The sequence below is a fragment of the Cryptomeria japonica genome, chromosome 3 (genome assembly GCF_030272615.1).
Source record: "Cryptomeria japonica chromosome 3, Sugi_1.0, whole genome shotgun sequence".
NCBI lineage: Eukaryota > Viridiplantae > Streptophyta > Pinopsida > Cupressales > Cupressaceae > Cryptomeria > Cryptomeria japonica.
The window spans coordinates 607,925,450-607,997,538 of record NC_081407.1 but is presented as its reverse complement, the minus strand read 5'-3'; the positions used below and the strand labels follow the sequence as shown (position 1 = coordinate 607,997,538).

Below are 72,089 nucleotides of genomic sequence, written 5' to 3'. Positions count from 1 at the left end.
AAAACTTATACTATTATTAATAGAGATCCAATAATACCAATATGTTAATTTTACCCATAAAATAATAATTTAACAATTATTACATGGTTTTAACGTCGAAGGCGTCTCCTAGGGGAAAGGAGCCAGTAGTGGACATAGCTAACTTCGCACATCTTAAGCTCTTAAATGGTTCATCCGATTTCGACGATTTTTTTTTGTTCTCTCCGTATGTGACTTAACTGGTTAAAGCTATTGTTTTGGCTTGTGGGTAGTAATGATGCACATTGTGGAATTCATTATGTGCGCAAAGGTCAAAAAGTACAAATTTCAAAGTGTTGTCCAAAACATAATCACCTTTGCGCCAATAATAGACAACTCAAAATAGCCAATAGTAGTGGACAAATGCCCCAGCAGTTAAGCACAAATGACAAAAATATCCACTATTGGTATATGTGATATTTATTAATGGACCCTCTTTATTTTTGGCTTCTACTATATCTACTAATGGAAGGTGAGGTTGACAAAAAGATAACGGTTATTGGTCTTATGTCCACTACTGGACTACCCATTTTTTCCTGTTAAAAACATCGCAGTTAATGAAGGAAATGGGCATCCCAGCACGTTCTGAGTTCGAATCGCGTCTTCCTCGAAACTATGCGCTGGTGTACATGTTATGTGCCTTCGCTTCAGACATTCTGAATGTGGGTTTTATAAAAATCGTTGAAAGGGTTCTTGTTTCTCTAATTTCATCTCTGTAAGGCTGCGATGTGCAGGTTTTGTGTTCAAGAAAGTAAGAAATAGAGGACGTAGATGATCGTGAAGACATTCACTAGCAAGACCATTATTCTGGAGATGGAGAGTTTTGATACAATTAGAAACGCTGTTTCAACCTGGTGTTCCAACAAAACTTTTCTGTACCAGACATGTAAAACACAAGTGAAGAGAAGACAAGGCAAAGACCCTTGCACTAATGATAGATCTGATAAAGAAAAGTTTGCTGGAACGGAAGGATGTAGCAGCTACGGGGATCCTACCACAAGGCAATCAATTCGTATGCCGAGAGAGCATGAGAGAGAGAGAGTGTGTATTATATCAAATATTATACATAATTAAAATTTGTTAACTGTTAGTTATAATAATTTGAAATTTATATTTAATAGCTATATATAATTATATTATATTAAATTCTATTTCTATTGTAACTAAAAAAATTTATTATATAAATTTTAGTACATAAAATATAACTATTTTATATAGTAATAAGTATAAATAACTATATGTAATTTTATTTGTGTTATAAAAATTATTATATTATTGTTGTTTTGGTTTTTGGATTTCAACTATATAAAATTTTGTTTGCATCAACGTTTTAGATCATATTCAATGATTCATCATCAAAATAAAAAACTACACGATAAAATTTAATACTATTTTATAATTTATAATATAAATTATAATAATAAGAACATACATGTATAAGGGAATGATGTGTTAGGATTTAATGAAAATTTCTTACTAGAAGAGCATTACATTATGATAGCAGCTATACAAACAATAGTAGATATAACATTATTGCCTTGACCTTAACTTGAGCACGGTGACCTCTCACCTATAGTTTGTTATTGTTATCATTATAGAGAGAGAGTGGAAAAACAATTTAAATAATTATTTTGAAAATGAACATATGCAACCTACTCAATGTGTTGGATTAGATAAAATTTGTAGATGTGAATTCTCTTTTGTAAATGTCTAGATGCCATCACAATACATACTTGGAATTTCTTATTCTCAATTATCATAATTAAGGATGTCCTTTTATTCAATTCTCTTAATACAATCGCTTGTTGATTATGACAAGTTAACCCATCTTGTAACATGAGTGCTTATAAAGTAATAACTAGCAATTGCACCTTGGTGTGCAATGGGTACGTCAAAAAGGTGTCGAAGAGCAATTAGAAAATATTTGGTCTATTAACTGCATACATTTGTGCAACACATTAGTTCAATTGGTAGGACATTCAGAAAATGATGGTGCTTGTGCAACAAAGCTAACAATGACCTTTCACATGATTAGTGAAGCCATTTTCTGTGGCACCATGCTTGATGCATTGGTGATGTCATCCTATGTGTCGTCATGCTTGTCATGACACCTTGTGTGCATATTGGTGTGTAATGCATATTGCGAATGTCACTTACAATGAAAAAAATTGTTCATCCAATCTTGGTTCAATTAATATCTTGTGAGAATGTTTGGGGCATTATATTATGAAATTAAGTGATAGAGAGAGGGGGTTGTGAGAGAGAGAGAGAGAGAGAGAGAGAGAGAGAGAGAGAGAGAGAGAGAGAGAGAGAGAGAGAGAGAGAGAGAGAGAGAGAGAGAGAGAGAGAGAGAGATTAAATTATATCAAATATTATACATAATTACAAATATAATTCTATTATATATGTAATTGATTTGTACTACATAATTTGTTAACTATTAATTATAATAATTTGATATTTACATTTAATAACTATATATAATTATATTATATAAAAATTTATTTCTATTGTAACAAATAATTTTCATTATAAATTTTAGTAAATAATAATATAACTATTTTATATAGTAATAAGTATAAATAATTATATGTAATTTAATTTGTGTTATATAAATTATATATTATTATAGATAATATTATTGTTGTTTTAGTTTTGGGATTTCAACTATATAAAATTTTGTTTGCATCAATGTTTTAGATCATAATCAATGATTCGTCATCAAAATAAAAAAACTACAAGATAAAAATTTAAAATTTAAAATTTAATAATATTTTATAATTTATAATATAAATTATAATAATAAATAGAATCATTAAAAATTAATTTAAATTTTATAAATACACATTTAATTTTCAAATATTCAGTATATATTTATTACTCAATTTTATCATTATTTATATTATATTCAATTGAGTTATAGAATAGGGGAAATAATATATTTAGGCTCTCTTCATATTGCATATTCAACAAATTCCAAGAGTATCATTATGGTTAGAAAGTGTTCCTTTATGTATAATAATGATTTTTTTTCCTAAATCCATGCAAAATAATTAACAGTTACCACAACATCACACTGGAAACTGTAGATTAATGACCATATAGTCACTTATACCATCTTACATATGCAATGACCACAATATCACTCCAATTTTTTCAAACAAATTCTCTTACTAAGTTCATATTTTCTTATATAATTGTTACTGTTTGTTACTAAGTACAGTAACAATTGTTGACATTTGCTAAGAAGATAACCTGGGATAATAACAAAGGTTCTTTCCTTCCATTAACAAATAATAATATTTACATTTAAAGGACAAGAAGAACAATAGTCCCATGAATGGTCCATAGAATATGATGGTATATAATTATGACTAATCAATGGTCAAAGATTCACAAGGCACTAGCATTATATTTTACAAGACAATGGATAAAAACTACCATTTCCTTGTCCAATTATATATGTAATTAACTATATTGTAATTAACTATATTGTACTGCCAAAATTCTATTCATGATTACTATTGAGATTTTATTGAAGGCGTAATATTGACCAAGAATAGCATTCATTCACTTATAATATAGGTATACATCAGCTCATGTATAAAAACTATCATCTTGTCATGTCACAATATAGGACAAGGAGGAAAATTATTGATGCACAAAAGTAAACGTCTATTCATCAAATTACTCTAAACAACACCTCAAGCAAGTATAATTAGCGTATAACATGTATATCACATTAAAAGTCTAAGGTCCAAGAGATGAGAAATATTGGCCTTCACAAGTATGCTACTCTGAAGTTTTCATGTAATCCATTCAATCATCTACAATGGAGGAGAAAGAGTACCATTGAATTACTTTCCCACCAAGTTTGTATTTACGCAGATACATGAAATTCATGTAATTGTGAAACACATTAATAAAAGTTCTCTATTTAACTAACTGAATAAACCCAACCAAAAACCTACAAACCATCTAAATCTCTCCAGCCCAAGTGGTTCTCATTGCAAATATTTTTATTCCTAGTTACCATTGCAAAGCCCACTTTGTCTTGGTTTCGAGCATGATAAAGCAATGATTCACATCATCATTCTAGATATTCAAAGATACTAATTCTTAATAAAATCAAAATAGGCTTGATGAATTAAGGCATGATCTTGATATTTACACAGCACATAAGAGAATACATTTACGGATATGCTAAATTTGCATACGTTAATCAAGAATTTTTAACTCGTCTGTAAAGAAAGTATATCCTAAGGAAACATCGATTTGTATTCATATTCATCATAACTTAGCATAAAACATTAAGAAAAACTAATTCAACTAATTTTATATCAATATATTAACATAAAAATCGTATTGATTAATTATCGTTAGACTACTTCAATGTATCACAATTCCTTAACTAGACTAATGGTATCTAAATTCAAGAAATTTGTACAATTCTAGGATAGAAATTCAGTTCATATTTTTTTCTCATTTAAATTTGTGGGCTTCTATAGTGTAATTGAGGATATTTACGTGTTACAGACCAATATATGGGCCTAGAAATAACATAAATGGCATGCATGGTATCACAAAGCCTCTTGTATATCTTTGCTAAGTATCCAATGTTCACAAGTGACATCACAAGGCCCCTGATGTATTGTACAAAGCCTCTTGTATATCTTTGCTAAGTATCCAATGTTCATAGTTGGTATCACAAGGCCTCTGATGTATTGTACAATTTCTAACAACCTTCTTATGCATCTCTACTAAATGTTTCTGTACTGTTTGGTTTCACACAACCCTTTGCATTGAATCTCTACTAAATGTTTCTGTACTGTTTGGTTTCACACAACCCTTTGCAACATAGGATAATATTATATCTGGTAGTATAATTCTACTTTTGGTCCCAATAGTATTTGTAAACACCCCTCTCCTATGTTTCTAGATGTGGCCCATACACTCATGCCACAAGGTAGTCTTCTCCATTAGAAGCTTGAAATTCCTTAAATTGGAAATATTATAACTATTACATTCCATGATACTACATCCAAATGGGATAGAATTTATGATTGAGCATGCTCAGCTAAGATGATGGCCCCATGTACCATCTTGCATCCTCATCCTTTTAAACTACCTAGACACAACATCATTTAATTTGCTTGCAAGAAATAAGTTTCTCACCAAACCAATAATACATGTAGAACACTCGAGGGGATTTTTTCCTTCCACCTCCAAGTGAGTATAAATGTCCATGATCAAAGTCCCCATAACCTAAGAACCAATCTGTTTTGGAAGTCAAGTGAAAGAAGTTTCCTAAATCAATTAACCATGCACCCTCATGTGTATGTACATAATAAGGGATACAATGGAAGTGTCACTACCATCATGATTAGAGGCTCCTAATTCTTAATCATCATCATATTATTTCTTTATCTTATTTTCCTTCTAGTCCTTTTTTAGGTCTTTTATTTAGTTATGGTTACAAAATTTAACCTTGGATATACTAAGATAATTAGGTCTTCCCTTAATTTAGTATATTTTCCATTCATCTTTCCAATTTCCTTATTCTTCTAACAACCAAATCATACTAGATATATTCTAATGTTTGTGATCTCAACTCATTGAGTGTAATGCACTCATCACCTCATCAAGAATTTGATGCGGGAGCATCCACCAGCTGAACAACCTACATCGTCGAAAATTCTGGAGATTCCCATTTGTTCAACGTTGCACTCATGGCAGGCTCTGGTGAAGCATTGTTTAATTCATCTTTGATATAATTCTATGTCGTTGTGCAATAATGTTTGAGTTTTAGACATATTCGAGGGCTAGTAAAAGAAAGGGCCACATAGCTGGAATAATTAAGGGACAGAAACAATTTTAATACAAATAAATTTCCAACTTTAAAGATTACACAAAGAAATCAAAATAAGCGGCCCCAAAATTGTGAAATCAAAGGTTTGTGTAGGAAGTTGAAAGTGAAGAGGGAGGTGCTGAAGGTGAATGCAAAGAGTGCGCTGGAAATGGGAGAGTAAGCGGCACATCAAAGAATTTCAAATTCTTAAAACTTGCTGTTTTATACCAGAACAAGGCACCAAGATAAGAGAAGGGTGTTGGGGCATTTTCACCTGGCAACGCTGAAAACTGGAAATTGTTTTGGAGAAATACACCCACATAGAACAGAGAAAAGCGCAGAGAACGAGAATAAGAAATGGAAGCATAAACAAAGGGAAACAATGATGCGTAGCTGATCTGTGGGTAAGCACTGACAGGTAACATAGCGAGGAGAGAAGGTAGGTGTTTCCATCTGAGAACGGAGGGTTGCGCGGCAACAAAAAGAAAGAACTAAGCAATTTGGAGTGAGGAGATGCAGGGAAGAGACAGAGCAGAATATTGTCTGTAGTGTAGAGAAATTGTGGGAGTTTAAAGTGAAAGCATTCCAAAGAGGCATATGAAACAATAGCTGGAATATGTGCAGCGAATGCATTTTAGATTATGAACATTTGGTTTAATTTTAAATTCCATTTTAATGTGCATTTTGAGTTGTTTTGAAAAACAGAAAAACAATTTGATATGGAAAAGTGTGTTTTGATTTGAGAAAAGTTCTGGACATGGTGAATTAAATTTTTCAAGAGAGTTTTGAATCTCTATTGTTTTGTCCTTGCCTGGAGTTGTGTAAAGCTGCAAACTGGGACACTTCAATAAAACCCTCTCAGTTTGGTCTGCATTAGAATTAATTGTAAGGGAGTGCTACCGATCACCATAACCATTTCTTCTGATGAATTAGGCAAATAAAATAAGACAGGTATTCACTTGTCCTCTCCTTCCATATTCAAATCCACAAATGTTTGTAAATGATATTCAATTTGCATTCAATATGCAAGTTATATTCTATCTTATTATTTTGTGTTCTCTATTACTGAATTATTATATAAATCTGATTGTCTTCTTTTATGTGGCAGGAGAGGAGGAGCATTTATAAATTTCATTGTCCATTCTCACACATTTCATTTGGTATATATAGTGGGCTGGGTACGGTCAAGCGATGCCTTGACCGGCCATGTCTTTTGGACATGGCCGATCAAGACATCACTTGATCGTGCCCCCTCACGATAATGGTGCATGGCATTTTATTTACCAACCGGTGCATATTAAAGCATCCGATAATTATCGGTGGTGCATGGTTATATTAACATTATCTTTTACACTCGATATAATCAGTGTATGCCAAACGGTGTATCCTTAACACCCGATATAATCGGTGTGAACATAGACTAATCTCAATATCAAACAATAGTCTAACCGATAATCATTAAGTCTTATTTGCAAGAGTTAACTCGATTTGTCAATCGGTGAATATGAATAGATTATCGAATTTGGATACTATGATAATGAATAGTTAATATAAAGGGAATGTTTATCAATTGAATGCTTGAGTTTATTCATTTTAATAATCGATATGATAAATGATTGAATGAGAGACTTCATTTATCTCTCATTCAATCATTTATCTTGCCGAAGCTATCTATATGTTAACAATGTTTACTATCATACCTCAAAATTCACCTTACCTTTTCTCATAGAATACACAAGAATAGACCAAGAGTGTGCCTTTTATGTACTTTTGTGACTAAGAGGAGGAGATAATCCCTATAATATGTGTACTATGTATTTTGTATTTAGAAAATCCTAATTTCCATTTTCTATTTTCTTTATATAATTGATCACTAGAGGATGTTTACAATGGAGAATTCGATACTTTCATCAACTTGCTTATGGTATCTAAATACTCTTCCACTCCACATATCTATATGTAGCACTACCATTAGATTTTGGAAACAATGAACTTTAATGTGTTATTTATACATAAACTTATATTCTTTTTCAATCTTTTAAATTCTATCAAATACATCCTTAAATATATGATTGGACCTAAGATTAAGTATAATAGGATTGTTCTATGAATTTGCTATAAAATTCTTTCAGATATGATCAAATGCATATTTATGTAAATCAATGATACTTGTTACAATTCAAATATAATTATGTATTATTTAAAACCATGTATTAAAATTGATTTGTGTGTGTATGTGTTTTTAATGGATAAATATTATGCAACTTCGGTACTTGGTTGGAGGTAAGTTTGTTACCAAAACTAATCATAATAGTTTGAAATATTTTCTAAATCAAAAAGATCTTAATGAAAGGCAGAAAAAGTAGGTGAATAAGCTACAAGCTTACGATTTTGATTGAATAGGTCGAAGCGAAGAAGAATGTTGTGGCTGATGTGTTGTCAAGAAGGCCACATTTGAGTTCTATGATGGAGATAATTGCTGATTGCAAGGATTGAATTCTTGTTGACTATGCAAAACTCTTTTACCACTTATTATGGAGCAACTTACAAATAAGTATGAAATGGTGAATGAGCCACTGCAAGGGAAGAATCTTCTTGGTATCCAAATCTAAGATGAAAGAGAAGGTTTTGAGGACTATTCACGACACTCCCTTAGCTGGTCATCAAGGATATTTTAAGACTTACAGGCAAATTTGAGATAGGATCTCATGAAAAGGGCTCAAGGATGATGTCCTTAAGCATGTTAGAGAATGTAAAGTATGTCACCAAAGCAAGAATGAGCAGGCTTTTGCTGTTGATCTGCTACAACCTCTACCTATTCCCACTCAAAAATTGGTAGAGTGTCTCTACAGACTTCGTCACCATGTTGCCTAAGGTCTAAGGTAAAGATTGCATATATGTTGTTAACAGATTAACCAGGTTTGCAAGCTTCTTTTTTATTCCATTGGATTTCAGAGCTTCTTAGGGTGTTGATTTATTCTTCAAGGAGTGTTCAAATTGCATGGCTTCCCAAAGAATGCTGTAAGTGATAGGAACAATAAGTTTCTACATTTGTTTTGGCAGAAGTTGTTCAAATTGACTGGACCTAATTTCATCTCAATACTAGCTATCACCCACAAATAGATGGCAAAACTAAAATTGTCAAAATGTCGGTGGGAGGGTACGTTAAAAATTGTACTTTAAGGCAGCAGAAAGCTTATAGATAAAATGAGTTCATATTGGAGAATATTGTTATAATACATATTATCATATGTCTATTAAAATGTCACCATTTATGGCATTGTATGGATATGAAGCTCCTAGCTTCATTGCCCTCTTGCTTTGTGATAGTAAAGTGCTAGGAGCAAAAGATTTGTTGCAACAAGCTAAGATGTCTTAAAATCACTAAAAGACAACAGAAGTTGTATGCTGATCAACATAGAGTTGAGTATTCATCTGACGTAATTGACATGGTATATTTAAGATTGCAGCCTGTTGACGTGTATTTTGTACACCATCATACACAGAATAAAATACCTAAGGGTATCTTATCCTCTCTTGAATAAAGTCGCTAACTGCTGAAGATTCGCATGAAGGATCAGTTAGGATGACTTCAAGGTTCCTTTTGGTAGGGTCTCTACATGTGGATAAGCTCGCCGTGGTATGATGTGATTTGCTGGAATCACAAGGGGACTTACATTGAATTTCCGATCTGCTTTGCTAGAACACAAGCTCTTACTAACTTAGATTAAAAAAAAGGAAAAAAGGATAAGGGCGAAGAGAAGATCTAATCCTAATACTAAGAATGTAGGAGCAATGATTGATTTTTGATGAAACTCTAACTAGGTCTTGTTTTGACATCAATGGAACATCTACACAAGGCTAGTGCGATCTTCTATGGGAAGCTTTATGATGTTCAAATCATCACCACAGGCATAGATACCATCCAAGTTGATGCATATCAATGAAGAGGCGACAAATTGAAATTGAGCTTAGGCTGAACGATTCCAGTTGACTACGCAAGGCAAGTCTGCAATCAACAAACTGCTAGTAGTATGGATATACGAATTTCACCATCAATCAAGCACATTTCCTGCATTCATCTAATTATCTACCATCTAAGATTGAAGACTCAACAAGAAACCATGCAAATTGCAAGAAAACGACATATTTCACCATTACTTCAATGAAAATGGAGTTTGTTTACAATCAATGGCAACAATTTCTTGCCTTGTCCTCCTATTCTACTCTAATTGCTATTCTATCAACTATATTCTAACTCTTCCAACTATTTACAATTCTCTCTAATCCTCTCTAAATCTTTTACAAATGAAATGTCTGGGCTTATATAGTGCCCACAATACAATTTGATGGCTTAGATCAATTCAAGATCAATGGCCAAGATTTTACAATGAAAACCCTAATTAGGGTTTGTTACAACCATTACATAACATTTAATGTTTGACCAATGATAAAATTGTATTGCTTGGACACATGTCCCTTTTAGAAAAATCGACCAATGGATAGCCGAGGTAGGTACATCGGAGTTTGTGCCACCTTCCATGAGTTAAGTACATTGAATCTGGACATGTTGAGATGGACTTCACTGATTGGAGAAATGATGACTAGGACGCCACCTCATTTGACACTTGGAACTTGGTAGATATTCAACTTGATGTTGTTGAGAAGCTTGCTTTAATTAATTCATCTGGAACTATTTTGCTTCTTCAACGAGCCCTTGTTCTAACTCCTTGCGTCCTTGATGTGCAGGAAGATGATGTACCTCGCCTTGGAACGCTGGATTGAAAGAGGTCGCCCCTGTCCTAGTTTGATCGTCCTGGCGAAGACCGTCCTGATGAAGACCGTCCTGGCGAAGACCGTCCCGGATCCGGCTTGATTTTCCTTGAAGAGATCTCCATTTGATGCCTACACAACATTTCAAAATTAGTAACATGATTTTGCAATACATAACATAAATTAGAGAGCAAATTTTAGGAAACTTAATGATAAGTCCTTTATTAATCATTTCCTAAAAACGATTGAGCTAAGGAAAAACAAAATTTCAAAATTCAAAATTAAGGAAATGACGATGAACAATTCAAAATCAAGACAATAAAACCAATATCGCCATACCTCAGGAGAGAGCTAACTCTAGAATGCAAATGAGAAAAATTTGCCTAGGCAAAATTGACGTATCGATAGTCTTCAACGTGATCTCCTCTTCAAAATAGCAATTTCGCCACCTTTAGTATATCCTTGACGTGATCTCCAATGCCTTGGACAAGTTCGCACTTCCTTGGATAGTACTAACGCCTTCCTTTGGATATAAATTCGCACCTCCTAGCTTGAAATGAAATTCGCACCACCTTGAACACAACTTCGCACTTCTCCCTTTGTCTTCCTTAAATCGCACTTGAGATGATAAAAATGATAATGTGAAAATAAAAATCTTTCACCTCCCTTATATAAGCGCCTCTCATCATCCACCCTAAGGCCGACTTTTGTGAAATAAAGCAATTTTTAAACGATTTTAATTAAATAATAAAGGCCGACCTCCCTATCTAAGCGCTCCTCTTGATTTTTATTAATTAATAAATAATTAATTAAATGCCTTTATCATTTAAATTGACAAATTCGATTTTTACAAGGCAAAATAATTAATTAACATTAAGCGCAATATTTAAATGCTATTTTTAATAAAATATCGATTTTGTTAGCATTTAAATAAATTTAAAAAATGTGTTTTAAGCGCCAAAATGAAAAAGTGAGAAGATACGTACCTCATCGCCCTGGTCCCTGACTGAGGGACAGGAGCGATCCATCAATTTGGTCATGATTCTTGCAATTTTTACGTCCGAGGTCTTCATCCTTACGTCCAAATCGCCATTTTAGCTGGGTCCTTTGAGTTAGATTGACTTGCATGTGTGAATGAGTGCCTTTGGATGTAATATCGCCTTGGTCCCTTCCTGAGGGACAGGAGCGATCCTAGTGTCCTGGCTCAAATTTGCAAACTTTTGATCTTTGTTCTTCATTCATTGTCTTCCAAAGGACGTCCTTGACCATGCCTATCTTTGCCTTGTCTTGGTTTTGACGGAACATGAGTGTTTTAGTAAAAATCGCTTTGGTCCTTGTCCAAAGGACAGGAGCGATATAGGCTCTTTGTGCAAATTGGTAGCATTTTAACGTTCAACACTTTGGTATATCACCTTCAAAAGACGCCTTAGACCTTTTACCATCTTGCAAAACCTTGGCTTGACGTAAATTTTGAGAGACTTGGCCAATATAATCAATATCGCTCTGGTCCCTTCCTGAGGGACAGGAGCGAACTTCAAGTTTTTGAGCTTGTCCTTGCGTTCTTCAACTTGCCATTACCTTCAATGCGTGAAATGACGTCCCTTGATTCCTCTTGGTGGCTTGATACTTGTTAAACTTTCAAAATCTTGGTCTTTATGGAAATTTCGCTCTGGTCCCTTCCTGAGGGACAGGAGCGAATTAGGATATTTTAGAGCAAATCCCTCAATGTGGCGATCCTTGTAACTTTGTGCTTGATGGAGATGCTTCGAAACGTCCTTGGTACCTTGTTCTTCGCCTTGGAGTTTCCTGATCTTGGAGGGACGGCAATATAATCATCATATCGCCCTGGTCCCTTGGAGAGGGACAGGAGCGAATTTGTACTTGTAGTCTCCATCACACTTCGCCAGCTTCCAAATTTATCTTCAACGGTTTCGTAATGTCCCCTTTCATTCGTCCATGCCTTGGAATTCATTGTAACTTGGCAAGAAATTCATCTTAGACAAAAATCGCTCTGGTCCCTCCCTGAGGGACAGGAGCGAACTTAAGCATTTTGGTCCCTTGTTGGCGTTTCATAATCTTCAATTTATCTTGAATGAGTTCATTTTACCTCTTTTCTTGCCTTTGAACGTAAAATTTGCTTGATCTTTGCCCAGATCGTACCTTATGAAGAATTTCGCTCTGGTCCTTCAGTGAGGGACAGGAGCGAATTTGACCCTCTAGGCAAAAACTTCATCATTTCATCGTTTTTGATCAAGTCTGGATGCTCTATCATGCTCATTTCGTCCTTCACCATGCCTTTGATGTCTCGATTCGTCCAAACAAGGTCAGGAATGGCTCAACTAAGCATTTTCGCTCTGGTCCCTTGGTGAGGGACACGAGCGATTCGCCTTGGTCCCTTGGAGAGGGACAGGAGCGCTTTTCGCTCTGGACCCTTGGAGAAGGACACGAGCGAAATTTGACTTTTTGCACTCTCAATCAGGTCAATTTTAATGGAATATAACATTTAAGTATAAGTCTTATACTTTAAGTTATATTCCATATATACTTTCAGGATGTTTGAGAGTGGTTTCAGACCTCCAGGAGTTATATTGCAAAATCTAGTTTTCGGAGGTTTTTTCAGTTTCCAGACTTAGTCAAATTCAGGATCAGGACATTCCAGACTTAGCCAAATTTCAGGATCAGGACCTTACTCAAGCCGGACTTGTTATCCTGTTGATCTCCCCGACAGCGCTTCAAGTTATATTCATTTGATAAAATGCACCTCTTTGGACCTTTTCACATCGTCAAGACGTTAAAATCTTGCAAGGACAAAGCAAAATTGGATTTGTAGCTCCGGTCCTTCACTGAGGGACAGGAGCGATTTTTCCCCTGGAGGCATTTCTGTGTTCATGAAAATCTTCAATTTATATTCAATGGAAAGATCTCGCCTTTCTCCATCACTTCCAATTCGTAATTCATCTTGACCCTGCAGGAATAGTAAGATATTTGAAAACGAGCTCCCATCCTTCACTGAGGGACAGGAGCGATTTTGCTCCTACAGGCCAAAATAACATGATTTTTCACATTTTAACACTTCACAAGGCGAAAACAAATCATTTCCAATGTCTAGGATCAAAAATCAAAAATGTCAAAATTTGGTCAAAAATATTCAATTGGACAAAAATTCACATTTCATCTTCAACACTTAGACAAATTTAAGCTCTGCATCAACATTCCAATTGAAAATTAGACCATTCTGGCGAATTCATTGCATTCAAAATTTGCATTCTAGAAAAGGAAATTCAAAAAACTCCCAAAACCGACTGGATTTTGGTCCGAAAAGACGATAATTAAAACCCTAAGGCTTGACCCTAAATCCAGACAACTAACAAACTAACAAAACCCTAAAAAAAAAGCAAAGCGAAAACGAACAAAATGAGCAAAAAACATGGGTCCCCATTTGCAATGGGGCGATGTGTGAAAACGTCACAACACAGCCCTACAATCAGTCTACTCTTAAAAAGAGTGGTGCTGAGAGGCTCAAGTCAAAATTCTATGGTCCATTCAAGGTCAAACAGAAGTGTCTTACAAATTGGAGCTACCAGATGTTACTTAGGTGCATAATGTGTTTTGTGTTTCATGTTTCACGCATTAAGAAAGCACTAGGTCACAATGTAGTTGCTTCTATTTAGTTACCTCCCTTGGATGAAGAGGGGAAAGTCATTTTGATTCCAAAGGCAGTGGTCAAAGAGCACAAGTTGAGAAACAAAAGCATAGAATAATACCTGGTGAAATAGAGAAATCTTCCAACTGAGGACATGGGACGGGGTGCAAATTCTCAAGCATCATAATTTGCAATTGCTTGGGGACAAACAATCTTGCAGAGGGAGGATTGTGATGCCCCCTACTCACATGTAAGCAACTTTGTGGCCATTATTTTATTTCTCATATTTTCCCCTAAGCTATTTGGCATCAAAAAAAAAGGTGAAATAAATTAAATAATTAAGTTGTCAACAATAATATTTCTTATAGTTTTAAATGAAAAGTAGTTTAATTATTAAAAAAATGTAAAAGTGATTTTAAGTTGTGCAAAAAAGAGTTGAGCTCAAGGGGGGCAAAGACATTATTTTGCACATTTTAAAAAGATTTCAAAATGCTAAAGTGAATATGGAGCCAAAAAGGAAAATTAATATTTTATTCACCAAGGAAAGTTATAAAAGTTGTGTAGAGAAAGGGTTACCATTTTCCATATCTGCTTTTGCTCTGAGGAGATAAGAGAGTTTTTTAATTTCTTGAAGATGAAAAATCTCTAGAAATACTAATTTTGAGGATGAAACCCCTTCTAGCTGGATTTGGTGATTTCATCCTGAAACCACAACTATGTCTGCAAGTGAAGATTTTCCAGATTATTGCTTAAGGTGAATGTTTTTTGTGTTTTGACATGTTAAAACATTGGGGCATTGTTGTTTGCATTTTCAGTAGGGTTCTGAGCATTATGAAGTGAAGAGGAGGTACTGTGCAGGCCATAATAGTACTATCAAAGTTGGTTGTACCACCTTTTACAAGTAATACATCTGAAACTACAAACTTTGATTGATTTGGTGGGCTCAAATCTGATGTGTTTCCCTCAGTCTTTCATGCCATTAACATCATTGAACGTTCCGAAATCATTTAGGCATTGAACTTTCCTGTATCTATGGTGTGATGGGTGTATATGGGTGTTACCGTAGTTGGGTGTTCTACATCTTAAACTATCTTTGGGTATGCTCTTCAGTGGGTTTCAGTTTATGGGTGGTTGTATCAGCATTTTAGGATTTTTGTTGAGTGTTTCTGGTTATAGCAAACCTTATCAGACCAATTTATCAGCTTGCAGAGTGATATCAGTCCATTATCAGCCTCATACTAATTTGAAGTCTACTGGTAGGGTGTGAGCATGAGTCACAACGTCAAATTCAAAAATAGCATCTGTACAGAACAATCAGCATTGAACTCTAAACTTATGTGCCCTAAACCTCTCCATTGATTTTAGAGCTTAATCTTGGATATGTTTCAGTAGCATTTATGAGTGGACCAGAATTTGTGAGTAGACTTCAAATTTGAACCTCAATGACTTCAATTTATATATAAGCTGGTATGATAGCGAGTTTCCAAAGTAAGTCCTATTTTAGCTGGCTTACAAGTCCCTATCGGCATGCCCATAGCACTTTCAAGTGTGATTGCTTGTGAATATTCCATTAGTCATTCCAAAAACATGCCAAATCAAATTCATGATAGAAATCAATCTCCAAATAAGCCATAGGAAAATCTTTCTTTTGTGCCAGAAAAGCCAATGTCCAAAAGACAAATTGAAATTGTTATTACCTTATGCAAAGATACAAATAGACCAGATTTTTACAAACGATACCTTTAATTACAATTCCCTTATGTTGAAACCTGACAATCTTACATATTTTTTGGTCGTGCACCAGAAGCTGATGACACCTCATACTTACTACTTCTGACAACAAAAAGAACGGTTTCAAGCAACATACCAGACACCAATCCCAAAATACCTCCTGCAGCATTCTGTACGATTCCAGGTAAACAATAATCAGCATTCATTTAGATTTCAGAACTTTTATTCAAAATATATTTTCCTTGGTAATATTTATTGTGTCTTGTTCTCATTTCAACCAGCAAGATAGGCACAAGGGACAATTAAAATTAAGCAAGTTAAAACAAAAATACATCAGGGAAATCAAATTGTTTACCATGACTGAGTTGTTTCCAAATAAAGCTCGGAATGCCATATATCCAACCAAATAGCCGGTGAACATTATTGCAATAACATGTAAACCTGCAACCTACCAATAGGTTAACACTAAATAACCACCATGTTTAATATCAGAAGGATCATTCAGACCTTAAAGAAAAACAAAACATCAGATAGATTGAGTGCTCATGTACGATGATTTAATAAGAAGTGATCCTGAGATGAGTACAAAACAAAAGCCAAACTTATTTACATGGATAACAATGCTCAGTTTCCAAAATACATACACATAAATGGCAAATTTGGAAACCTAAGGAAACACAGCTCACAATAACACAACTAATGAATATATATTTTTCCAATGTAATATCTCAATTTACTGCATGCAAAAAGCACATTAAAATTTGTACTAAATCTTGGCTTCATATCCTAATTTTTAAATGGGAGCCCAAGTGCAAGACCAACGAAGTAAGGGACATACTTACAATGCTCCCTATGACTTAGGTTCCTCATTGGTAGGAGTTTATTTAAGTCTATGGGACTGCACTGTGAAGTTGAAATATCCCAAATAGGATATGCACTATAATTCTGAAAATAATTTCCTGAATTCTGCCCTAATTCTCTGCATTTTATTTTTCTGCTCCAAACCATAGAATTCTGATTTATATTTCAGGTTACAACAAATGTGAACAGAAAACACATATGCCAATAATGATCCCTTATGATAATATCTTCAATCAAGAACTCATCCAACCATACATGACATAAAAAATGCAAATATATATGGAACAAATCTGATTTTAGGATTATTTAGTCTACTGCTCCAAATCAGAAATTCTGCATGCAATTACATCCAAATACATAGGCCAAACATGCCCAAATACAACTCAAAAAACTGCAATTACACATCAGACCTATCAATAGGTTTGTGCATACCAGACTGACACAGAATGATGCTCAAAACCCTTCCGCTAATATTTCAACCTGCAAAGATATAACTCTGAAACTCCACAAATCTCTCCAAATTGAATAATGAAGCACAACTGTGAATTCTGAGATGAATTCACCAAGTGGGCTGATCTAGGTTTATGTCCAAATAGCCAAATCCTCTAGGGTTTCGGTCCTAAGGTTTACTGAACCTGCAAGCTAAAGCTCTCAAGCTCTCAAGGAAAAGTTTCTTTGAAAATAGCAACTCCAGAATGAATACTTAGTGCACTTTTTCCTCCTTTTATAATACTTTATTTTATTTCTCTTTTAATTTACTTTTCCCTTCAAAAGTGACTTTACTTTATAATTTGTCCTTGACATTATTATAAAGTCTCTTTATAAAATAAAGTATGTCCAGCTGCTAATTAATTAAATTTAAATAATCCCACAGGACTTAAGGCTATTTAACATTTAATTAATTATCACTCGAAGAAAAGGGGATATTATAATCCTCCCACCCAAAAATTGTTCAAATCTGCATTAAGCTCAAATGTTCCAACCAATACCTGGATCCCAAATTAATCTAGGACCTTTGCATGGTCTCACATGATGTATACAATGCTGCAAAATAGATGTGAAGAGATTCTTGAAGACTAACTCTCAAAAGAACAATGATCCTCTCAATGTAATCAGGAAATTTACCAAAGTTCTGCCTTGATCCACCATGTTTATGTTGCTCTACTCTGATATAAACTGAAAAATCCTTGTAGAGACTCTCTCTAGACACCACGGAAGCATGTGAATCATGGAAAACATTGCGTGACAAACCGCTGTCCAAAAGAAACCAGCTGTTCAATTCACCCTTATACCAAGATTGGGGTGAATGAACATCATCATATAAGCTGCAAATGAAGCGATAAATGTCCCTCATCAAATCTCCATCAGAGAATATCACTCTAGGACTGATGGGTCTCATGAAAATCTGAAAGGTATCCATCATGTTTGCAAAATTAGACATGTATATCCTCTCGATATTGCTGGTGCAAAAGGCAACAACACTGCTGGAACGAAAAATCGGACCTAGAATCATCTTGGGAGTGCTTCCACTATCACCAACAAATAAGGATCCATTACCATTCACCCCCCTCAAGAAGAAGTCACATGTTCTCCTAGCTGCCTTAGCCATCATAAAACTGATCCATACCTGCACCTCCTTAGCTGTTATGTTTTTTGCGTCCAACCAACTCCATGGTGAAGTATCCATCACAAACCAAACATTATCAAATTGTAGGATCTTCTTGTTAGGCAATCTCTTATTCTCTATAATCAGCTCTCTAAGACAATATGCCTCAAATGATCTCAACAAGTATTTTTCCAATGTAATCATGTGTACAAAACAAAGAATATCAAACTTACTAAGGGCTGTCATACCTAGCAAGTAGCTTAGATCTATGAGCTCCTTCTTATGCACCTCATTGTTGATTGACCAAAAGTTGTAGCACCTATCTCATGACTGAAATTTGCATCTTCATGTGAAAGTTGCCCCACGGGTGTGGCTGCCTTAGAGAATTGCTTTCCTGATTTGCATTCAAAGTCATGCTTCTCAAAATCAGATACCTCCTTGACCTCTTCTTCACAAAATTCCTCTTTTGAAGCTTTATGTCCCACCCAAGAGTCATGATGGTGTGATGTTGAAACATAGGTGGATTCCTTGAGTTCTTCATGATGGGTTAGGTCTTTCCAGTCTGAAATGATGTTCTTTTCCACACACTCTTCCTCATATTATTCCTCAACCATAGATTGATCATTCAAATCATGTTGTGCTAAATTCTTTGATCCACAAAACCTTCATATGTATGAACAATGTCTCTTTCAACATTGCTTATATCTATGACTGTGAATTCTGAGATATCAAATGTATGCTCTAATACCACTGAAATATCCTATTGGCTGAATTTTGATGAAATTTACGAATTTGTTTAAATATATGCTTGATGTTTATTTCATATCTTGATTATTCTTGTGCATGCAACGATAAGATCGTGCAATAAATGAAAATAACAAAATTTTCACAATGGAACTGTAAACCCTTGTATATTACTATTGGAATGGTGAATTTTGGCACTTATTACAATAGCATTTGATGCTGCAATTACTCAGAAATTTACAAACAATACATGCAACACATACCCAGTTCTGCAATCATTTCCAAACATGCCCTACAAGGTATTGCCCAAGCTAGAAATATCAAATAAATTCATGTAACCTTCAACCTGCAACAGGGCTCCATTATTGTGTCCAAACCCTAGCTGGAACTTCCACAAATCTGCTCAAAATTCTGCAAATAAGCTCAATGATGAACTCTGAATGAATCCACCTCACAAGTAGAGTTGGGTTTCCATCCAACCTACAAATATCCAAGGGGTTTCGTCCTCAGAAATGGTTGTCACTGTCACACCAGCAACTAAGGAGAGTATCAAGTATTAAACAATCACATAATAGCCCCTTCGGGGAAGGACGAGGCTCCTTTATAAAGACTTCCCAAACCGTTGGTGAGCTTCCACTCTCAATGTGGGATTAAAAGTCACTTTACTTTTATAATTTTATTTTATAACATAAAGTAACTTTTCTCACCAAATAATAATATAAGATCTCATAAAAAATATTCTACCTTTTATTTCTCCACTAATAGAAATTAATGACATGACCAGCATATCATCCCTTATATCTCCTAATTAAGCCTATCAGGGTGACGTGAAATAGGCTAATCAACTCTCGTGTGGTCATTGAGGAAAAGGGGACATTACAGTCCTCCCTTCCCGGAGATTGCTTTCCCTCAAGCAATCTGCACCTGCATGCTGAAACCAAATGCATGGATCCCATATCAACCTCAGGAACACTGCTCCACCAATCCGCTGTGCTACTCTGATATAAATTTCAGCATGCCTTGAGTTGTGGAGCAGCTCATCAAACTCCCACTGAAGCAAAGTATCAAACATCCTAATGCCAATCCCCCAATTCCTCATGCAATCATACCCATCTGAAATCACATGACTTATCTGCAACTCACACTTTCCAAGATGTCTCTTATCTTGAAGAAGGTCGATCATGCATGCCTCCTGATGCAAACAAACATTCCTTTTTCCATGGATCCTTTTGCACAAAGTGTGAGTACCATCATCCTCATGTGAAGTGGCAGCAATCTCATGGTGATGCAAGGGAAAGAGATTGTGATTGCCAAGCAACAAATTAAAATGGAAGTCATGTGCAACCTTAGTGTTTCCAGACACTCCTTCCTTCATGGTGAAAGATTCCTTATCGAATGCTGCTTCAAGAAATGGCTCTAGCTGAAAATGACAAACTTCAAACTTGCCTTGAACCCCTGTCATGATGATAGGTGTGTCACTGCACTTCCACTAGAAACCATCTACTTCACGGATGCCAACTGCCCTAACTGAAATGCTGCTGTCAAAAATAAAAATATTTGAGTTTAGGATGGTTTCAAAATCAGTCAAGCAACCGCAATATTTGTTTGACTGACTTGCCTGAATAGAGAATGATCTAATTTTGATTTCCAAGAAAGTGAACGTAGCTGATCTGCAATATTTGTTTGACTTAGTCCTGGTTCAGGTTGCTCAAGCGGCAGATCAAATGGAAATTCATGCGGCAACACCATGCTGCATCATATCTGTTAGGGTTTCAAGCAGATCTGAAGCAAATATGAACTAACAATTATATGCAGATTTGAATAGAAAAGATAAAGAAATAAAATAGGACACAGATAACACAGAGATTTAACGCGGTTCACCCAGAATGGGTTACGTCCACCATACACAGCCGTCCAATCTTTCTTATTATCCAACAAAAACAGTACATCAACCTTACAATGCCTTAAGCATCCCAGCCGCTTATAACATGCGTTTTTAGGGCAACAAACAAAGTCGGCCTTTTTTAGGGTTTTATTACAATGTCGGTTTTCATCAACAAAAAACGGCAAAGGATACGTGCTGAGTGTACAGTACTTTGCTGATCAGTCGCCACATTTCAACAATATCTACTATCCAAAATTGTGAACAATCACTCGTTTCTATTATCAAGCCCTTCTTCTAGCGCCAATTTATGTTGGTGTCTGTTTTATCATCTACCAAACATTTAGAATAAAGTACACAAGGAATATTTGTTTGACTTAGTCCTGGTTCAGGTTGCTCAAGCGGCAGATCAAATGGAAATTCATGCGGCAACACCATGCTACATCATATCTACTATCCAAAATTGTGAACAATCACTCGTTTCTATTATCAAGCCCTCTTTCTAGCGCCAATTTATGTTGGTGTCTGTTTTATCATCTACCAAACATTTAGAATAAAGTACACAAGGATAATTTATCCTCTCTTGAAAAATCACTGCGTATGCTAAGATTGCTAGAAAATCATATGGCGATTCCAATGTTTCTTTAGTCAGGTCTTGACGTGTGGATAAGTTCAATGGGCATTGTGATTTGCTGGTAATACACAAAGGGACTTACGCTTGAATGAATTGTCAACAACTTTGGGACTTAGATGGATTTGTCAATTAAAGTTCTCTCTCTTTCTTTCTTTTTGGGACTTTCAAGGTTTAAGACTTTCAAAAAAAAGAAAGGACAAAAGAAATAAGTGTTAAGAAATCTACTCTAATACTATGAAATCCAAAGGCAATATTGATTTGGTGAACTCAATAAACCACTCGTCGTTCCGCCTCACTTAAGACAACTTACACAAAGTGGATGCAATCTTCAAGGGATGTGCTTATGATCGGAAGTTTAAGCATACACAAAATGGAATGCTTAGACTAACTTTGCACAGTGAATGAAAATCATCCATTCACCAAAACTATGAGCAGAGATACACCATAAACCAATACTTATCAGATCTTTCATTCATCTAACAATGTAAAATAAATTCTAACTAATATGTTGATGAGATTGAAAACCTTGCTTAATCACTCAAACAATAGGGATTACAAAGCCTTAAGAGAAAGCACACATGTAATATATTATCTGTAAAATGACCCTCATGCAACAATATTTCAAAAATCTCACACTCTCAAAATGAGAGGAGGCAACCTTATATAGTAGTCTAGAAATTATGAACGGTCAAGATCGAACAATGATCAAGGGCTCAGATTAAAAGTTCAAAACCCTAATTAGGGTTTCCCCAAACTCTAACAGTTAAAATGAATAGGAAGGAGACAAGTGTCGTAGCTTCTATTCTCACTGAGGTCAGTGTCAAGTTTCCTTTTCTGTACATTCAATGTATCTGAACACAAGAAGTCGCACCTCCTCCATGGTGACACTTGGCAAGTTGCTAATTTGGAAGTCGACCATGTCCACATCATTAGTACAAGTGGCGAGTATGCATTCCCAGACAACTGCCTGTGCAAGGAAATTCTCATCAATGAGGTGAAAACTCGAAATTCTAGAGAAATCTCCTTTGAGAATCGTTCCTAAAACCTTAAAAAAGTTTGATTGGAATTTGGCTATCAGATTTTTGGCCCGCAGATGTTTTTCTCGCACCACCTCTCGCTGCCACATTAAATACCTTATCTTGAATATCCTTAGCAATTTTCTCGACTTCCAAACACTTGGCTTCAGATTTCTTCAAGGTTTCAACCCTGGATATCAAAGTAAAATACCAAGTGCTAAGGTCATATCTATTTCCTACTTGAATGACTCCTCCATCTACTAACTCCTGCTGAGAAAGCCCTCAGATGATCTTCAACTGTGGGAGAACCATATTCTGAATTTCTTCAACTTCTTCCCAATTCTCAGACAAATCCTGAATTCTGACCATATCTATTTCCTACTTGAATGACTCCTCCATCCACTAACTCTTGCTGAGAAAGCCCTCAAATGATCTTCAACTGTGGGAGAACCATATTCTGAATTTCTTCAACTTCTTCCCAATTCTCAGACAAATCCTGAATTCTGACCAAAAAAGAAGAGGTAGACTCATATGCTGATACCAGATTTTCAACAAGTGTATTTGCACGCTCTAAGGCCTCAGAAGTTCATTCCTTGGCTTCTCTAAAGGTAGCCTTCATATCATCATAGTCGCTCATGAATTCTTGTGGAAGAGGCACAGGAGGAGCAACTGGTATTTCCTGATTGAGTGGCTTTGTCGAGTGTATCGCATACTTCTTCCAATCTTTTCCTTTTCTCTACTTCTTTGTTCAACCTTTCCTTCAATGTATTGCAATTATCATCAAACTCCTGGAGTTTGGTACTCTTTCCAAGGTTCACAATGGTGATCTCATAATCTTCTGGAGCAATATTATCCTAAGTTTTACCTTCTTTGGGTACAACTATCTGTATTGATCTAAATCCTGCACTATCTCTTTGAATTAAAGAGAACTTCTTAGCTGGTTCGGGCATTCTTATCTCAATTGATTTATTCACCATAGCCAGGAATGTTGTTGTGTTCTCTTCTGAATGAGCTTCCTCAGGAGCCTTAGCCTTTATTCTTTGTCTCAACCAATCTGGAATGGTTGATTTCTCCATGCCACTCTCATCAAATTTATCTTGAGTTTCCTTGGGCGCAGTGACAATGCCATCAAGGAATTCTCTCGAAGGCTCGAGTTCTTCAACTTCTGCAGTCCTAGTAGAATTTGGCTCTTGAGCTGGTTCTTCCATTATCTCTTCAACTAAAGGAGAAGGAACTCTTACCTCATTATCCCCCATATCAATATTCATCTCATGTTCATTAGCTGACTAGAGCAAGGGATGCAGCACTTGAGGTCGAATGACCTTCATCTAATTTATACCTTCTACTTGCATCTCCAACTATTTTCTTTCCTTTACCCCTCTTAAAATTTCCAGTGGGTTCTTTCCTTTTCCTGGACCCAACACTTGACGAAACACCATGGTTTGAAGACATTAATTCATTGGTTCCCATGAGATCATAAGTGAGATCGACACCTTTTGATCTAAGACCCTTTGTCTTCTCCGTTGCCCACCATTTTGAATGCTCAATCACTAGTCTCATGAGGTTGCTCAAATCAGACCTCTCAGAATCTGACCAATCAACTAAGGCAAGGGGATCATTTCTCAATTTATCAAAGTGAGGCTGCTCAAACTCAGGATCATCCTCAAGTTGATCTGCTACATGAAATACTTCTGATACTCTAATCAAATTCAGGGCAAGTCTGGACCACAATATCCTCTGATTTCAAAGCTATCAGTTGCATTAGCCCAATAGTCTTCAAGATCAGGTCTATGCTCAAACATCTCTCCATCAACCTTTTTCATCTGGTGAAAAGGGTCAAAATGCCTTCTGGCCTTATACTAAAAGAATGCGTACCAAGAAAGCTCCTTTTCAACACTAGTGGTAGCTTGTGCTGATGAACATGTCTCCAATCCATTTCCAACATGAAGGGGAAAAGACGGTTCGGTCTTTTGCTTCCCTCTCTGAACAATCAAAAAGTTTTCAAGCTGCCTGATAACTTCAAGCAACACTACTCTGTTGGTGGGATACTGTTGTGACCATTTCACACATCGCCCCATTAAAATGGGGACCCCCTTTTTTTTGCTCGGTTTTGCCTGTTCTTCTCTCTGCTTTTTCGGGTTTTGGGTAAGTGAGTGAGTCGTCTGGACTAGGGCTAAGCCTTAGGGTTTCCTATTGATATTTTCAAGCCGAAGTCCAGTCAAATTTTGAGGATTATTGAGCTTCCTCCCGTAGGTTGCAATTTTGAAATAGGATGAGTCTATCAGGATGTCAGGTATGTCTGTCTAGGTCCAGTCGGAATTTTGAAAGCAAGTTCAAATTTTACCTAGTGTTAATGATGGAAATTGTGCAATTTTGTCCAGGTGAGTTTTGACCAAATTTTGGAAGGTTTGATAATTGACCCCTGGCCTTGGAGATGACCTAATTATGCCTTGTGAAGTGACTGAAAGCCTAAATTCTTGGTATTTTGGCCTATAGAGGCAAAATCGCTCCTGTCCCTCTCCCAGGGACCAGGGCGAAATTGGTATTTTATGCATCTTGGTTATTGACTTGTTTCATTTGTCTTGTGCAGGGCGCCAGGAGATACAATCGAGCATGGATTGAAGGTTTTGAAGATTTTTTGAGACTCAAAATGGCAAGTTTTTTAAAGGTTTAAGGTCAAATCGCTCCTGTCCCTCTCCCAGGGACCAGGGCGAAATGGCTTACTTAGGGCATTTTGGGCCTCATTTTGATCGAACTAAAGCATCAGGGACGCAACAAGGGATGAAATCAACATAATGGAGTTTCTAGACTTAGTCGTTTGCAATAAAAGTTGAACATTTGACCTTAAGGACAAAACTCGCTCCTATCCCTCACTGAAGGACCGGAGCTTGTTTCTCAAAGTTGCACTGTCCTTGCAGGGCCAAGACAATTTGTTGATTCGAGGAGATCAAGGAGGGCATGTTTTGTCCATTGAATATAATTTGAAGTAATTTGCAAACAAGGAAATATGCTAAGATGACAAGTTCGCTCCTGTCCCTCACTGAAGGACCGGAGCTTGAACTCCAAGTTTGCCTTATTCTTGCAAGATTAAATGATTTCGCGATTTGGAAGAGATCAAGTAAAGTACGTTTTGCTCATTGAATATAACTTGAATGGACCGCGAAGGAGAAAATCTACCCAAGACACAAGTTCGCTCCTGTCCCTCTCCCAGGGACCAGGGCGATTTTCAAATGAAGCTCTTGTCCCTCTCCAAGGGACCAGAGCGATTTTCTCAAAGGACAAGTTTTGGACCAAGGAAAGGCGAATTTCAAGCTTGAGATGAAGGAAAGGCAACCCAACCAATCCGTCAAAGATGATTTTGAAAGTTGGCGAAACACAAATAAGCTTATAAATGCAAGTTCGCTCCTGTCCCTCTCCAAGGGACCAGGGCGAAATCTTGGTTATCTAGCATTCCCTTCCGAATTTGGTTGAGTCCAGGCCAAGGCACATGATGGTAAAGATGTTTGGAATGCCTCAAAGAAGAACGAAGTTGTAAATAACCCGAGAACTTGATGGAATTGCCAAAATCGCTCCTGTCCCTCTCCTAGGGACCAGAGCGAAATTTTCAAGTGTGCCTAATTTTAGAGTATTACTATCGTTTGCAAGACTCAAGAAGGAATAAGAAACAACGTTTTTCGCTTTGAAGGCAATTGGAAGTCGATATGATCAAGGGTTCGCACAAAGAACAAAGTGGCGCTCCTGTCCTTTAGTCAAGGACCAAGGCGATTTCAATAAAGTCAACCGTTCCCTTCAAAAACTACGTCAAGGCAAGGTCATGCAGGATCCCAAATGTCTTTAACAAGATGATGAACAAGGAGTTAACGTCAAAAATCAACAATTTTGTGCCATAAATACAAAATCGCTCCTGTCCTTCAGTCAAGGACCAAAGCGACTTCTATGAAATCAAACATCTCCCTCCAGAATCACGCCAAGGCAAGAATTGTGCAAAGTGAGGAACGCCTTTCGATGATGATAAACAAGGAATTGACCCCAAGGCTCAGCAAATTTTGGCTAAAATGTAAAGTTCGCTCCTGTCCCTCACCAAGGGACCAGGGCGAAAATCTCCAGAATATCAAGTTTGCTTTGCAAAAGACAAGATTGGCATGCGTAGAACAAACAAGGATGATCATTGCTTACCTCGCAAGTTGATTTGACGATTTAAAAAACAAGGACCAAGGAGTTAAAGCAAAAATCGCTCCTGTCCCTCACCAAGGGACCAGGGCGAAAATGGTTCTAAGAGGCATTCATTCAAAAATTGAATAGATCAAACTCCAAGCTACGAATGAAGACCCCATTTTGGACGTAAAGGAAGTGACTTTGAACGTGAAAATCAATCCAAAATGCATGAGCGCTCCTGTCCCTCTCCCAGGGACCAGAGCGATATTGATTAATGACCCAAATTCCTCCCATGTTTAGGCGCCAATAATTTTTGAATTACATTAAGTGCTAATTTCGATAAACTTTGAAATATTTAATTAAATTGGCATTTAAAAATAGCGCATAAGGCATTTAATAATTGATTTAGCCTTCTAAAAAATCGAAATTATTAATTACAAAGGCATTTAAATTAATTAATTATTAAATTAAATAAAAAGGGAGAGCGCTTGGGGTTATATTTTTATATTTTTACAAAAGTCGGCCTCCTTTTTATTTAAATTTTGTTTATTATTTGCTTTATTTCCAAAAGTCGGCCTATGTGAGAATAAGGAGATGAGCGCCTATATAAGAAGGGTACTTCGAAGCATTCTAAAACATCATTCAATCATTGTTGCATGCGATTTTGAAGGAGCGAATTTTGATCCAAGGAGAGGAGCGAAATTTCCATCCAAGGAGGAGTGCAAACTTTGTTTGTGGTTAGAGGTGGAGCGAATTTTCCTTTAAGGCGTTGAAGACCCCAAGGGTGGTGAAGTTGATAAAGAAGGCGCATTTGCTAGGAGAAGCTCACGTTGAAGACTCCAATCTTCATTTTGCCTAGGCGAATTTCCTAATTTTGCATCTTTTTTAGAGTTAGTTCTCAAGAAAGGTATGGCAAGATCTCCCTTGTCCAAATTTTGAATTTTGAATCATCCTAGCCTCAATCTTGAATTTTGAATTTTGAATCTTGAATTCCAAAATTGCATCGTTATATTTAGGAAATGATAATTCAAGGATTTATCATGAAGTTTCCTAAATTTTAATTTTAATCTATATTTCTATATTGCAAAATCTATTACTCATTATGAAATGTTGTGTAGGTATCACGATGGCGACCCCGAAGGCACGAGTATCTACCAGTCGTCCAGCCCTCATGAAGGAAGATCAAAAGAACGAAGAATTGGAGACCAAGATCGTGTCGAAGTGGAGCAACATTGGAGATACCAACTTAGGAAACTTCAGTACGAAGAAGTTTCGAGAGGTCCCTTACATTGGCAAGCCATCACCTGTCGCAAGGAGAATAATTGAAAGTGGCATTATCAAGGCGGTTGGCTTCCCTCCAGCAATCCAGTGCCATGAGTTGATGATTGAGTGTGCTCGCCATTATGATCCACAGTCCAGATCGATCGTGTCCAAGGAAGGAAACACTTTGGCTTATCTTTCAGAGGAGGCTATCAGTGAAGCTCTTCACCTGCCAAAACATAAAGATATGATTTACAAAAGTTTGGAAGGAGCCAGGTCCATGTACGAAGATGATCCAGACACTTGCTTAAGCATCATCAACAAGAATTGGTTACTCAAGAGCCGTCCTCGCCTGAGCAAGATTCCGAACACACCACATAGGATCGACTTCCAGGAGGAGTACAGAGATTTGATAACATTACTCAACCGAGTTACAGGGGCTCCTCAAGCCTTCTATTTTGAGAAGTGGATGTTCTACTTCATCCAAGTGATAGTTCAAGGAAAAGGAACAATTCACTGGGCTAGAATGATTAGCCATTGCTTGGACGTGCAGTTAAGAAGACTAAAGGCTACCAAGTCCTTCCACATGAGTTCATACATCATATATGCCTTGATAAGGAGTTTTGAATATGCGGGACTACCTCACAGAGGAGTGATCGGAAGAGGGCACGGGGAAGTCAGAGTTTGTGATTCCTATGTTCATTTGCATCATCCTCCAAGAAGTGACTACAAGTTGGTCAATGATACCTTCACGATGAACATCACCAGGACATTGCAAGGCGGGATTCACAATCGGCTATCTCAAGATGCACAAGAGCTTGTAAAGAGGTACGGTGCTTGGTTCATCCAATTTCAGAAGTTTACATATATTAGAGTTCATGGATGTCCTTCACCTCCCTATATGTTGCCAAGATATCCGACAGACAGAATAGTGTTAATTGAGGTAACTAGACAGTTGGCAGCTTATGCGAAGGCATTCAGACACAGGCATGGAAATGGAGTTCCTGTGCCTATCATACTAGGAAATTCAGTTGAGGTATGTCCTAATGCTCTAGCCATGGATGATGCAGAAAAGGAGTTAGCTTTATATTCATTTTCATTCTTTGCCTTGAGAGAGAGTTTTGATCCTTATGGGTATATAGAGGAGACAGTCAGAAGGAAATACAAACATGAACCTCAGGTGGAAGACTTTATGATGAATCTCTCAGATGATCTTGAAGTGAAAAGAAAGATGCATTCCAGATTGCCTTTAGACTTCATCAGGAAATGCAAAATTTACAGAGTGGCCAACCAAGCTCAGGACAGTGGTAGACATCTCCAATCATCTTATGACCGAGAAAGCAAAGCAGTGAGGCTAGATTGGAATGAACCTGAAATTTTGGATCTAGATGCCTTGATGGCTCCAGTTTTGTCTTGTACTCGCAGATGGGTTGATGTGCAACATCAAAAGTTGAGAGAACAGGGCATATCTATGACTTTTACTTTGGAGGAAAGGCCAGGAGAAGGAGGAGCAAGTGTAAGTGAAGGTAATCCTAATCCCAGAAGCACAAGCGAAGGTAACCTTCGAAACACAAGTGAGGGCAACCTTCGAAGCGTAAGTGAGGGTAATCCTCATCCTAGAGGCTCAAAGAGAAAGGAGAGACCTGAGAAAAGGGAATCCTCCAAGAAGAAGCCAGAGGCCAACCGAGATCGTTCATCCGGCACATCTTCTCGACAAGAGAAGAGGACACTCGAAATGGAGGAATCTATGGAATCAATGGTACAGAACGATAAACATGAAGAAGGACAGGCACCTCAACGTTCATCAAACCGATCTCTCCGAGTCAATGAGCTACATGAAGACAAGAACGATGACGAAGTGACATCTCCTCTCAGAAAAGAAGAAACATTGCCTAAGGAGATACAAGTTAGAGAAACAAGGTCTGCCATTGCAGATTGGTTAAAGGAGAGACTGACAAGGGTGATTGTGATCGAGGACGAAGATAATGTGATTGATTTAGAGAGCCTTGTTGGAAATTCTCAGGAAATGACAGAAAAGAGGAAAGCCACTAAGATGTCCAAGATGATCAGAGATGAGACAGGATCCAGGAAATTGCAGATAGCTACACCAGCAGTGGACAAGTATGAAGGTGAGATCCTCGCAGAGGAATATGATGTAGAGACATTTGAGCTTGGTCCACTCACAGCCGAGCAAACGTTGGATGAGGCAACCGATTCATTTGAGGCACTTAAGGACAAGCTTAGAGAAGAAATGGAAAAGAATAGGAAGCTTGAGCGAGAGGTCGGTGCTTGGAGAGACTACTTTAGCCATCTCAATCAGCCTTTGAGGCGTCAGGATCCAGCAGTATCTCCTGCGCAGGCACTTCCCCTTGAATCAATTGGTGAGGCAGAGAGAGTCAGGAGTTTGGTTCAGCTTATGAGCTCTTGGATTGACAAATCCCATACAGTTGCTATTGAATTTGCAACAAGAATGATGCAGACCATTCATCGAGCTATCCAGGTTCTTGAGATCATCCACAACCTAATGATAACTGTAGCTGCTTTTGCTCATACTAAGGATGTTATCATTCCCGTCCTGCAAGTAATCAGACAAACATCAAGGAAGGTCCTAGCACAAGAAAAGATAATGGATGGAGGACCTCATAGTTTACTCCAATGGTCAACTTTACTCCAGATGAAGGAAGTTCTTTTTGAAGACATCAGTAACAAATGCAATCAAGTTGAAGAAATTATCCATCCAATCCAGGACAAGGTGTTTGAAGTATTATGTACTATTCTTGGCAGGAGGGTTGAAGTTGAGACAGATGTGGATTTGCAAGAATTAGAAGAAAGAGTCAAGGTCATCTTTTGCAAAGATGAGAATGTTATTACAGATGAACAACAGGATCAGATGTTTGCTACCATGCTCTTGATTGAGAAAATCAAAGAACTTGAACCTGGATGGGACACTGCTCTTCTCAAGGCTTTCGATCAGGTCATCCACTTGGAGGAACGAATGAGGAATCTTCCCGAGATTCCAATTGCTGAGATCGAAGGAATCGTGTCTAGATTCATTGCATATGCTAAGAAAGAGCATTGGAAAGGGAATAAGATTCTAGAAGAAAGGTTGTTATAGATGATGTGGCACCTTAATTATCATTGGTCTATGTCTCCTAGGTTTTTGTGCCAAATTTAATATTTGGCTATGCATTTAATATTGTTCAATAAAAAGGGGGCTATTTGTAATAAAACCCTAATTAGGGTTTAGGTGTCATAATCTTGGCCATTGATCTTCTTTTGATCTGGACCGTTCATTGTAATTGAGGATGCTATATATACCCTCACTCCTTTTCATTTTGATATAGAGAGAGATATAGAATTAAGAGAGCAATAAGAAATAGTTAGAGTTTAGAGTTTTTAGAGAAGCAAGTTATTTTGTAGCAAGATTGAGCTTTGAAGAAGGAATTTCAAACAATTGTTGTTTATGATGGCTTTGAGATCAATAAAATATTGAAGTTATGGTGTTTTATTGCAATTCTTGTGGTTATCTTCATGGTTGTTTACTTTCTTGAATCATTCTCAGTCAAAGTAGTATTTCAGTTTGAAGGACTAAGTGTTGGGCTTGATCTTTGGTGGGATTCGCATTCCAAACCACTAGCTTCTTACTGATTGTAGGAATGCCTTGTGTGGTCAACTGGAGAGACTTGAATTACTTAAACCTTCAATTGTCATTGAGCTTTGGATATGTGCCTTCGTGGTTGTGTCCATGATCCTTGATGAATTGAAAGATCATTTGTTACCTTAGAAGATCGCATCAATTTCAGTTGAGTTGTTATTTCATGGCAATATTGAAGTTGGTAGAATCTTACCAAGTCCTGCCCGCATTGAGTCATTCTTAGGATTAGATTAGAGTTTATCTCTTGCAAACCCTACCCTTTTGATCTTTTTTGGAATTCATTAGTATTAGGAAATCTTGTTCCTGCAATTCGGATATGTAAGGCCCCTTGATGAAACAGCAATCACAACGACCACTGGTGCTTATCCACACGTAGAGACCCTACATAAAAGAACATTGGAGTCACCCTGATTGATCCTTTTTTGCGACATCTTCAGCAATCAGAGACTTTATTCAAGAGAGGATAAGGTACCCTTGGGTATTTTATTCTGTGTATGATTGTGTACAAAATACACGTCAACAGATACATGGGTAACTTGTAAGGAAGTCTAGAGAATCGTTGAAGTCTCAGATAAGTAAATCTAGGGTATTGGATGTACCAATGCCCGAATCTGCTGACCAAATCTTTAGACTCTTGAGAGAGCCTCTGATGAAGACCACCTTGGAGCATTCTGATAATGTGCATCAAGAATGCATCGTTGACTCTCTTGAAGTGAAATTTTTCCTCCAAGTGCAGCTGTGGGTAGCAATCATAAACAGCAAACTAATTCTCCTTATTCCCCACTTCTCCTCTACAAGTGAGTCCTCTATATCTGTAAGTTCGAACAAGAGAGTACACCAAATAAGAACTCATATAAAATGTCTTGTTCTCTTCCAAGTTCTTCAATTGATCATCAAGATTATTACTTATAATCTTTGCCCAATCAATCATCTTCACTCCGGTAGTTATTTCATTGATGAAGTAGTACATCCAAGGCTCAAATGGCGTGCCTTGCCCAATCAATCATCCTCCTTGAAGTAGGCTCTCACAAGATTCTTGGGAAACTTAGAAGCACCCTTCCTTTGTTTATCCAACCACAAATGGTTGATATCGGCCTCATATTCTTCAACATTATCTTGGTACAGTTGTGTTGCTTCCTCGGTCATGTAAATAGGGTTATGATATTCAGGGATGCGAAAAGCTTCCCTGATAGCAGCCTCACTAATGTTTGCCAAGACTCTCCCATCAAGTGCTATGATCTCTCGGTTTATAGGATTGTAGTGTTTAAAGCATTCCATTTCTCATCATCTTTCTGGCAATTGCTGTAGGCATCAAATTGTGCAGGCCATACATTCGCTTCTTGAATTCCCTCAAGTTCATATGTCCCAAGTTAGTGTCTCCGACCAGCTTCCACTTGGACTTCATCTTAGATTCCAGAGGGGAATCTTTATCCACCTGAAACTTCATCCTGGCTACAAGATATTCCAAAATCTGCAAAACAATCAAACCAACTTTAGTTAAAATCTATACTTTTAAGCGTAGTTTGTGAGTTTGGTGGCTAAGTAATCTGTGGTTTTCACTTTCTTTTCAACACTTAGCCACAAAAATGGGATTTTCCACACTTGATTATTCTGAGAATCTTAAAAAAACCTTTGAAAATCATGGTATTTAGGAAATTTAAGGTCTGATTTTCACTTCAAAATCAGATTTTGAAAACATTAAGTCCAAGAAACTCCATTCAACATTACTTCAACTTGCTTTAAGGGCATAAAATAAGTAAGAGAAGAAGATTAATCTGTGAAATTTACTCTTTCTTTTCAGAACAAAACCATGTTAAAACCTTGATATTCTGCCCACAAAATGAACTTTCACCTTCGAAGAATGAAGGGGAATGAGAAAAGAAGCTGTCAAGAACACAACTTTCAAATGCTACACTCAGAAAATCAGTGGGTTTTGTCTTCCAATCCGTCAGAAATTTTCAAAATCTGAATATAACTTGGTGAACAAGAGGTTGAAAACTCAGGCTTATACTTAGAACTTCCTCAAAAACACCTTCAATCTGCAAAAAGCACTTCAAAATAACCTTCAACCTGCAAAAGAACTCAAACTTGCTCTCAATATGCTCAGAACTTCGAACTTCATACGTGAGAATGAAGTATTTGTAATGAAGTTCAAATCTGTAATTAGAAACATAATATCTTCTCCAAAAATTTGTTTCTAATCTCATTTCAGTCTTTGTGTATCCCTAAAGAATGTTTCTATTTTCATGTTTAGTTGCTTGGTCATCATTCCTAAGTTCGAAATCTTATCTTGCAACTTCAAATGCAACTTTCTATTTTCATTTTCAGTCCCAAACTCGAACTGATCAGCAACATCTTATCTTCCAAAAACTTTCTATTGTGGCTTAAGTTCGAACTTCATGAAGATTGTGATGACATCATTGAAGAATATTCTCTTTTCTTTTCAAACCTTGGCAAGCATCCTTGACTTTACTCTTACCTGGGCAGACTTCAATGAAGTTGTTTCTAACTTACCCAAAGGCAGGGCGGACTTCAATGAAGCTGTTTACCATCACATGCTGATGTAGGGCGAACTTTCTCCAAGTTAGGGAACCAACGTTCATGATGTAGGGCGGACTTCAGCTCTTTCTTGACACCATTTGTATTTTACTTAGCCAAAATTTTCCTCATCATCAAGGCAGACTTTAAGACTTTCGTGCACCATCTGTTTGCAAGGTGGGACGGACTTTGTCTGATTTGATGCTGCTTCAATGCCTTTGCCAAAACTTCTTACCTCAGGGCAGACTTGGATGAACTCATTTCCCTTACACATAGGCAGATTTCAAGAATGTTTAGAACCTTAACACTTCATTGCAAGGCGGAGCTTGAAGAACTTAGGATCCTTTCCATGTGACTTAGGGCGGACTTGGTGGAGGATGAGAACCATTGCACTTGCAGCATAGGGCAGACTTTGAAGCACTTGAGAAGATTCTTTTGCAAGGCAAGGCGGACTTCAAGAAGAATATGCACCACACAAAATGTCTAGGGCGGACTTCTATGAATTCATGACACCACTTCATATCACCTTCCTTTCCTTAGGGCGGACTTCAAGAAGGATTGAGGCACCATGGGATCAAACCCTAAAAACTCCATAACTTTTGCAATTTTCACTGGATCATTCTGAAATTTGGAAACCATACTTCATTCTTCCATTAGATTCCTCGGGATCCCTAAAATTTAGGAGGTTAGCTTTTTGGGTCAGAACTTAGATTTTGGAGGAATTTGACAATTGTTTTCAGTGCATCTCAGTGTCGATAGTGCAGACCTTAGATCCCCTTTCCAAAAATAGAAAAAGCAAGCATCCCTAAAAAAAAGGAAAAACTTTCTAAAAATAGCCATTTCGGGGATCGTTCTCAAAATGCCAAAAACGAAACTTCCTAAAAAACAAAACTTTCCAAAAATAGAAAGTTGTCCAAATTGACCCAATTCGATTGCAATCTTCGTCCTTCGGCCTTTCTAGGCATTTTGACAGTGTCTAGACTATGTTCTAACTTGGTTTGCACAAATTGACTTACAACTTCAAAACTCAGACCATTCAAAACTGGGAAAGCTTGGCAATACTGATGCAGGAAGGTCACAAGGCTCTAACAAAAACCCTAGAAAGCAAGAAAAAGGGAGGGTCCCCATTCTCAATGGGGTGATGTGTGAAAAGGTCACAACACTTCCCTATCAAATAATTGCACTAAAGGAAGAAAGATGATGTCGACACAAATGGTACATGAATATTTATAGTTTATACTACGTAAAGGGTATAAGATGTGACCTATTTAACTCAACTTTTAATATACCGCCATAATAAGTTAAAAGTTAAAACACGAAGTTCACATATAGATTATAACTTGTATAATGTACATAGTGTATGCAATAGAAATGTGGCATCCAAGTATGCAAAGGAATATAGCTCACTCTTGCTACCTTGGAATTGAACCATAGTCATGGAATAAACCTTGCTATATAGAGCTGTATATTGCAATCTTTTTCAACCATGGGCGACAACAGAACCTCTGTTTATCCATCAAAATAAACTCTTACAGCTAAAACGAAATATGCGCGACTTTCAGAAGTTTAAGGAAGCAAAACAGTTGGAAAGTAGAATTCAGATGCCCTAAATTTATGCAGATAACACGATTCAGATTTATATACAGTTTTTTTTTTTTTTTAAAGTGATAACCAAAGCAGCTAATGAAAGCAACGAAAACTCCTTAGAAGGACATTTACCAAATCCAAGTTGGTCCTTGTATGAAGAGAAATATTCTTTATCTTCCTTTAGTGTAATATCTTTAACTAGAGCATCATATGCCTTCCTATCTGCCATTTCTTGAAGCCTTTGAAGGCGATCCTTCAGCTCTTTACTCTGTAAAATTGTATATTTACGAAACTTGTCAGCAGCTATACTACACACATGGATCAAAATCATGAAATAGCATTGGAAGAGCCCAAAATATAAATGCCTGTAACAATATAATTAAATATTATATAGTATTAAGCTTTAACCTTCTCCCTAGGCTTTGGGCTTGAAAGAACAAAAGTGATGCCAGCAAGCAGAGTTGAAAGTCGTGGTCTTTGAGAAGGTTCCATTTGAAACCATATGTCTCTGAGAACTATATATGGAACTTCATCAGAAAATATGTATTTTTCTGCAGATAAGAGTATTTCAGAAGACTTTGCATTTGACGATGATGCTGCCTCTTCCAAGAACTTCTGAATAGCAGAATTGCTCTTCAGAACAAGACCATAAGGCTGGTATACCTCACCCATACCTTCCAAATAATAGCATGCCCTTCATGCAATCATCAACAGCCCTACAAAATAACATAAGCATCAAATTTGTTATAACTCATTCTCATTGTCACCTGCTCCAAGGAAATAATATACAAAGAATATGTGAGCATGCAAACACCTGAAGCTTATATTTCAAAATGCCATCGTATACTTTACATGTCTGCATTGTAAGGAATACAAAGAATGGTCAAAACAATCATGGGAACAAAAAGGTGGAAGTAGATGAATGTACAGGGGCAATAGCAGCATTAACAAGATAATGATAGACATTGGAGTGTAAATGTAAGATATTTATCAAAACTAAGGAGTATACACAAAACCCACCTGAAACACTTGGATTTTGATCAAACATGTGATGCTGCTTCTCCTAAATCAACTCAATTCAAATGAAAAAAAGGACAAAAAGGGGGAAAGGGTTTAGAGAATCTATGCTAACTCCTCATTCCTAAGGACAATGACAATAACGAATGATACTTTGATAGACAAATCCTTAATGAAACTACTTTCTACTTGACCAAAGATAGCCCACAATGCCATAGAAAGAGTGTGATCTCCTAAGCTAGTGAAAGATCTTCATATTGTAACAATCCATTCAAACACCCAATACTAGCGCAATCCAAATAAAGTATTCACAATCAAACTTAGCCATGATAATGATAGACATTGGAGTGTAAATGTAAGATATTTATCAAAACTAAGGAGTATACACAAAACCCACCTGAAACACTTGGATTTTGACGACTTGCAAATTTTCAAGCAACTAGAGCTAACATGACCCCTTCTAATAGACTTCAAGTTGATGCAAGCCAGCTTTACATGAAAACCTACCTCTTACTTCAGATAGTATGTACCATAATGACACAAACATAGAAAATAGCAGTGATTCAAAGCTTCAGAAAAGGTTTAGAAAGGATAGGTATGACAAACAATGCCACTTAGCAGAGAATTAGTCATAAGTAGCCAACAAGACAGGGAAGCAAACAAAGTACAACATGGAGAGAAAGTACAACATATGAACTAGAAACAGAATCATATGCCTATGCATACTTTTAGGTCTGCAAACTGCCATCTGGGCCTTGCTAAACATTATCACCTACATACGATAACTTATCTCGATTTGACTTCCAATGAACTTATCATCCGCCAAGTTATTCTAACTTCTAACAACTCATAAACAAATTAAACAAACTATAAGAAATACAATTTATTCCTAACACCCATAACAATTACATGAGTTGTTACTACAACTCACTTGACCTTTAATACATGTGAGAACTAACATTAATTCCTACAAAAAACTCATTTGCTATGATAAGAAGAGTAAGATAAAAAATTGATATTAGCCAAGAAAAGATACATTAAGAACATGTATATAGGCAAAGCCTGTCGCATACAATAGCCATGATTATCATTTCTATCAACTGATGCAATATAACTCCATAATGAAATAAAAAATAAAAAAAATCAGTACAACATTTAAGATTAAACTTCAAAAGCATAAATGATAACAGAACAAACTTGAAGATGGCAGTCTGCCATTAAAATCAGTCAGCAATCTCATCATCCTTTCCTGATCAATAATAAATACCATTTATACTGGAAGAATATACAAGATCATAGAGCTTTGTTCTGCAAAAAGGATCATTCTCCCAACTCGTGAACAGCACTGTAAGATGCAATTCACCCAAATACTCCAGAGGAGTTAAAAGGTGTTGTATGAAAAAAAGAGCAATAGAAGATAGGCCTTCCATATGGCAGAGATTGAAGTCAGTAATCAAGTGATTCATAAATAAACAAGAAATTCAGTGTTTTTAAAAATAAACACACAATTTGAGGACCAGGGAACACCATGGAAAACATTATATCAATTACCTATTGTAAAAAAACTGTAAACTTTCTTCTCACTCCAAGCATAACCTCAACATTGTTTTGTAAGAATCTAGTTGTTTAGAGATCCAGCAAATGGCCATGAGATCATAAAATGGGAAATATCCATGTGCTCCCATAAAATGGCTAATAAGCCCCTGCTCCTTTAACATCTGAATGAACTCCTCAACTGCCTCTAGTTCAGTGTTAATTTCCTAGGAAGATATGCACATCAGTGGCAAACATTTAATACACCCTCCAAGCTCTTTCAGATGCTTTAATGCCAAGATTAATTTCCTTCTTGCACATAAACACGTCCTGAGTCAATGCTCAGTCCAATTCTCTCTTGAAGAAAAGACGCATGAGTGTATATGTTTCTGACAAGACTTATAAGTATTGTTAAAAGAAGATATATTTTCAAATATTACCACTAAACAATCATTGTCGAGCATTTAGATTTTATAGTCAATAAAAAAATACTTTTAAAAAGATGTAAAACCATTTCCAAATTAAAATTATATACAAAAAAAATATTTTTAAATAGATGTAAAACCATTTCCAATTTAAAATTATATACAAGTGTATTACTTATAGATAATTTGGTACCATGAAAGGCATAGGACTAGCAGCAAAAGAAAAAGGGAGCACCGGAATTAAGAGAAGATCAAAGCAAGACCCACAACAACAATACCAGGATTACAAAGTATACAAGAATCAGTGGGCTACTAGTTGCAAAAAATTTTAAAAACCACATATGTAAAAGACCAAGAGATCACTGGAGCAGAGAGAAACCCAACAGAGGATCCAGATTCAGATAAGGTGAATGGGAGACAAGAAGAAGAGAAAGAAAGGTGGTAGAAATGGAAGATATTAGAAGGTATCATCAGAGAGCCAATCTGGGGAAAAAAAGCAAAGAAATTAGTGAAGACGATCACTGAATCAAACATAATTAAAGAAGCAAGAGAACACCCTTTGACCCAAATGTAAGATGGCTGCATCAATCCTATGGTAAGGTTCCTTGGCAAGGAGGGTTGGTCTACCAATTCCAGCAGTTCTGGCAAAAGGTGGTGCACGACAAGAAATGGATAAACAACAAATGCAAAATTAAGGAAAGATAATAACTAAGGATCCTCCCAAGAATTTCTACTTAGTAGGTCTTGATGATCCATAAGGTAAAAATTTAATCTATTTGGGTGGTCCATGGTTATTTGGAAAGGGGGTGTAGGATTATGCAATGTGCAAGCCTTTCCACAAGATCGAACCAAAGTAATTACCTATATAATAAAAAAGAAAAAGATACAAACACCAAATTATGAAGTGGCATAGCACACACTTGAATAGTAATAATGAAAAAACTTAATTGCATCAAAAGTTTAGGCGGCTGACATACACATGGACAACCTCAAAACCAAGGCATGACTTGTCTGGATGTGTGTAGATAAATGCCAACCATTGATTAACAACATACAAGGGTTAAATCATGACCATTGATCACAAAGATCAACATGATAAACACTAAATATATATTGTATACAAGAGAGGTTAAGTGGTAGACTATATAATGTAAATAAAAATAAGTCACTAGTTAATCTTAAAACTCAACACCCTCCCTTAAGTGTTAGACATAATGCACTACTGAGAGGGGGCTGAATCAGTGGTTCTCAATCTTTTCCCTTTGACTATCCTTATGTGAGTATACCGATTAACAAATCTAACTGAATGCAGACTTACAGGTTAGAGGAGAGACCACTACAAATGCAAACACACACAAAGGGACATCACATAACACCAGTATGTACGAGGAAAACCCAAGATGGGAAAAACCTTGGTGAGAAATGCTGCTGGAGTCTACTGCTCCAATCCAGCCTCACAATGAAATCTATGTTACAATGTTTAGGGCACCAACCCAAGGAGCTACAACCCCTTACTTGTTTATGGGCTACAACTCCTGATTTAGGGCACCAACCCAAGGAGCACCAACCCCTAACTGATTTATGGGCTACAACCCAAAGGAGCTACAACCCCTGCACCAAGCTACAACTCGGTGATCGCAATGAACATTCAAATACAAAAGTAATATCCTAGTTACAAAAGAGTTTTGCAACCTCTACACTTCACTTCCTTTTGCCGGTGAGACACCTTCTTTGTTACACCGGTTCACTCTTCTGTTACTACATTTGCCAGTAGACTCTACCGGTTCACCTTTACTCTTCTTCTGCTCTGCTGGATCTCCTCCTCACTGCTCTGCTCTTCAGTCCTCTCAATTGTCTTCAAGTCGGTACAAGCACCTACCGGTTATCTCCTCAGATGCACTCTAGCTTGTATACCGATTGCTCAAACCATACCAGTTAACCCTCTGTTAAACCCTATCACCAGTTTATCCTTCACTCACTCAGTCACTAATCTCTTCTGCTATTATCACTCTGACTGATCTAATTCTCTCATGCAGCACTTAAACACTTCGAAACAACACTACCCTCTTCCATTCAACAACACTTAATAATATCTTTGGCTTGCATATTTATAGCCTAGTTTTCCCACCAAAAGCCAATTCAAATTATAGGCGGTTAGGGTTTCCTCATCAACCTCGAGGCAAACCAAATCCAATCAGATCTTATCCGATCTAATCGCCTGGATTGATGAACTGTAACTCATCAATCAATCCTGCCAATGTTGTGCCTTCTTGATCATGCCTTCTATCTTTGGCAATCTGCTTTTTACTCTGTAAGCTGATATCTTGATCAATCACCAAGATTGGTCTTGCGGTTTCCTTCATCTGCCTCGATCTCCTCAATCACTCTAAGCTGGCCCTCTGTTGTCCTCCAGACCTCGAGCCGCAAACCTCTACAATGGCTCCGCAACACATCCCATGATTTACGGGATCTACCATTAATATCAACCAACTCTTCAACAACCTCGTCGATGCACATTCCATCTACCGCTGCATGCAAGTTTGTGTTGTGACGTATTCACACATCGCCCCATTGCAAATGGGGACCCCTGCTTTTTGCTTTCTAGGGTTTGTTTTCTAGGTCTTTTAGGGTTTTGTCTGTTAGCCTTTGCAGGATGAGTGCTGTCGAGGGGATCGTTGGATTACAAGCTTTGCTTGAGCCAGGGTGAGTCCACAGGGCCCCAGAATTAGGGTTTCTTTGAGAGTCTTCCTTAGGGCCTGGTTTTGCTCTCGTTTCTAATTGTGCCTTGCTTGGTGAGTGAGTATCATCCTTGAAGGTCTGAGTTAGGTCAAGTTGGTGAGTGATGAAGTCTGGAATGTCATCCTGATCTTCAAATGCCCTGAATTTGGCTGTCTGGAATGCCCTGATCCTGAAATTTGGCTAAGTCTGGAATGTCCTGATCCTGAAATTTGACTAAGTCTGGAAAACTGAAGAATCCTCCAAAAACTAGATTTTGCAATATAACTCCTGGAGGTTCGAAACCACTCTCAAACATCCTGGAAGTATATATGGAATATAACTTAAAGTATAAGAAAGACTTATACTTAAATGTTATATTCCATAAAATGATCCTAACGGAGAGTCCAAAATGTCAAATTTCGCTCCTGACCCTTCCAAAGGGTCCAAAGCGAAATTCTCCATAAGACATTCTACTTTGACCAAAACCTAGAACTAACACATTCCCAGGCTTGAATGAAGGCAAAAGCACTTGTTTGAATGAAGAAATGCAAAAAAATGAAGTCAGGATCATGGCCTAGGTGAATTTCATTCCTGACCCTTCCAAAGGGTCCAGAGCGAAATTCTTATTTCCTCTATTTTTCTCCTTAGCTTGACCAAGTTTGTAGACTTTTGAGGCATAATTGAGAAGATTTGATGCAACTTTGCCTTGGAGAGGAGATTTTAGACCTTGGGATGAAGGATTCTAGCCTGGGAGAGGAATTTCGCTCCTGACCCTTCCAAAGGGTCCAGAGCGAAAATCCTTATAACTCTCATTTTCCTTCCTTGTTTTGGATGGGCGTTGGTTTATTAGGCTTTGTGTGTGTCTTGATGTGTTCTTGCCTTGAGAAGTGTTTTGAAAAGTGAGGATCTTGTCCAAAAATAGGAATTTCGCTCCTGACCCTTCCAAAGGGTCCAGAGCGAAATTCTTCATAAGCCTCATTTGCTCCCTTGTTTTGGATACCAACCTTGTTCCATAGGCGAATTTGGGAAGGAAATAATATGTCTCTGCCTTTTGAGGTGATGGAACGTAGAAATGTGAAGGATTTTGGCCAAGATTAGGAATTTCGCTCCTGATCCTTCCAAAGGGTCCAGAGCGAAATTCACTATAATCCTCATTTACTACCTTGAATGGGCTTAAAACCTGGTTCCTCAAGTGGAAAACAATCTATATTTGCCTCCAGGAGAAGATTGAAGTTTGAAAAATGAGCAATTAAAGCCTAAATCAAGATTTTCGCTCCTGACCCTTCCAAAGGGTCCAGAGCGAAAATCAACCTAAGACTCATTTCTGGCCTTATTTGACCAAATTTTGATTTGCAAGGCATTTTGAAGGGAAGAGTAGACATGTTTGGACGTTGGAAATGTTTGAAAGCTTTGAAAAAATGAAGGATTCTAGCCAAGAAGATGAATTTTGCTCCTGACCCTTCCAAAGGGTCTAGAGCGAAATTCCTTGCAAGCCTATTCTTTTGACCTTGTTTTGGCTTAAGACCTTATCCCTTGGGTGAAGGATGATGTTTAGTTACCTCTTGAGGTAATTTTGAGTTGGAAAAAGGAAGAATCAAGCCCAAATCATGATTTTCGCTCTTGACCCTTCCAAAGGGTCCAGAGCGAAAATCCTCCTAGACCTCATTTCCTTCCCTATTTGACCAAATTGTGATGTCCAAGGCATGTTGAAGGAGAGAATTGACATGATGGAATCCTTGAGAGTGTTTGAAAACATTAAAAATGAAGGATTTTAGCCAGGAAAGGAAATTTCGCTCCTGACCCTTCCAAAGGGTCCAGAGCGAAATTCCTTATAAGCCTACTTTTTAACCTTTCTTGGACATGAAACCTTGTTCATAGGGCAATGAAGGATGAGATTCTACCTTGCAATGAAGTTTCAAGTTGAAAAAATGATGATTTTTGGTCAAGAATGAGAATTTCGCTCCTGACCCTTCCAAAGGGTCCAGAGCGAATTTTCTCAAAACCTCTCTTTGCTATCAATTTTTTGCTAGATCAAGTGTGGGCTAAGGTAAATTCAAGGAGAAGTTGCCCCTGAGAGTGACTTTAAGTTGCTAGAAAGCATGAAAGATGAAGGAATTGAGCCTAGAAGTGATTTTCGCTCCTGACCCTTCCAAAGGGTCCAAAGCGAAAATCCTTAAAACCATCTTTTTTCCAAAATTTGAGCAAAGCCAAGCTTGGACAAGGGTGTGAGAAGGCATTTGGATTGCCTTAGAGTGGATTTTGGTTGCCAAGAATGCAAATTTTGAAGCCTAATGAAAATTTCGCTCCTGACCCTTCCAAAGGGTCCAGAGCGAAAATCCCAAAATCTACCTATTCCTTTCAAATTTTTGCTAAGCTATGCCTAGACCAAGGTAAAAGATGCCCTTGTGATTGCCCTTGAGTTGATGGTTGTCTCCAAAAATGATGATTTTAGGTCAGAGGAGGAAAATCGCTCCTGACCCTTCCAAAGGCTCCAGGGCGAAAATCCTTCAATCACCTATTTTGCCTTGTAAAATCAAGTTAAACTTGGGCAGGATGAAAGAAGAGAAGTGTTTCCTTGCCTTGTGAGGTGGATTAAAGTTGAAATGATGAAAAAATGAGCTACAAGCAAGAATTTCGCTCCTGGCCCTTCCAAAGAGTCCAGAGCGAAAAAACCTAAAACCACCTTTTTCTTCAAAACTTGAGTGAAGTCAAGACTAGACTAGGGTGAGAAAACTATTTGGAATGCCTTGGAAAGATGTTTGACCTTCAAAAATGTGAATTTTGAGCTTAAGTTGGAATTTCGCTCCTGACCCTTCCAAAGGGTCCAGGGCGAAATTCTTATAGGGTCTGTTCCTGGAGAAAATCTTGGGCAAGTTTCATGTTGATATCTTTTCGTTGATGATTTAAGTTGAAAATGCTATGTTGAAATGAATTTATCATGTGTCCTTAATCATCTTTTGGTTTGTTTTGGCAGATGAAAGAAGACCAGGCCAGGACAAGGATGACCTTCTCCAACCCAACCTCATCAAGGACGACATCTTCCAGTCCAACATTTGAAGGAAAGACAAGGTGGCATCCCAGTCAGCACTCCTCCAATCGAGTTGGTCCACTTCAGCATGTCCAGATTCAATGTACCTGACTCATCAAAGATAGCACTAACTTCAATGTACCTACCCCGGCTATCCATTGGTTGAATATTCCAGAGAAGACATGTGTCCAAATAATGCAATTATTTCATTGGTCAGAATTAAGTTTGTTGTAACAAACCCTAATTAGGGTTTCATTGTAAAATCTTGGCCATTGATCTCAAATTGATCTAAGCCATTGAATTGTATTGTGGGCACTATATAAGCTCTCGCTCCTCATTTGTAAAGGCTAATAGTTAGTCAATGGTTAGCTAATAGAGAATAGTTAGTCAATAGTCAATAGTAGGTGAATAGTTAGCTAATAGTGAATAGTCAGTTGATAGAATAGCAATTAGAGTAGAATAGCAAGAGAAGGCAAAGATTGTTGCCAAGATGTTGTTGTAAAAGACTTGTAAAACTTCATTGAAGAAATGGTGAAATCTATGGGTCGATTCAACAATTTGCATGGTCTTTATACTTCTCACATTTGATTTCATGTTATTAGATGAGTGGAAGAAATGTGTTTGATTGATGGTGAAATTTGTATACCCATACTACTAGCAGTTTGTTGATTGCAGACTTGCCTTGTGTAGTCAACTGGAATCATTCAGCTTAAGCTTAACTTCAATTGTCGCTTCTTCACTAATATGCATCAACCTGATGGTGTCTATGCTTATAGCGATGATCTGAACATCATAAAGCTTTCCTCCGAAGATCGCACTAACCTTGTGGAGATGGTCCTGGGATGTCAAAACAAGACTTAGTTAGAATTTCACCAAAGGTTATTCATTGCTCCTACATTCTTAATGTCAGAATTAGATCCTTTCCTCGCCCTCATCCTTTTTCCTTTTTTTTCAAAATCTAGGCCAGTGAAATCTTGTGATTCCAGCAAATCAGACGTTCAAGTCATCAAGTGTAAGTCCCCTTGTGATTCCAGCAAAATCACATCATACCACAGAGAGCTTATCCACACGTAGAGATCCTACATAACAGAACCTTGGAGTTACTCAGACTGATCCTTCAGCGAGATCTTCAGCAGTCGGGAACTTTGTTCAAGAGAGGATAAGATACTTCGGTATTTTATTCTGTGTTCGCATGTGCATAAAAAACACATCAACAGTCTGCCACCTTGACTCCACATGGCATCCATGTCGACCAACTGCCAGCTTGGATCTCTGTGTCGATTTAGACAAGATCACCGACCAACCACTCAACCGATTCTTCTTTTTTGTCGGTTCACTAACCTTGCCGGTATCTCACACTTTATCGATTAACCTTCATGTTTGCCCTTTGTTGAACTGTCGGTGGAACACCTTAACCGGTCACCAGACATATCTATCCATAGCATGCTCATTCTCATCAGGTGGGAAGTCTTTTGCATCTGCACCTTGTCCATATCACCGGTGGACTTACATACCAGTAATCACTCTTGATGACACCATGTCATCAACCTTTAACAGACTCCATCTTCAATCCGGCTATTTTTCCTCTATCTGCATCTGCTCAGCCTTGCCTTCTTCGTGATCAGCTCGGACCATATCTCAATCGGTTTGTCAAAGTGACAAACCCATCACTCTTCATCTGTATCGGCATCTCAACATGCCTTCTCAGTCGATCCAGTGCATATCCCTGTTCTCATGCACTTGAGGCATTCCTTTGATTCGCCGATAGATCCGGTGTGAGCCTTCAAACACCTGCCTTTACCTCTTATTCCTTATCTCACATAACTATGATGCACACTATGCATAATAGGAGATAAGTTCCACTTACTGGTGGTAGTGATTCCTTGTCATCTACATCCTGCAATGCACTCATGTGGCTTCCCTGTTTGTGCAGCACATCTTCAAACAGGCACATGTGATCTGGTGTGGGCACATTCACTGTCAGTCATCTCTTCCCATGGTGACTGCATCTCTATCCAGTGGGAGTCCTGCTGTCCTGCAGCTTCATAGTATACCACTGACCAGTTCATTCTTCTCCTCCGGTGTTGTTGTGATTTAGGTAGCATTCTGCCTCTTCATCACAAACAACAACTCAAGCACCTTGCCCATCCTGCTTGTTCACTGGTCATAATCTTGTCGATTGACGACCACTCACTTGGTTGATTTGTCTTCTCCATGTCATCCACACAAGTCCTAACTTGTGTACCGGTGACTCCAGTGATCATTCCTCTGAATGACATTCTCTTTCTTACCTTACCGGTGTTTTGCAACACAAGGTGATATCAAAGATATCTAATCCTGTACTCCTCCATGACAGTGTTGAACACATATCTCTCATACCGGTAGTCATCCCATACCGGTTGACATCAATGACAACACAATGCCAACATTAAGATTTTGAATCAAGGAATCAAAAATGTCACTAACCAAGCACCCTCCCTTGATGATAGCACCCTCAATCTTGATCATATCTTGGAACCTCTGACAAAGGTTTGGTTAAGACTTTTGCTAGTTTCATTGTAGCCAAAATATACTACACATCAATCTCTCTTTGTTGCAATCACTCACAAAACCAATACACATCTATTTGTAATGTCCACACTTTGAAATATAATTTAGTAATAAATAATAATAATAAATTAAAATACAAAAGAATAAAAATAAAAATTAAATTAAAATATTATTAAATATAATTAAATTTGATTAAAGTTAATGAATGGTCAAAAGGCATGAAATGATAGGTTGTGACTTCCCCAAATATGAGGTACAAAAGGGAGAAGAGAACTCATTTAAAGGGGGGATGATTTGGGAAATCAGAAGTGCAGATTTGATTTAAATAAGAAGTGTGGATCTGATTGCAAAAGGTTGTGTCCCTTTCAAAGGGCAGAAATAATGAAAAATTGCACTCTTTCAAAGGGTGCTAATGGTGGAAAAGGTGTTGTTGATGTGTTTTTTATGACACCTTACAACACAGAATAAAATGCTAAGTATCTTATCCTCTCTTGAACAAAATCTCCTCAAATGCTAAACTTTATGATCAAACGAGGTGACTCGAAGGTTCCTATAGTCAGGTCTTGACTTTATATGTGGGTAGACTCAATGTATAGAAGTGATTGTTGGTAATCCGAGGGGACTTACATTTATGAACTATAACTAGAACATGAACATCGGATGTATCAAACATGTGACGCTGCTTCTCCTAAATCAACTCAATTCAAATGAAAAAAAGGACAAAAAGGGGGAAAGGGTTTAAAGAATTTATGCTAACTCCTCATTCCTAAGGACAATGACAATAACGAATGATACTTTGATAGACAAATCCTTCATGAAACTACTTTCTACTTGACCAAAGATAGCCCACAATGCCATAGAAAGAGTGTGATCTCCTAAGCTAGTGAAAGATCTTCATATTGCAACAATCCACTCAAACACCCAATACTAGCGCAATCCAAATAAAGTATTCACAATCAAACTTAGCCACGATAATAATTAGGTTCAGGCTAACCATGCACTACAACTTGCAATCGACGAGATGTAAATGGTATGAACCAAAGGATTCATCAAATCACACTTCTTCATCATAATCAATGAACTTTATCTAAATTTGAGTCCATATAACAAGAAACCATGCAATATGTAGAAGAAACACCACTATTCACCATACATTCAATGAAAAGTATGTTTATTAACATGCCTTGCCAACAATTTTTGCCTTCTCCTACTCTACTCTACTTGCTATTGCTATTGATTGCTTCCGCAACTATCTATTAACCTTTACAAATGAGAGCATTGAGCCTTATATAGAGGTCTCTTTAAAATGAATGGCTTAGATTGATCCCCAAATCAACAGCCAAAATTACAAAATGAAACCCTAATTAGGGTTTGCTACAACGAACTTCCTTTTGGCCAATGAAATATTTACATTAAATCGGACACATGCCCTCCTTTGATTTCTAACCGAGAAAATAGGTTAGGTACATAGAATAATATTTAATGCAGTGCCATGTGTCACGTGTGTAGTTCTCCTCTTCATAGGACGAACCAAGTACATTGAATCTGGACGAGTTGGTGTGGCATGACTAGATTGGATTGATGATGACTAGGCGCCAACTAAACTTGTACAAGAAGTAAATCCTCACAAGATGTTTGTGATTGAGGCATATCTCTTGATACTAAACTTGTACAAGTAAATCCTCACAAGATGTTTGTGTTGTTGCCTTTTGCACCAGCAATATCGAGAGGATATTCCAATTGCCAACTTTTCTACAATCTACACACCTCTTCCTCACTAGCAAAGGTTAACTAAAGAAACTACTGCCAAGCCAAGCAAACTAAAACACCTAACCAAGGCACCTAATCTAAGCAAAAAGTGGGTGTCCCCATTTGCAATGGGGTGATGTGTGAAAACGTCACAACAGCTGTATCTCTTGCCAAAGGGCATATATGATGAAGAGGTGTGACCTCTCCACATTGAGAGATATAAAGGAAAGTAATCAAAAGCATCCAGTGACAACACCATCAATCAGATCAGATCAGAACTGTTATTAAGTTACAGTCAGTAACATCCTTGTTCTTGGTGGTATGCATGGGGATGTGGTTAATATGTATGCTTGATATGTGAGCCTGATAATGTTCTTATGCAGAATTTAATAGTAATATTAATATAGACTGCAATATGTATGACAGTCATACTTAATTTCATATACATTCATAGTACATGAAAGAACAATATATTAAACAGTCTAATCCTTGCCTTTCTACTAATGCCTATGCTGGGATAGGGGGTTTCTGTAGGGAAAGGCGGAGTAATTTGATCAGATCAGATCAGAACTGTTATTAAGTTACAGTCAGTAACATCCTTGTTCTTGGTGGTATGCATGGGGATGTGCTTAATATGTATGCTTAATATATGAAGCCTGATTATGTTCTTATGCAGAATTTAATAGTAATATAAATATAGACTGCAATATGTATGACAGTCATACTTAATTTCATATACATTCATAGTACATGAAAGACTAATATATTAAGCGGTCTAATCCTTGCTTTTCTACTAATGCCTACGCTGGGATAGGGGGTTTCTGTAGAGAAAGGCGAGTAATTCGGTCACTAGAGGAATAAATTCCAAGATGGGTAAGGACATATATTTCTGAAGCCTTGAGGGAGAGTCCCGAGATGGGCATAAACATATGTTCCTAAGAAACCTTGAGGGAGCCTGTTCGTAGACTGTTTCCAAGTGCCTTAGCACAATAATTCCACCATCTTCCGTAGGGTTAGGAAGAAGTGAGGGCAAAACCTAAATTTAATTAGTTATTTAATGCATTATATATACTTCTAATCTCAATAACTTAAGGCATAATAATATTTAATCACATGTTAATAATTGGTAAACTGGCAACCTCCTAGTAAGGGACATTACACTATCTCAATGTGTTTCCTGCATCGATGCAGCACTTGATTTTTGGTCATATGAGAGCACTCTGATTATCTATCCAAATCATGTAGGGTCCATCCTTCGCAAAGCCAAATTCCTCAAGTAGATGACATGATCATTGCAATTTTTCTCCCACTTGAGCTAAACTTCAGTACAAAGAAGAACTGAAAACAACAATATGCTTCTTGCTCATCTATGCAACTAGAGCACCACCATGGATAAAATAATAACCAGAAGTAGATCTTCAATCATCCTCATCACCACCATAATCAGAATTTGAGTGATCACAACTACCAATTATTGTTCCTCATTAAGGCCTCATATTCATTTTTCACTGTTGCTTCGCATTCAAGTTCCCATACGCTTGCTTGAACGTGGAAAGATCTTCCCCTCCCTTGATCTTGAGTGCAAAGTTTCACCTTGATTTTCTACCCACAAGTATCCTCTTCCATATTAGATTAATATAAGCTTTGTAATAATAATATTAGCATTATAGTTGTTAGCACATTATCATAGGTTGTTTTACATAGGTTGTAGGTTGTTAGGAGTTTGTTCCTAAATCAGAGGCTAGCTTATTCAATTCCTTGGCTTATATATTAAGCTATTCTACAATGTAATATTCAACAACTCAAGAATATATTTATAAAATGTTAGAACCTATATATTGAAGTGTTTGTGAAGGAAAGAGTCTTGCTGTAGTGTTTAAGTATGAGATCCAATTATGTGAGGGAAGATGCATTCCCTTGAGTGAGGTGCGCCTGTGTGAGGATCTCAAACATGAAGAGCAGCAAAAAGGAAGCATTGCTAATGCTGAGTAGCACAGCCCACAGCAGTGAATAAGTTAATGCCGCATTCATTCTCCTATGTCATTTAACACAATTTGATCAAGGTCGAGATACTCACAATGGTGTTAGAACAAAATTTACCTACTCACAACCTTCTGTTGTTTCACAGATATTTGAGCCCCGTACGTTTGTAGAGGCCAAAGGGAATTCTAAAATGGGAGGCTGCCATGAAGGTGAAGTATGATGCCTTCATGAAAAATAAGAGTTGTGCGCTGTCGACATTGCCCCCACAAAAAAATCCAGTACTTGTAAATGGATTTATAAAGTGTGAATCAAATGGTTCTTTGGACAAGTACAATGCTCGTCTTGTCGCCAAAGGATATCCATAGGAAGGGGTAGTGGACAATATTTCAAACGGATATCAAAAGTGCTTTCTTGAATGGAGACTTGGAGGCAGAGGCCTACATGAGGCAGCCACAGCACCTCTAGGTTTTAGACAAAGAACATTTGGTTTGTAGGTTGGTAAAGCCCGTGGATAGATTAAGCAAGCTCCTTGAACCTAGCATTTTAAAATTGATGAATATCTTAGAGATCCTAGTTTCAAAAAAAAATCTGTTATGACCCCACTCTCTATGTCAAGATCAGTCGTGGTGACATTATGATCATGATTTTTTTATGATCTTGTCATCATCAGAAGCAATGCTATTCTAATTGAATAGGTGAAACATGATATATCCTACGGTTTTGAAATGACAAATCTAGGGGTGAATTTTGGCAAAATGATCACAAAAAACTTGTATCACAAACTAAATATGCCAAATCTTTAAAAAAAAAAAAAAAATTGATAACTAAATGTAATCCTACATCTACACCTATGGAAGTTGGGATCAAGCTCAAAACTAACATTGCTTTATCACTAGTCAAAGAAACAATGCATCAACAATCAATCAATAGTTTGATTTATTTTACTACCACTAGGCTGGATCTTTGTTTTGCAGTCAATTGTCTTTCTCAAATCATGTCTAAACCTCAAGAGAAGTATTAGCAAGCTGCAAAACGAGTTCTTCAATACGTTAAAGTGTTCATCATCTTTAGCATCCTATATCAACAAATATTGACTTCATGCTAACCAAATTTACTGACTCTAATTGGGTTGGGTTAGTTGACACTAGATAGTCTACAAGAAGTTATGTGTTTTAACTCTTGGTTTAGGTATAATTTCCTAGCAGAGCAAGCTTCATAATAAAGTCGCTTTATCCTCCACTAAAGCAGACTATAAGGCAACAACTAATACCGGTTGTGAGACAATGTGATTATGAAGGTTATTGGCAGATATTCAATTGGATCAAAACGCACTATCATCACTTTTTTGTGACAATCAAAGTGTTCTCAAAATGGTGAAGAATCCAGTGTATCATGCTCGAACTAAGTATATTGAAGTTCATCACCATTGCATTCATCCATTGTTGATAATGAAGACATCTTTATTATTGTGAAAGATAAATTTGTCAAGTTCAAAGATAAATTTGAAATCGTATCCGGTTTAGTCTTCAAGGGATGTACTGATTTAATATAAGCTTTGTAATAATAAAGTTGGCATTATAGTAACTTAGTTTTAGGTTTTCTTTTATTGTGTTATCATTAGCTAATTGTTACAAGTTGTTTTGCATAGGTTGTAGGTTGTTGGGAGTTTGTTATTAAATCATAGGTTGGTTTGTGTAATTCCTTGGCTTATATAATAAGCCATTCTACAACATAATATTCAATGACTCGAGAATATAATTATAATATTCCACACCAACTAGCTGTAAAGATTCCTTAGGAACATCTTCCAAAATCTTCTTAGCCTGCTTCGGTCTAGAGCCCTCAATAAGTGTTGGAGAAGAGTTAAAAGCAATTATAGCATTAACAAAAGTGTGATTGTGTACATCCTCAATATGATCACTACTTCCATTATGAAGATCTGCCATATGTACCCCATCATGAAGACAATCATGTCCAACATGAGAAGAAGATGTATCACCATCAATCCAATGAATCTGTTCAATTGAATCAAGAACCCGCCAAAACTTTGGAGGAACAAAAGCATAATGAGACCCCCCAAACAAAACTATAAGTGAAGATGATCCATCAATGAAAGAGGGAAGCCTCTTGACATATCTAACATGCCTATTCTCTTCAAATATTCTTAGTATTATGGTTAAAAAGCCTATATATCGTTTGGAAGTCTTACTGTAATACATAAGGATGAACTTATTGCTTTTGTCCTCAAACTTGGTTCTCCTCATCCAAAATATGAACCCAAGCATCATACCCAAACATATGTATGTGCTCCACACTAGGTTTTCCCTTAAAAGCATAATTAAACACTTCACTCCACAATCTCAAGTCAAGATTCATGCCATGCAGCATAAACCTTGTTGACTCAAAAAGCACCCTATTGTTACTTTCAAGTGACCCATTTTTTATAAGTATATAATATTTTAATGAAAAATCCCATGTTCCTTGCAAAAGTTATCAGTCATTGCTCATATATTCTCCACCATCTTCACAATGGATAACCTTGATGCATTTCCCACACTAATCTTCAATCATTTCTTAGACAAAAAACCTCAAGAACATCACACTTCACCCAAAATATGAACCAAAGCATCACACCCAAACATATGTATATGCTCCACACTAGGCTTTCCCTCAAAAGCATTATAAACACTTCACTCCACAATTTGTCATGCCCCCACCATAAGGAAGATATCGATGCCCTATAAAATCGTCTTAACCCTAAGACTTCGTGATTTTCTATAATAAGAATGAGCAACCAGACAGCAAGGATGGCAATAAGCAGAAGTGATCACTAAAAGGGCAGCAATTTATATTAATGTCATTAGAGATGTTAAATAGCTATAACAAAGGTGATATTTATAAATCACAAAATGCTGCACTGAATTCGAAGAAATAAAGCTGACTTGATTAGTGAGTCGTGTTTCAAAGAATTAAATATAATGATATTACGAACGCCGACTCAGTATAAGGGGTAGCACTATAATGTGTGTTTAATTAAAGTATAAAAGCACCGACTCCTTGTGATAAGTCACCTTCTTTGGGGTGAAAAGGCGTGAGAGAGAGAGATATAAGGAGGATAGAATGAGAGTTGGAAAAGAAGGGAAATTACTTAAAAAGCAGATCTAGAGTGAAAAATATGAAGAGAATTTCAGATTTCTATTTAAGGAAGTTGGAGCAGATCGATAAAGGAAAACAACAGGATAATGGTTGAGATCCATAAAGAGCAAATCAATTCTGATTATACCAGCAGTCAGGCGTAGAGGTCAGATCAGAACAGAAATCACTAATTATTGCAGGCTATAGCAGTATTATTCATTGGGGATCAAATATCAAGGAAGACAATTGATAAAGAAAGATAAAAGCATCTGCAAGACTGCAACAATCGGTAAAAAAGGACACAAATATAGATCAAGGAAAGACCCTTGCTGAACAGCAAATACAAACTGGATCAGGCCTATAATAAATCAGATCAAGACTCATTATATCAGACAGATAATAACATTGATAATTATCTTTGTGGGCAAATTCTACAGGGAAACCAGAAGGAGACATTACACAATCTAAAGTCAAGATTATTCAAGCCATGCAACATACACCTTAGCACCTCAAAAAGCACCCTATTCTTACATTCAAATGACCCATTTTTTTTGGTGAAGTACATGATATTATATAATATTCTAATGAAAGATCTCATGTTCCTTGCAAAAGTTACCAGTCATTGCTCATATATTCTCCAAAATCATCACAATGGATAACCTTGATAATTTTCCCACACTAATCTTAAATCATTGCTTTTGACAAAAAATCCCAAGAACATCATTCTTCACTCCCAGAATACCTTTCTAGTGTAGTCGTGAATGAATGTGAGAATGTACTTTGCACCACCATATGAAGAAATGCTAATTGCACACAAATCTGAATGAACTAACTCCAACAATGAAGATGCTCAATGTGCCTTTCCCATTTAAATGGATCTCTATGATATTTTCCAAACATTCAACCATTGCATACTCCACTAGGAGACAAAAGAGGTGAAGGAAATCCTTACACATGAAGTGAAGTGATCCATAGTTCAAATATCCCATGTGCAAATGCTACAGTTTGTTGCCATCGTAAGCCTTAGCAACACTTTTCATTCCTTTTGTGGTTCAACTATATATTTGTCAAGTTTTTAGAGATTAGCCTCCCCATAGCAAAAATCTTGTTGTCATCCTTCATGTCCTTGATGAAAACCTTATCCCCATTGAATTCTACTTTTGTACCCCTCTCACGGGATAATTGTTCTCCAAGACAAGTTTATGTCCACTTTGAAACACAGTAAACATCTCATATATGGGTTTGTGCTTCACATCTCCGGTCCCTTGACATGAAGACCCTCATCATTTGTTGTTCAAATGACCATATCACAAAATGAATATTCCTCCAGAGACATGTTGAGAAGCACTTGACCAACCATGTGAAGTACTCCAAACAATTAACCTTTCTTGTGAAATTTAGATGAACAAGCACCAAACATTCAAAGAATCATTTTCCACATATAAGGGCCTTCAAAAAAAATTTACAAGTCCTTCAACTTCATCAAGCATGAGTCTTCCATATGATTAGTTTTCCCACGATAGTCACACTTCAACTAATAGTTAGATACTTTCTTCTAGACATTGTCAAATTTGTCTTTGTTTTCATGCTTTCCTTGAGACTTGCCTTCTTCCTTTGGAGATAGAACCTTGCTTTGACTAACTATGCCAATGCCTCTATCCACCTCATCTTGAATAAGCGCTTGAAGTCTCCTTAGGATAAAAGCTCTTTGATGGGCCCAAGCTTCAAAATGGTTTTCAAATTGGGCTCCAAATGCCCATAGCTAAAAGGTAAATTGTTAGAGATGTCCTCAACAACTTCCTTTTTTGCAATATTTTTCCATTTACAACCTTGATTATGGATTCCAACTGATATACCTAATTGAAGAGTCCACTCACATATCCAAAACCTTGAATCTCATCAAAGTCAACACATCATGAAACTTCCCAATCTTCTCATTTGAAATCTTTCCATGCAACTCTTCTAATTTGACCAACAAATCTCTTGGTTCAAATATATGCTCTTGCCACAAATTCAATATATGGACATGTGTTCATGACAATGTAAACCCATGTTGTCTCCTTATGCTCAACACTTGGTTTCTTAGTGGTTGTCTACTCAATGCAATATCCATGATTATTAAAAATCAAGGTCAACTCCATTTATAAGTCTTTGTCAAGGATCTTCAAGTAAGCCCCCTTTAAGAGATGGAAACATCTATGTCATGATAGGAGCAATTTAGAACCTCTTGAAAATTTACTTTGCAAGGTCAAGTGGATATAGACTACACAATTGATTATTGCTTGAATATAAACAAAATTGCTTTTAATATGATGCACTCTCTGTATTGAGAAGAGACAATTAGGTCAATGAATGAGTTGCCAAAATGATACAAAAGTCTAGGCTATGAAAAAATTTCATAACACCCTTAAGGCTAAAGAAAGAGACATTATTGACAGAACATCATAAATAATTCAAGCTTCATGGCATATTTCAAGGCTTTCTATCATTTGCAATGGATGCAAGTAAGTCAAAAGAATGGACCATTAAACAATGTGATCATAAAGTGCCCAAACAAGGCAATGTTCTTGAATTTAGTTGAACGCAAGTTTGATGACAAAGATACTTTATTATCAATATTATAGTTGAAGCATTTAAGTCCCTAGGGCCAAAAAACATTGTCCAGGTCATCATGGGTAATTGTCATGTCCTCATTTTTCGAACAGATTCAAAGCCTATATCTATGTCTCAAAGACTAAAGGGGAGATTTAGTAGAGAATAAGCTAATAATAGTTTATTATAACTTATCAAGTTGTTTGAAAAATGCCTGAGTGGACACTTAATTTATTATTATTACCTTGGACCAAAAAGTAAATAAAAAGCATGAAGTGAAAATATTGAATATTCAAATAAAACAAATATTATTTAATAATTAAAAATAAAAAGGGGTGAATATTCAAAATAGAAGTAATTTTAATTACATTTTAAGATTGCTAGAAAAAGAAAAAAAAATGGAGGAAAAGCAATTCATTCAATCATTTTGCCAAATTTCATAAACCCTTGTGCAAAGCTCTGGTTCAACATTTCCTATGAGGACGAAAACCCTATTACATCTTCAGGAATTGTACGACAAAAACCCTCTAATCTCATGAGTTGGATTTATCCAGAAGTCAAATTTGTGCTTCAACTAAATCTACAAGTTTTCAAGAAGAATCAAGCCATTTCATTCTTCCAGCCGTACCTACAACAATTCTCAAGGATTTTCTTTAGGGCGGTGGGTTTCTCATACCATCCAAAACACAAATAAACTTTTTAAAAGAGGATCACAAGTCAAATTTTGAAGTATGATGTGCGCAGAGCTGGCCAGTAGGGAAATTTCAAAAGGAGGATCAAAATTGTGTTTGTGAATTTGTTAGGGCTATGGGACCCATTGCTAACCTAGCGCCACCTTTTGCATTGCCTAGGCATTTAAAGAGTATTTCAAAAATTAACCAAACCAAATAAGAGGCATCGATTTTTTAAACATGTTAGCACCAGATATACGGATTAAGAGAAGCAAATCATGGGCATCAACCTAGCCACCGCATACTTGTGTTGGCTGAATTTCCTTGCAGGTTTCAAACTTCCTCCAAAGATCGAAGTTATTTTGGCTTGTATTTTTGGTAGTTGGCACTACCAAATTCAATGCAGCAAATAAGAGTCAAGGAACATGGGATCTGCTGAGTGCAAGGGGATCAGTACCACAGTTCAGCACACCAACTCTTCACTAGCTTTTTCCTCAAAATCTCCACCATTGCATTCCATTGAGTGATGTGGCAAGGAAAAGGTAATTTTGATGTGTTTTTGTTGTGTCCTACACTATCAAAAGTGATTGTTGGTTTAAGGGAGACACATGAATCACCAAAAAAGGGACATGGGGTCGACCTACAAATCAAGAATTTATTTCTATTTTTTAGACCAGCTCCACTCACTTGGGTGATGTCATCACCAGGTCAGCTGCAACACTTGAATAGTGCAATTCTTAATTGTTGAAGTTATAGCTGTGATAGAGATCTAAGATTCATGCTATCTCTGGTCTTCTTCTATACTTTATGTTCCCAGGTTGATGCCGTGTTCGTATTCATATATTTTTTCATGTTCGAGAGATGCTCTGTTGGTTCGGAGTATTACCTGAGCATATCTATTTCCTCTCCGACGTCTCTCATTTATTTCATATCGCAATCTTCTATATTATTATTTTGTCTTCGTCTTGGTGGCTTCTGTTACCTTTATCTATCTTGTACCCTTTCGATGGCTTCCGTTTTCCTTTTGAAATTCTTCATCGTATATCTGAAAGCTATGGTGGCTGTCGGTGAGATATGTATGTGGCTGTCGGTGACTTTTCCTCTACCATCGTGGAGTCTTTTTCACATGCTATCCGATTCATTATATAGATCACTCTTCTATTTTGGTTGAGCTCCTTCTTCTTCTGCAGATTGATAATCATATTGCTGGCTTATCATTTTTGTCTTGTAGCAAGTCAAAAGTGATTTGTATGGATTCTGTCAGAACAGTAATATTATATGTTTTCTGTGTTCAGAGTTTTCAGACTTAATGAAGTCTTATAGAATGTATATGAGATGTATCGTTTGACTTCTTTGTCATGATTGATTTGTAGGTTGTGATTGATAGTAACCTGAAACTATCAATAATTGTATTCATTTTCAGAGATATAATAAAATTCATTGAGTGGGCTGGGTTTTTCACCCTCAGGTGGAGGGTTTTCCCAGGATAAGTTTCTTGTGTTTGTGTTGTTCTTAAGTTTAGTTTTCTGCTATCCATTTATTCTGGTTCAAATTTAACATTAATCAGGTTCTCTCTATGATATTCAAATCTCATTAGATAATAGTTGAACATTTTATTTTGCATTGTCTTGTGAATGATTTCATTCAAATTAGTATTAAATTCAATACTTTTTGTTAATTCAAATTATTATTTAAAAAAAGTATATATCAAAACTTGGAAAACGAAAAAAGATCAGACCAATAGTGGTGCACACAAAAATAATTTTTTCAATACTTGTCAAGGAATGCCTAGAAAGGTATATTTCAGAGGTAACCAAACATATAACTGCCAGCTATGGGAAAAACAAATTGTGAGAAGTACTCAGATCTGGTTTGTGCAAGGAGGTGACAAGGAATTATCATAGGAAAAGGAGGAAAGATCCAGATCAGCCGAAAATAATTGCAGGTCAGCAAAACACAGAGGTACCTCAAAAAGATGAGGTGATAGTTCAGAATAATGATGATCCAGATGATGTCTGATTTAAGAGGTTTGTCCAGGGATAGAAACGAGTGGCAGATATGATGCCACAGTTGGTCTCAAGTTCAACTATGGAAAATAACAATATATTGAGGGCACACAGCAGTGAAGTCAGCTCCTCAAGAGTAAACATTCACCAGGACAACTAAAGGCCAATTATAGGTTCTTCTTTGAGGCCTTTGCAACCTAATTTTTTTCATAGGGAGGAGATAGTTGTGGAGCCAAAAATTCAAGCTTCCATTGTTGATGACATAGTGGCCAGTTACGAGGAGTGTTGACTCCTACCACTTGAAATTAAGGAAACCATGACACTCACGAATTATATAAGCTTGAAGAAAAACAAGGGTGGACAGAGAGCAGAAACAAGGCAATAGACAAACCCACAAGATCTCAAACATGCATTGGGAAAGTTGACCCTTCCCACTTTTGATGGATCAAACAAGTGTACTACACACTCCTAGATTCAAAAACAAGAGACATTTTTATCATTGAAAACCATGACAAAGGACAAGGCCATCAAATTCGCCAATCTTCATCTCAAGGGTAGTGCACAAGAGAGATGGTACCACGAGCTGATCACTTTAGGACACTGTCACATTCATTCATATGCGGAGTTCAATAACAACTTAATTGAAGATCCACTTTCGAAAGCTAGCTCAGCTTAGACAATCACATACAGTTGATTCCTATGTAGCTGATTTTCAAAGATTGTCATTTATGGTACCTGATGTTTCAGAGAGGAAGATAGTGGTTTTATTTGAGGGCTTAACTGAACCTCTTAAAGGATTGGTGAGAGCCTTCAATCTTGCATCTCTATAGGAGGCCATCAAGAAGGCTTTGGATCTTGAAACTTCAGCTAACAAGGGTAGATTTTAGCCTGCAGGAAAATAGAGATCAGCACATTCCAAGCAATCAAAATCAGCACCTTATTGACAGCGTTTGACAAAGAATTATGGACAACAGAAAGCCATTAAACAGAATAAGCCATTGCAACAAAGTTATCAAAACAAAGAATCCTAAATTCACCAAGGAAATTGAAACAAGGAACAAACTCCATAGAAAGAAACTTTGCTTTACATGTAGTGTTGGAATCACCGCTGCCGTTACACCAAAAGCTCGAGCTATCAATGAACGGGAGAGCGGCCAGAGACAAGGATCCACGGGAGAGCGGCCAGAAGCCATGTCGCGAATCCCAAGGAGGTGCTGACCGACTTTCCTACAATCCCCCCCCTCAGCACCGACTGGGGTTCCGCGAACTTCTTTAAGGAGACCACAGGGTGACCTCCTGGGATTCGAACCCGTAACCCAGCGCTCTGATACCATGTAGAGAGCCTGAGAATTGGGCCACAGGTGTCTTCCGAGGAGACAAGTGCATTATATTGAATTATTATCCAATGAGGAGGAAGAAATGGAAAAGCATTGAAGAGTCTGGAAAAGTGGAAGTTATTGTACAGGAAAAGATCCCCAGTAGAACCCATGCTACACTTCTAGGTGCACTTTGTATCATCCATTTAGAGTCCAAGGACAGTGAAAGGACATAATGTGACAGTGTTGATGGATGGTGGGGCGACCCACAACTTCATTCATGAGAACTTCATAACACAGATAAAACTACCAATAGAGAGCTTTCAGGGATTCAATATTACTATGGCAAATGGATTCACAATACCATGCACTAGGTGGATCAGAGGGTTAGACATTTGATTGGGTACACGCCAAGTCACTAATGATTTCTATGTAGTAGGTATGGGTGAAACAAATATGGTTTTGGGGGTAGAGAGGTTCCATTCACTTGGAGAATTCTCACATAAATTCATAGCAATGGAATTGAAATTCTATCATAATGGCAAGGAGGTTGTACTCTGTGGTATGACCAATGATGTACCTACTTCAATGACAGCTAAGGATGTGGAGAGAGTTTCCTGTAAAGGAAAAGTAGAGTGGGAAGCTCATGGTTATATGCAGGGTATATCTCCATCCAATAATAAGAGATCGTATCATGTGAATAGTCAGCTTATTGTGGGCAAGCAGGTAATGGAAAATTTTGATTGGTCTCGAGTAGATTCTGTATTCGAGCATTTTCCAAGGAAACCAGTGTTTGCATGTACAGAGACAAATCAGCAAGAAGATTGGGTGCAACAACAGAGTAAAGTGATTTGTAATACTTTTCAACTAATCCACTTTTTGAAGTGGAGCTCTAGGACAATCATGTTAAAGGGCCTGTACATGAGAAAGGTGCTACACCGGGTAGTGATGATGCTTTTGAGTTCACTGATATTTTCAAACCAGTAATTGAAGGTACGCCATTTGATTACCCTCTAGATTATAGTTCAAGGAAAGGGCAAAGAGTTGTCCTCCATTCATAGATCACATTTTGCTTGACGAGATGGTAGCATTTCTCTCCTTTTGTGTTGACTCTAATTCAGTCTCATCTCTTCACAATGGTACTAGTCAAGAGCTGGACCTATATGGGCAAGATGGTATATTTTGGAGGAGATCGTTTGACAGGTCTGCAACTTCTTACTGTGCCAGATTGATGTAGCAAAATTAAGGTAAAGAGTTTCTGAGAATAATTTGGGATCCTAGTATTTGCATATTGGTTTAGTTGGGAAGAGTCGACAGATTGAGCTTGCAATTGTTGAGGGCAAGCAATTTTAGGAAGGGCGGATTGTAATGTGCCCATTTTTCAAACAAAGTCAAAGCAGAGAAATTGAAGCTTATCTCTATGTCTTGAAGACTAAAGGGAAGATTTATAGGAGAATAAGATAATAATAATTAATTAAGTTGTCAAAAAAACACTAAGTGGACAGATAAATTATTATTATTACCTTGGGCCAAAAAGAATTGAAGCACATGTGGTTTCATCCATTCTATGAAACATAATAGGTTGGCAGACAATTAAACAAGGGACCTTGTATATGTCCAATCCAATCTTCATCTCCTATCTTATTCCTTCACAAGCTAAAGAAGAAACCTAGCAGACTTTGATATGTGTAACCTGAAATAAGTGAAATTGAAGTATCCATAAATGCATTAATACATCTCAATCCCATTGTTGAGGATTATGACACAACACCTGGATTCTCTTATTCTGAAAGTATGGTTGATGGTTATACAATACTTGTACTTAATCTACCTATCTCAGCTCTCCACATGATCTTAATGATGTGGAGCTCCAATTTCAAGAGACTACTGATAACAGTTTTTATAGCATTTGAATCGAAGTATTTGTTTTGATGACAAATTTACATCTATAAATATAAACATTTTGGAAAATAGTAATATATATATATAGACACACACACACCCGTGTGCATGTTACATACATGGCATAAAAAATTTATGAATATCATATCAATATTAGGGTCCTTGTAATAGATTTATTAGTATCCAAGAATATATCCATATCCATGTCGATGCAACTCTATGTCAAGTACTTGACAGAAAGTCACTAAAACTCTGCAAGTACTCACTAGAAACTTACCTCCCAGGTTTCTGGCAAAATTACTTGCACAAAACTTCTGGCTTGTAAGTATTTGGGGGTTCCTAGCAATTTTTAGAGCTATGAAGTAAACAAATCTTGGATAATTTTATGAATAGCATATCCATATTAGGGTCCTTGTAATAGATCTATTAGTATCCAAGAATATATCCATATCCATATCCATGCAACTCTACGTCAAGTACTTGACAGAAAGTCACTAAAACTCTGCAAGTACTCACTAGAAATTTACCTCCCAGGTTTCTGGCAAAATTGCACAGAACTTCTGGCTTGTAAGTATTTGAGAGTTCCTAGCAATTTATAGAGCTATTAGGTAAACAAATATTCGATAACATAATTATACACACAACAAAACAAAACAGCTGGAATCCTTAATCTTGACATGAGCAAGGTTCAAGATAAGGTTAAGTGATCCATCTAAAAGTCATCAAAAAATATGGCTTCACTAAAAGCTTGTTTGCAATCGGGTAAGATGCTACTTAACAGCCAAATATTGTCCATTCTGGCCAATGGTATCCAACAGGTTTCTTTAAAAAATTCAAAAATTCAGGTAATAACACAGTGCCTTCTTATATCCTCCCCCAAGTGTTCATTTAATGGCTGAGGCATTTGGGAAGTACTAGGCAATGGCTAGCAATTTTAACAATAACTTCACAATGTGGAGAATTTTACCCACCTTCAATATGTAGATGACACACAGTTGATTGGGTGCACTTCCATGACTGAGACATAAAACATTCAGGAAATATTACTTGGGTATCAGAGGGAAACAGTACATTTAATAATGCAAAGAAATCCAAAATCTTTTTCTTGACTTTTAACCTGGATCAGCATACTAGGCCATGGAGGATTTTGGGTTTAAATCCAAGTGCTCAACCCAGCATTTATCTAAATATCACCATCTTTACAGGAAGAAACTCCACAGATCTTGGGAGAAAACTTATCAACAGTTTTCAATTAAGGCTCAGTAACTGGAAGAGTAAATGATTATCCTTTGCTGGAAATTTGCAGGTTTAAAGGCAGCTTTGCAGCATTTTCCTACACGTAATCTCTATGCTAAAAGCCCCCAGAAGAAATTATAGCAGCAACCTAACATTTTCCGAGAAAGTTTATAAGGCTAGGAACTGATGATAAATTCAACAATCCATTATTCATCTGACACTGTGTGTAGGCAACATAAATGGAGCAGACCATGACGGAGGTTGATATCTTTGTCTGATAATGCACTTAAAGTAAAATTGCTTTGAGGATGTCTATTCAGAACAAGATGGATTATTGAACCAGAAACATGAGGAGCAAATAACTATAAAATGAAGGGTGTAGTTTGCTAGCAAATGATGCCATGCCCCAGGGCTCAATTATCTGTAACTTTGTCAATTTATGTTTGAAATCCTAGATGTTATCTGAGGTAGAGGGAGATGATAGGTCAAAAATGGAGAAAAACATATTTTTGGGGGATGATTCCTGGGTCCTCTCTCATCCCCCAAGCTAGATAGCAGACTTAGCGTGATTCCCCAGCTTAAACAGATAATTGACAATAGTGTGCAGCCCAGGTCATTCCCCACCTTAAACAGATCACTAGAAACAGCATACATAAGTACTTTAACATGGATCCTGGCAGGGTACCAGATAGAAAGTGAAAAACTCTGCAGTTAACAAATCTGCCTCAACTCGCACCAGGCAAAAATTAAGTACATGGAGTTCTGTCTTCTTACCACATTTCCCATTCCGATGACAAGGATAAAGATTTATGTGCGTTACTAAAACAGGCGAATATAATGTCATCTTTGAATATAACTAGCTCATCTGAAAAATGGGGAAAGCAAATATAGATTTTTCAGAAATGAATATTTGGATCAAAGGAAGTCAGCCAAAAGCAAATGCAAATCTTGTGGTTGGCTGCCCACCCAAATATATTTTATCAAAAGGATATTAGGGGCTCTCAATGTGTGTGCTATGGTATACAATGGATGACATACAAAAACGTTGTGAATTCTCCAGATGTTTGGTGCCATTTATTAAAAGACTTACCTGTACAGGCCATCCTACCAGAAAAAATCTTTAGCTAGAATAAAAAAAGGAAAATGTTCACCAAGCAGACTGCAAGCAGGCAGCTAATAATAAGCCAGGTATATCCCTTATAAAAGCATTGATGCTAACGTGACACACCAAAGAGGATAAAATTGAGGTCGATGAAGCAGTGATGATATAAATATATACAAAGAATGGAGAGGCATATTTGCAGGAAACCAAGTATGATGAATTACATTTTGTTTTCAATTAAAATGGAACAAGCCCAAATTAGGAATTTTTTTAATCCAGTAAATTTGACCCTAAAAAAAACATGTTTAGAAGAATATCGAATCATCGGCACCTACAATTCTTTCAGAATATGACGATAAAGAGAAAGCTTGAATAAGCGCAGATTTTACATACATATATGCGGCTAACAACTGAATTCTGAAGGTTCCTGATTATTTAAGATGAAACAAAAAAATCGTACCCTCCAAACACTGTAGAATGTTAGATTGCAGCGAGCTCTGTACGGATCCGCATCCGCAACTCAAAATTGCTTCGAACAATCGTTACACGGATTGCAGGTGTAACGAGATTGAAACGAGTTTATATACTCTGAATTTCCCAGAGGTTTTACCGTTTCATTCATTTATATATTTCGAACCTTCGCCTTATCCCAAAAACAATAGTTACTCTCTATTTCAAATATAAAACTTTTTATTATAATAATTAATATTAAAAACAATAAATATTTCTTAAGTAAATAATAATTATGGTTTGTGTCACATTAATTGGAATCAATACTAAGCATAGATTTTTTGAAGGCAAATAATAGTGTTGTAATGGTGAAAATTTGTATATTCATGTTATTTTTTGTTTAGTGTAGATTTATTTCAATTCGATTATTTTTTACATATTAATTAGTATATAAATTAATGTATTTTTTATATGAAAGTTGGTAAATAATTTTATTTTATTTTAATTTTATTCATATTTATCTAAAGAGTTAAATGTGATTTCTAATATCTATTATTAAAACTAGGTACAATATATGTCTAGCAAACTACAACCTAATCCTAACACAACAATATTGTAATCCAAGTTAAAATTGAATTGTTAATTATATTTTATGTGTACTCCTCCAAGATCATGGAATGGAATGCACATTTCATAGTTAGGAGTACATGTGGATGGAATACTCTCCTAAACACTTGGCAATCTTGGTTGCAAGGGACATAATGTGAGAGTTTGTGTTGTAAGGTATCATTAAACACATTGCATTTGCATGGAAGTGGTATAGGAGGAACCTATAATGAGGAGTTACATGTGAGGATATTATTTTTGGGATTATCCATTTGAATTTCTAAACGAGGCAAGTTGATGGGCTAGTTTATCTTATGCATGGATTGGTGAGCCTACTTTATCTTATAGTTGGGGTTGTTTTGTCTGAGATTATAATGGGGCATCACTTCTAGAGGGAAAGGTCTTAAACATTTTAGAAAAACTCTTGGAACATTCAAACATGTGGATTGAGGTTACTTACATGTTGATAAATTAGCTCATGGTTTTTGATTAATTGTTTTGAAATACCACTTAGTGCTTTTGTGTCTCGGTTGTCTATATAAGCAAGCACTTAGCTAGTGGTATGTAGTACATGTATGTAGGGTTATGTCGTTAGATTTATTCCACAAGAAAGCGTGTTCACTCTTGTTATTCTTGGTTGTAACATTGTAGCACTATGATGTGAGATACATGGTTGCATGTATTTTTACAACAGGTTTCCAAAGTAAGGATATGTTAGAGGATTAATAATATGTTGAAGAGCGTATCTTTGAAGAAATGGTGAATCTCTCTTGATGTAGCACAAACAAAATTATCATTATGTTGAAGAGCGTATCTTCGAAGAAATGGTGAAACTATCTTGATGTAGAACAAAAAAAATTATCATTATGTTGTAAACATGTTCATTTTTAATATGACAAGTAGAGCTTTAGAGGTTATTTTTTTACTCAAAGGTTTTTCCCATGTTTTTGATTAAGGAAAATCAGGTTTTAAGGGACCCGAAACCCGCTTACATAGCGAAAAGAAAAGCAATAGAGAAACTAGAAAAGTGTTTTTTCCCATGTTATATATGGTATTATGTGTGTTAATGTCATTGGAGCTTCTCTCTATTCATTTCTTCATTTCAATTATTTGTATAGGTGTTGTTGATGAGTCACTTTGTTGTTGAAATTTTGTTAGATCTACAAAATGTGAAACACTTTCCTTGTATAATTAATGAAAACATGTTTATTTTTTACCAACATACATTGTCCATCACCTTGGTTAAAATTCAAAGGTGCAAAATTGACTTTATATTAATTTTACACACTTGGATTTGAACCCCAAACTTTTAGTTTAATTTTTTTGAATAGGGATTATATTCTCCTCTGTTACTATTCATTATGAGTTAAATAAAGCAAGATTTGTTTCAAACTGCACAATAAGATAGTGTATTTAAAGATATTGTCTTAATCCATTTACATATCATTTAAGATCGTTAAGGAACATTCATATGAGATAATCATAGAGCATCCTAATTGTGTCATCATGTCATCATCCTAGACATGTTGAATGCTTGCATGCTATACTTGATATTCATTATTATTAAATAGGTTCACCTATGGGTTTGACAAGAACAATTAGTTTTTTGCTGCCCAAATGGTATCTCTCAACACCATATCACTTTAAAAATGTTTGTATATCAAATTGAGCTAAATCACTTTCAATCAACATAGTTTAGACAAATTATTTTTGTAGGGGGGTTCATATCCATGTGCTAGATCAACTTTTGTGTACACAAATTGGATAAATTTTGTACCCCTAGCCTTGAAACTAGTAATTGGTATATATATTGAAACTATCATATTACAACCTTTTATTTATCATATTGAGAGATGAGAAAATTATTTTTATTCTTGACTAATGTTCAATTAGCACAATGATTTCAATATTTATAGAAATATCAATTATTCGTCTCAACCCTATGTCCCTAGGTGTTTTCATTGGTTAATTATTTGTCCTAATTAAATGATAATGAACATTTATTTTCAATTCCATCAAAATGGTGAACCTAACTTTCTTACACCCTAGGGTATATTCCTTCTCTATTTTATATCAATTTCTTTTCAAATTATTAGGGTTAGGGTCCAGCCTTTATGTATGTTTCATTACTATTCTATTAATTAAGGTTTGGTAATTTATTGTTGACATTTATTTTTAGTCCTTACTCGTACACCCTCTTTTGTGCTTTACTGATGGATTTTTTATTGGCACCTTCACTACTCTCCTTGCCACAGTGACTTCCTATCACATAATGCTTAATGATATTACCTTATATTCATTTGATAGATTATTCTTTTAGTTATATTATGTTTATATATAATAATAATGGTACTTTGATGCATATATGCAATAGGTACTACCTTGGTCAATGGAGAAAAATAATTATTTGAATCATGTCATGATTATTAAACATCATTCAATGCCTTGTCAAGTTCTTTCATAGACTACTTTATAATTAACCCTAGAACATGTGTTTCTTATGGTTATCATCTCTTGCATTCTAATGGTCCTTCCTTAAGGTATCTCATGGATTTTTCTTTGTCTCGTGATGGTATACTGTGATGCTAAAAATGTGGTATAAGATAGGCATACACATATAATGAGACAATAAGATGCAATTGAAAAGCTTAATTGAAAAACTAAATCAAAGATGCAAACCATAAGCCTTCCTTGAAATGTCCCATTTTCCTCTATTCTTGAGGACCTTGAAGGTGTTGGATTGATGGGCTCTCAGCGCAGCAATGACCTCCAAAGTGGCAACTCAAGAGTTGAGTAGCTATTTGATCATGATTGATATGGAGATGATATGAAATGCATGATGTAAGAAACTAAATTAACATGCTATGATCAATTCCAAATCTAATTACTAGATAATCGAAATGCAAATTGCCTACAGTAATGATGCCTAAATTGATATGAGATGGGATTCATATTGCTCCAAAATGAGGGGTATTTACAGGAATTCCAAGGCCAAAGCTGAGGTGGCAGGAATCGACGATCCAAATTCGATTTGAAGATATCAAGGGCCAAGATTGAGGAAGTTGGAGAAGAGGTTGGAGGAAGGGACACTTGTCATCTCTGTGGTGACAAGTGTCAAGGAACCTTGCTCATGAGAGGGCAAGTGTCCAAGGGAGGAGACGTGTGGCAAAAGTGCCATTGTCTCAAGGAGAGAATATCCACACCATGAGAGGTTAGGATAAGGAGGTTAGAAAGTGCAAGATAGGATAGGTTTAGTTAGACCCAAGATTAGATTTAATGGGTTAAGTTAGGGGATGGTTAGGTTGGGTGGTTAAAGTTAGGAGCCATGTGCTCATTTGAATTTAGAAATTCAAATAATAGAAAAATGGTAAGTAATCTCAACAAACTTGAGTTTGTTAATCTTAATTAGGGATTAGAAGAATTGATTAGTATGGGGAGACACTAATTAACTGAGAATTAATTAATCAAAGGGGGATGTGAGATGAACTATATAAATAAATCATTTAGATTTATTTACTAGTAGATGAATAGAGAAATTAATTAAATTGCTTGTGAATTCAATTAATTTCAAAGGGGAATTAATCAAATAACTGCGTATTTAATTAACTATCTTCAGACCATTTTTAGGTGTATACATTTTGCCCCTCTTTGAAGCGATGTGTGACGATGCATTGGTTCAAAGAAAACCTGATTGATGATGTTGTTGATTCGATAGAACGTAGATTTGATCTTGATTTGATGCAGATTTGGTTTCGATGTGATACTGATTTGATTAGGAGATGATAAATCTCGATATGATGCGGATTCAATGTTTGGGATGATATGATGCCGATATGATGTGGATTCGATGTTTGAGATGATAAACCTCGATATGATGCCCCAGATGCTGATTGATAGATATTGATGTGAGGATGCCCCCTTAGGAGATCAATTGAGATAACTGGCCTTTGGAGTTTTTTGGATCTTTGCGAAATTGATTTCCTGATAGACTATTGGATGATTCCTGCAACTGTGGTTGATGAAAGTGCGCGTTCTTCGATCACTTTAATGTGGTTCTTGATGTGATGATTGATAGAGTTTGATTGAATTGATAGGATTGATGAGATCGAGATCAAGTCTGGTTTCAAGAATGGCACCTCCTGTATAAGACAAAGATGATCAAAGCGTATGGTTTCAGGAACGATATATCTTGTATAAGACTTGATCAAAACGTCTGGTTCCAGGAAGGATTCATCCTGTATAAGACATGATAGAAAGGATCAGATGAGATGGATTGATAGAATTGACAAGATTGATTGGATAAAGAACTGACACTTTGTTGATATCATGTTGCAGGAAGATACATATATGTTGATGTGGGTTCATTTGAGGGGATAGCATAAGATTCGCATTGGGTTTTTCCAGATTTAAAAAAAAAAATCCATACGCCTCCCAAAAAATTTTATTAGCGTTTTCACCAGATGGGTTGGGGAGAAAATCATATTGTTGAAATGGGTTTTTGGATTAGTGAAATGGGTTGTTTGGATTTTTTGAAAAAATTTCACTTTGAACCCCAAAAAAAAAATTATTATCATAAAAAAAAATGATTTTTTTTATTATTTTCAAAAATTTTGAAATGTTGGCGGGAGAGGGAAAAGGGGGAGCGGAGGCGGCCGCCACCGGCACCACTACAGCACCGTCGGCACTGCGGGAGGCGCCACGGGCGCCACCGCTCGCGCCTTGGGCACCAACCGGGGTGATACATTTTTTTTTATTTTTTTTCGATGAGTTTTTTGATTTTTTTTTTTTTTTGGCAATTTTTGATGATTTTTTATTTTTAATGATTTTGATGATTTTTGAATTTTGATTTTTGATTTTTGATGTTCGATTTGATTTTTGATTTTTAACGATTTTGATGATTTTTGACGATTTTTCGATTTTTGATGATTGCTGATGATTTGATTATTCTAATTTTTTTATTATTCTCGATTTATACTTGATTTGATTATTCTGATTTTTTGATGATTTGATTATTCTGATTTTTCGCTCTGCGTCTTAGTGATCACACTGTTATGAGACAGTGATGTATTCATGTACACACCCTTTTGTGATGAGATATTGATGATTCCTGCGATGTATATTTGTGATGTATCTCATATATTTTGTGATATCATTGTACCTTGGACATTGGTCTTGTTTTGATGATATGATATGCAGTCGATCCTATTCGCTCTATATGACCTATGAGATGATGGATGCATTTTATTTGATATATGATTATGTTGTGCAGGCACTCTCATGATGTATGCTTTATGTACGCTTTAATTCATATATGCTTATGAATTCTAGATGATGGATGTATGATGATGCAGTATTTACATGATGTATGCAAATATGTATGGTGATGCTTATAATTTCTATGTGATGTATGCGTAATGCAATGCTTTCTATGTTTATGATATTTTTTTTATGATTTTCTCATGCATGTTAATAGGAGATGGATGCAATGCAATGCAATGGTGTTATTTTAAATGATTTGAGATTAGATGAATGTCGTGCAATGATCTTACTAAATGAATGAATGAGCTTATGCTTTAAATGAATGATGTCTTGGTATGCAATGGTTACTTGAGATGAACTAACTTATCATGCAGGATGAATGAATTGATTATTTTGGTTATTGTCCAATGTACTCAATCACGTAATAAGAAAGATAACACCATGTTAGCTTTGGCCTTGGAAAAGATGAGCATTGTGATCCCATAGAGAATGAAATGCAAATCTATCTTAAAATGCAATGCAATGCAGTGATCAGACCGGTCATGGAGTCATTGCTTTGTTTCATCATTGAGCCTTTAAAATGTGGGAAGTGAGTGCAAACATCAATGGTATAATTGAACCATGATGACCTGAGCACTACTTTCCTAGGTTTTGATATTGCAAGTTAGCACAAGCATTGAGGTATAATTGAACCAAGATGACCAGAGTGTTGCTTGCATAAAACAGGCAATATTAACCATTTCTATATGCAAGTCCGAAATGTCTTCCATGATACTCTGATGATCATTTCCTTAGACAACTTTTCACATATTAATGATTAATTTACAGACAGTAGACAAGAAAAATATCATGTTCCTTCC

General features: G+C 36.6%; 1 protein-coding gene across 3 annotated transcripts; it reads right to left on the bottom strand.

The window, feature by feature from the left end:
* Positions 1 to 15,901: 15,901 nt before the first annotated feature.
* On the bottom strand, positions 15,902 to 65,560 carry LOC131063878 (uncharacterized). 3 transcript variants are annotated; one of them, XM_057997845.2, is made up of 6 exons: positions 65,375 to 65,560; positions 60,094 to 60,246; positions 36,360 to 36,667; positions 36,084 to 36,219; positions 16,369 to 16,454; positions 15,902 to 16,183 (listed from the first exon to the last, which is right to left on the bottom strand). In XM_057997845.2, exons 3-6 carry the CDS (start codon positions 36,621 to 36,623, stop codon positions 16,061 to 16,063), a joined length of 609 nt encoding a protein of 202 aa, XP_057853828.1. In that variant the 5' UTR covers positions 36,624 to 36,667; positions 60,094 to 60,246; positions 65,375 to 65,560; the 3' UTR covers positions 15,902 to 16,060. The 3 variants fall into 3 exon arrangements, with proteins under 3 accessions (XP_057853828.1, XP_057853821.1, XP_057853814.1); XM_057997838.2 differs by lacking the exon at positions 60,094 to 60,246 and adding an exon at positions 36,766 to 36,807; XM_057997831.2 differs by lacking the exon at positions 60,094 to 60,246 and having other exon boundaries at positions 65,375 to 65,559.
* Between the last annotated feature and the right edge of the window lie 6,529 nt (positions 65,561 to 72,089).

Excerpts from the sequence above, each read along its gene's own strand:
- LOC131063878 (XM_057997845.2), bottom strand. The coding sequence starts at position 36,623 with ATGGGTGAGGTATACCAGCCTTATGGTCTTGTTCTGAAGAGCAATTCT. Across the intron at positions 36,220-36,359 it reads GCCCAAAGCCTAGGGAGAAG|AGTAAAGAGCTGAAGGATCG; the intron begins GTTAAAGCTTAA and ends ACAATTTTACAG. Across the intron at positions 16,455-36,083 it reads CAAGGACCAACTTGGATTTG|GTTTACATGTTATTGCAATA; the intron begins GTAAATGTCCTT and ends GGTAGGTTGCAG.